This window comes from Rhinolophus hipposideros (genome assembly GCF_964194185.1).
Source record: "Rhinolophus hipposideros genome assembly, chromosome: 21".
NCBI lineage: Eukaryota > Metazoa > Chordata > Mammalia > Chiroptera > Rhinolophidae > Rhinolophus > Rhinolophus hipposideros.
In genome coordinates, this window is record NC_138067.1 from 39544213 (window position 1) to 39599863 (window position 55651).

General features: G+C 54.7%; 5 protein-coding genes across 8 annotated transcripts; 4 read left to right on the top strand and 1 right to left on the bottom strand.

Annotated features, from left to right (window-relative positions):
* Positions 1-1481: 1481 nt before the first annotated feature.
* DMRTC2 (DMRT like family C2) lies at positions 1482-6106 on the top strand (the record flags this gene model as incomplete). Its single annotated transcript, XM_081032133.1, has 8 exons — positions 1482-1705; positions 1788-1942; positions 2230-2306; positions 2575-2758; positions 2897-3023; positions 4682-4742; positions 4875-5049; positions 5994-6106. The coding sequence occupies 8 exons, from the start codon at positions 1482-1484 to the stop codon at positions 6104-6106; spliced, it is 1116 nt and encodes a 371-aa protein (XP_080888259.1).
* A 6724-nt stretch (positions 6107-12830) lies between these two features.
* On the top strand, positions 12831-21097 carry RPS19 (ribosomal protein S19). The gene is made up of 6 exons (XM_081031874.1): positions 12831-12915; positions 13364-13434; positions 13717-13817; positions 19405-19588; positions 20106-20160; positions 21032-21097. Exons 2-6 carry the CDS (start codon positions 13364-13366, stop codon positions 21056-21058), a joined length of 438 nt encoding a protein of 145 aa, XP_080888000.1. The 5' UTR covers positions 12831-12915; the 3' UTR covers positions 21059-21097.
* Positions 21098-25690: 4593 nt separating this feature from the next.
* CD79A (CD79a molecule) lies at positions 25691-29356 on the top strand. Its single transcript, XM_081031875.1, has 5 exons — positions 25691-25955; positions 27482-27784; positions 28007-28125; positions 28698-28766; positions 28896-29356. The coding sequence occupies exons 1-5, from the start codon at positions 25868-25870 to the stop codon at positions 29007-29009; spliced, it is 693 nt and encodes a 230-aa protein (XP_080888001.1). The 5' UTR covers positions 25691-25867; the 3' UTR covers positions 29010-29356.
* Positions 29357-30309: 953 nt separating this feature from the next.
* On the top strand, positions 30310-50443 carry ARHGEF1 (Rho guanine nucleotide exchange factor 1). 4 transcript variants are annotated; one of them, XM_081031764.1, is made up of 31 exons: positions 30335-30362; positions 30455-30544; positions 34750-34795; positions 34884-34967; positions 35443-35556; positions 37430-37528; positions 37751-37793; positions 38051-38297; positions 38704-38733; positions 38992-39091; positions 39221-39317; positions 39421-39456; positions 39776-39913; positions 40658-40760; positions 41943-42110; positions 42410-42555; positions 43972-44118; positions 44451-44533; positions 44701-44826; positions 44929-45043; positions 45157-45257; positions 45487-45564; positions 45781-45856; positions 45938-46105; positions 46688-46775; positions 46892-46978; positions 47317-47384; positions 47471-47557; positions 47910-48073; positions 48166-48268; positions 48562-50443. In XM_081031764.1, the coding sequence occupies exons 3-30, from the start codon at positions 34763-34765 to the stop codon at positions 48247-48249; spliced, it is 2910 nt and encodes a 969-aa protein (XP_080887890.1). In that variant the 5' UTR covers positions 30335-30362; positions 30455-30544; positions 34750-34762; the 3' UTR covers positions 48250-48268; positions 48562-50443. The 4 variants fall into 4 exon arrangements, with proteins under 4 accessions (XP_080887892.1, XP_080887890.1, XP_080887893.1 ...); XM_081031766.1 differs by lacking the exon at positions 41943-42110 and having other exon boundaries at positions 30310-30362; XM_081031765.1 differs by lacking the exons at positions 30335-30362; positions 30455-30544 and adding an exon at positions 31610-31748.
* ERFL (ETS repressor factor like) lies at positions 49688-54305 on the bottom strand (the record flags this gene model as incomplete). The annotated part of the gene is made up of 5 exons (XM_081031768.1): positions 54229-54305; positions 51335-51569; positions 50774-50969; positions 50538-50655; positions 49688-50136 (listed from the first exon to the last, which is right to left on the bottom strand). The coding sequence occupies exons 1-5, from the start codon at positions 54293-54295 to the stop codon at positions 49688-49690; spliced, it is 1065 nt and encodes a 354-aa protein (XP_080887894.1). The 5' UTR covers positions 54296-54305.
* Between the last annotated feature and the right edge of the window lie 1346 nt (positions 54306-55651).

Sequence of the window (55651 nt, forward strand, 5' to 3'; positions counted from 1 at the left end):
GTCCAAGTCAACGCCCAGGGGGCGGGGCAGCGCTGGAGGTTCCTGGGGGCAGGGCCAGCCTCGTCCTGGAAGTCGTATTCGACGCCCCATTGGCTGCCTCCCCAAAAAGGAGAAGAATAATCTGGAAAGGCAAGCCTTAAGGAAGAGGGGGAAGGGGCTCGAGACTCAACTCGAGGCGCTATTGGCGGGCCTGCTAGTCTCGCGTGAGGAGAAGAGAGTTGGAGGTAAGGGGCGGGCCTCAGTGCAAGATCTTGAAGCGCATTGGTTGCTTGCGTCGGCGGCGGGAGGCGGTGCTTGAAGCTCATTGGTCTTCGTGAGAGGGGGCGGGAAAACCGGCGCGAGCGCGGCAGTTCCTGGGGTCGCTTACTCACTTCGTCCTTTCTCCTCCTGACTGAGCCTGACTCCGCTCGCTCGAGGCTGTGGTAACCGCGGGCTGTGGACTCGACATGACCCCGCCCCTCCCTGTGCTGCTTCACTCTCTTGCGCTGCCCCCACTCCCGACCCCCCGACCCCCCATCTTCTCCCCTCCCCCTGACCTCCTCCTCGTGCTCCTCACGACCCTGGCCTCCCCTCCCCTCCCTCACCGCGCGGGCCGCAGTGCGCTCCCCGCGCCCTGCCCCCTGTCAGGGACCCTGGAATGTTAGTGGCTGGGGGGAGGGGGGAGAATGAGTAACAACTGCATGAGGGCGTGCACGGTGGGAGGTGGGCTGGGCCTGCCAGCAATTGTGGGGCGTGGGCAAAGGCGTAAGAAGTGTGGGACCCTGTGCCCGACTCGGCACGGAGTTTGGGTGCAAGCGCAGAAGTCCCGCCAGGAAGAGAGCGCTTTGTGTCTGGATCAGAACCTGGCGCGTGGAACGGACACAGTCAACATTTGTTGTGTGAACGAAAATAATTATTGAAAATGAATCCATGAATGATCATCCCTCCATTATTGAAAAGGAATCATGGCCAGGAATCCATGAGAATAATGGAATGCCTGGGGTGCAACAGGGTGACCTGATCAAAAGGGGTGGAAGGGGGAAATTGAACTGCAGGGCGTCCGTGAGACTAACAGTTGAAAAGAGAGCATAAAATAGTTGTAGGAATTGGATAACTGCAGGGGGGAAGGATGATTGTTGTTGAAGAGGATTCCAGGAAGACACTGTTGGAACGGGGTGATTGTGGAAAGGGGGCTGTAGGATTCCTTGCAGGGGCGTGAGTGTGCACGAGTACAGAGTACGCGGAAAACAGATCCGTGCGGGGAGGGTACAGGTGAGCAGAGGAGAAGGTGTGGATTGAAAGGTTACATAAGAAAGGAAAGGAGAGGGGTGCTTGGGAAGGCGGTGCGCGAGGAAAGACGATGCCTGAGGAAGGTAGTGGGGGGACAGGCGGGGATGACAGCTGAGCCCCGACGTGGGTGGGACGGAGAGTCTCCTCAGGTGTGTCCTCCCCGGGGAAGGAGACGGCCCACCTGGCCATCCCACTCTCCTGCCCCCAGATCCATGGAACCTGCTGAAACGCCTGCTGCCCACCACTTGTCCTCAGACGCTGCCAAAGGGGGTGAGACCAGAGTCCCCCAGGACATGGAGCTTATCCCTAGGAGAGCTGTCAGTCGCTCTCCCACCTGTGCCCGCTGCCGCAACCATGGTGTCACTGCCCACCTCAAGGGCCACAAGCGCCTCTGCCTCTTTCAGGCTTGCGAGTGTCACAAATGTGTCCTCATCTTGTGAGTATGAGATCCAGGGAAGGGAAGAGAATGGGCTTCATCGCATGGGTGGCTGACTTTTGACTTGAAACCCCACTTGCAGGGAGCGCCGAAGGGTGATGGCTGCCCAGGTGGCCTTGCGTAGGCAGCAGGAGGCACAGCTCAAGAGGCACCTGGCTCAGGGACTGATGAGAGGGGAAGCCCCTCCCAAAGTTGCCAGCCATGTCAAGAAGGGAGCCGTGCAACCAGGGGTTTCCTGTGAGTGTCTCTGGCCAGGGATGGGGCAGAGTTTATGGTGGAGAAAAAGCATAAGTAGGGAAAAGAGGTCCTGATCTGTCACGGAATTGGTGTAACGCCTTGGGCAAGGTGTTTTTATTCTCTGGGCCTCAGTCTCCCCGACTTTAAAATGTGATCAAGTGTTGGCAGGATGTAGTGGGGTCTGTGGGTAGAAAGGGGCCGGGGGAAGATAGGAACTTAGTTTTCAGTTGGAGTGGGATGGAGATTAGGAGAAAGGGCTCACCAAAGTTCTCCCTGGACCCTCACAGCTGGAAAGGAGAACATAGTACCCCAGTCTCAGACCCTCGATGGGGCAGTCCCCCTGGCACTGACACCCCCTGGGAAGGTAAGGGAAGCCTGCGCCCTGAGGGAGGGACTCCTCTCCTAGGCCCTGCCCAGACCCCTTCCTCTGTGCCCTTGACACCTGGGTTCTAGGTCCAACCCTGACTTGCTATATCATGTTGGGCAAATTTCTTCTCTTCCGTGGGCAAATTGACGGGGTGGAATTTTACAGCCCTCCAAGCTCTGAAGTTTTGGGTTCCTACCCCTGTCCTAGAACACACCCATTCCGTCCCCAGCTTTGCACCTCCAACCTGTGCCCTCTGCCCTCGCAGGAGAACTCCCAGGGGCCTGTGCTGCTCAGCCGTCCCTTGGAAGCTTTGCCTTTACCCTGGACTCCGGTACCTCCAGGTGCTTGGGCCCCTGGACACTGGCTGCCTCCAGGCCTTTCCATGCCACCTCCAATGGTGTGCCGTTTGCTATACCAGAAACCTGCTGTCCCTCTGCATCCCTTCCCTGGTAAGATGAATTCAACAGTGTACCAGTGTACCACTATATCGGAAAGAGAAGATGAAGATGATAACAGGGTAGAAAGAGGGAGAACAGGATCTATGACCTATGACCCCTGTGCACTCTGCATTCTCTTACCCTCATTAGGCTTTGACCCTGGTACCTCCCTCCGGCTGCCCACTCATGGGCCCCTCCCAACCTGCCCAGGATCTCGCCCAATACTGACGACTCCTCTTTCTGGAGAATCTCAAGAGCCCTCTGCCCTGCCCCGCACGTGAGTAGGGAGAGAAGATGTGTGTTTATCATGTGCCTAACCCTGTTCTGGACACCACTGCAGATGATAAAGGAGAAGAAAAGGTCTCAGACTAATGGGTGAGGCAGAGCTCTCCTAGCTCTGCCACTGCCTGGCTGTGAACCTTTGTACAAGTATCTCTACCTCTCTAAGCCTGTTTTTCTTCCACTAAGTTGGAGAACTATTGCTTACCTCTCAGGTTGTCATGAGAATTAGCAGTAATGTATAAATACACCTAGCACAAGCCCTGGCTTTGAACAAATAGTGGCTATTAAATCTGCTTAAACAGATAAGATGGGGTTGAGTTACCTGCTGAAATGGGGAAGGGGCATGATGGTGAGAGCCTCAGAGGCCTAGTAGAGAGGCCAGAGGCTATTAGAAAAGGTTTCCTAAAAGTGGGCCAAGCTGCTCCTCGAGTATCATGGGGATTAGGGAACTAGGGGGAAAGAAACCAGACTCTGGCAGGGCAGAAACAGTCATCCCATTTCCTCTAGATGTTTTGTCAGTTTTTTAAAAAATTGACACCAGTGATTTCCCACAGTCCTCACAATAGCCCTCGGGGGAAGAAGCTGGCTGGGATTGTCATTTTACAGAAAACAAAGCAGGCCAATACAGGGGAAGGGACTTGCCCAAAGCCACGAAGCCTAATGACCCAGCAGGCTTTCCTATTCCCAGATCATGAGCCACTTAATGACGGGAGTATGTTCTGAGAAATACGTCATTAGACATCGTATCGTTATGCATTGTGCGAGCATCACAGAGTGCACTTCCACACACCTACATGGGGCAGCCTGCCACACACCTGGGCTGCATGGTCTGGCCTATCACTCCTGGGCTACAAGCCTGTACAGCATGTTACTGTACTGAATACTGTAGACAATTGTGACACAATGATAGGTATTTGTGTATCTAAACATACCTAAACTTAGAAAGGTGCAGTAAAAAACAGTATAAAAGGAAAAAATGGTACACTGATATAGGGCTCTTACCATGAATGAAACTTGCAGGACTGGAAACTCCTCTGGGTGAGTCAGTGAGTGAGGGGAGTGGACGTGAAGGTCTAGGGCATTGCTGTCCACTGCTGTAGACTTTATAAGCACTGTACTCTTAGGCTACATTACATTTATAAAACAACAGATTCAATCAAGCACGAGAAAATCATGCAATCAAGAGACAAGGCAAACACAAGATGTACGAGGCTGCTGCCAGGGCAACAGAGTGTACTGTTTTACAGCAAGCTTTGTTTATAAGTTGAAAGAGTACATTCTAAATTAATGATAAAAAGTATAGTATAATACATAAACCAGTAACAGTCGTTTATTATCCTTATCGAGTATTATGTACTGTACATACTTGTATGTGATTTTATATAACTGGCAGCGCAGTAGCTGTGTTTACACCAGCATGACCACAGACCTGTAATGTGCTAGGATGTGACGACGACTATGACATCACTAGGCGATAGGAATATTTCGGCTCCATTATAATCTTATGGGACCACTGTTGTATATGTGGTCCATCGTTGACCTAAACATTGTTATGTGGTTCATGGCTGTATAGCAAGATCCTGCCCCTTTTTCTGTGTGTACATGTCTATCCATGTGTTTAATACCACTGGCATCTCCTCTCCTTGTTTCTAGATGCTCGACGTTGATACTTCAGCCCTGTAACACTCCAGACCCTCTTCTGCTACAGCCACAGGTCCTAGAAAAGAAGTGGGATCCTGGGGAAGGGAAGAATAGGGGATAGTTAAGTAACTGGGGTTTGAGGGAGCACTTGGAGGGTGGGCAGAAGTGGGGGTTCCCAGTCTGCTTCTGTTCCTTTCCTTTTCAGGCCCCCGGAGCCTCTCACCTGGCCTGGACCTCTGGCCCCTCAGAGCAGCAGCTACAGCGGGAGGCAGCTGAGGCTCTTGTGGGGCTGAAAGATTCCTCCCAGGCTCCCCGCCTGACCTCTGCTGTGCCCCCGAGCCCTGCCTGGATCTCCCTGCTCCACCCCTGTGGCCCACCAGGTAACCTGTTCCATGAGAGGAGCAAATGGGGTAGGGATGGTTGGGAAATGGAAGCACTGGAGTAAGCCAGGACTAATCAAGGGGATCAGAAGGTCAGCAGGGTGACCGTCCACAGACCCAGGCCCCAACCTTCTCCACCTAGCCCCTGGGGTGGCAGTTGAAAGTTTTTCATTAGATCCGTTTTACCAGTTTTGTGCTCAAAAGCAAATGTCCAGGGCCCTGATGTCCAGGAAAGTGAGGCCCTGAGAGAGGCAGGGACTTGCTCATAGCAAGACAGTGGCAGAGCCTGGTCTGATTCCAGGCCAAGCTTCTCTCTGGACCCAAGCTGCTTGCTGAAGTCTGGAGAGGGGCTGGAGAGGTAAGAAAGGCCTGGCTTGCAAAGAGATCTGATAACTGCCTTCAAGATCTTCCCAAAGCTTCCATGCTACTTTGGAAACCTTGATGCCTTCACAAATCTCAGTGACAAACCAGGAAAGAACTAGAAGAATCTTCAGGAATGAGAAACACCTATGGGGACAGAGAGGGAAGGCTGAGAATTGTCCTGTGCAAAATGGTGGATTGGGCAGGGTGTGTGGGTGAGGAAACCAGCCTGGAGTAACTCCTAGAACATAAGGAGATGCTGGAGAGAATTCTGATCATGGAGGTCTGACATGCCAGGCTTAGGAGTCCAGACCAGTAACTGCACATGAAGGGGAGCCAGAGAATGTTTCTGAGCTAGGCAGGGCATACTCAGAGACCCTGAGCTTTAGAACGACAAGTATGGTTGCTGTGATAGAGGGATTGGAAGAGGCAAGACTTGGGGTAAGAAAATCAGTGAGGAGGAAGTATTTGCTGTAATCCAGGTGAACCAGGATGAAACTTGGACTGAACGGGGTAAGAGAAGGGGGTTGCTGGGAGGGGAAATGGATGTGACCTGGTCCTGCCCCCTTCTTTCCTGCCTATAGCTCCTGCTGGAGGAAGAGGATTCCAGCCTGTTGGCCCCTCTCTCCGACCCAGCCCAGCCCCCTCTGTGGCTCTGCATATTGGGCGTCTGGGGTCCATCTCTCTCCTGAGCTAGAAGACCAGAGGTGGAGGCCTCAGTGGGGCAGCGGGCAACAGCCTTCAGGTGCTGCATATTTGGTATTTTGCTTATGGATTTATGCGTGGAATTTAATGTGGCACAAACTTCAGCTGCTTCGTTAGCTTTTGGTTCCTTTTGTGGTGTGGGCATTTCCTTGGCCAAAGGTGGGTATTCTCTTACCTACCCCCTTGGGTCTTGGGACCTTTTAAAATTCCTAACAAAGAGAGGGAGTTTTGCAATCTAAGCTAACAAGTATCTAAAGAGATTTTTGCATAAGTTCATGTTCCAGAGTATTTGACATGTAATTCTGTATATATCTATGCATTCATGTCTGTCTCCATGCATGCAAAAATAAGAGAGTATTTTCGTTTTGTGTCTAGGTTTGTGTAAGGAAGAAATAAACCTTTGTTGTATTAAGTCACTGAGATTTGGGGATTGTTTATTTACTGCAGCTTAACGTAGTCTATCCTGACAGAAAGGACTTGTTCAAATTCACTTCTCAAAGTGAAAAATTAGTTATTCAATAACTACCACAGATAAATACAAACTTGGATTTATTATGGCCAGATAAGAAAGAGTGGTAGAGGGGGATAGTGGGAGATTCATTGATTGAATAATTAAGCGCCTGTTCTGTGCCAGGCATAGACAGTTTTCAGCTGTCCAGAGGGCCACAAAATGAAGTGCCTATAGGGTCAAGCAGATCATATAAATGGGTAAAGAAGGCCAGGTGAGCCCTAGAAAACTGAAAATACATGCCCTACCTAACGGGGCAGCCTCCTTTTTGGTCCTAGCAGGAATGTGGACTGGGTATTGCCACATCTGATTTTTCAAGAGAAGATGGAAAACTTGATTTCTATGTAAAACATCTTTTCAAATGTTGGCTCAGTTTTCTTTCTTGAATCCTATGTGAGCCAAACAAAACATATCGTCAGGCTAGCTTTGGCCAATGGAATGCCAATTTAATGCTAATCTCACATAACATTTTTCAAATGGTGAAACTGAGGCCAAGCAGGACTGGAAGACTAAAATTAGTCTTAGAATTTTTCTTGAACTAGGGAGGTTCATGTGTCTAAGTTTTGATGGACCTATAAAAGGTTAGGGACAATTATTACCGTTTATTGAGTACCTACTATATGTGCCTCACACATATCCTCACAGCAGTTCTGTAAACTATGCTTGATTACTCCCATTTTACAAATAAAGGAACAGGCTTAGAGAGATAAAAGTGGTTTGCCCAAGTATTTTAGGGAAAACATCTAGGCAAATATTGGGTAAGGGTTCCTTCTCCTTGCTAGGCGCGAAATCAATTAGTAATTTTTATAAAACAGAGTGAAAGATTAGGGCCTGCAGGAGACATATATGAGTCTCAAGTGTGTTTCAAAAAGTCTTTTATTTTTCTACTCAAGATATCATTAAGTAATATTAAGATCTTACCTGCATTTGTTTCTTAGTTTTCTGCTGTCAAGTCCTTCTTGAACTGTTCCAAATATATGAAGACTTGTTGAGCTATTCCAAAGATGTGAAGACCTGGAGACCCCCATCCCCATTCCTGTCCTTAGAAAAGGCAGGCAGAAAGCTCAAGGAACATGCCTGATCACTGATTATTTTTCCTAAGGTTACTTATACCTCACTTTTAATTTAAGATGATTGATGGTGATGGCATGTGATTACAACTTGTTCTTTCTTGTTTGGGGCCTTGGGAAGGTAGGCTACTCCCTAATAGATTACAAAGTGACAAATCTGCAACACTTCTCAGGACTTGGTGAAAATAATCAAAGTACAAAAGTTGGCTTCATACCTTCCTTCTCTCCCCTTGTTATAACTTAGATATATGATTGCCCCTTAATAGACCCACCTAAGCCTTGCTGTGCCATGCTCTCCCAATGACCAAACCCACATGGTCACAGAGGAGGGAAGCGTTGCAACATGCAACATGGCTAAGACCCTGCTACTCGGGGCTGACCAAAGGTCCCCAGTACACCAAGGTCACACAGCTGGGAAGAGTAAAAGAGAAAATATAATTTGGAGTTAAAGGATGACATGAGGAAGCAGTGGAAAAGAAAAAGTGACGGAGACTGGGGGAAAGAGCTGGGGCAGACCCCTTTTCACAGTTGCTTCTCATTTCTTTGAAGCCAACCTCCCCTTATTGCCAGACCTGGCAGGGCTTTTCACACCACTGGCTAGGCCTACTTGTCTATCAGATTGTTAGGGCTTCCCCACTGGTGCTTGAGGGAGTGGGGGCATAGGCTCTTCAGAGGTTAGCTTTGGGGAAAAGGGCAGATTTAAAAATTGTGGATGTTTCTATGTCGCTGCCTCTTTGGGTGCAGCATCCATCACCTACAGCTGTGGGGAGCCAATGGTCTCCTGGCCTCTGACCAGCCCTTGGAGATTACAGCCAATGGACTGTGAGCACTGTTTCATATGCCACCCCTTTTGCATTTCCTATTGCAGAGCAAGGAAAGGTATTGCCCAGGTCTAATAGGGCATCCCTCTTCTAAGCTTCCTTCATTTACCATCCTGACATTCTGCAGAAATAACCAATAAGATTCCAAATTTGGAGCACCACCCCTGCTCCATTCTCTCCAAACAAAACTTCACCACACACAGCCACTCAGATTTTACTTCAGGAGCTCATTTCACATTCTGCTCTTAGGGAATCCACACTCCCTTCACTTCAACCCTATGTGAGCCTGGTCCACTCCTGACCATACTCCTTGTCCAGTGTAGAACTGACATCTACTACCCATCTCCATCCGGTTTCTACTCAGACCCTGATTGCCTGGTCCGTGTAGTCCTCATTCTATACCCGTCCCATTGTGTAGCTGGGTCTGCAGCTCCCAACATATGTTTGAATAGACAAATGCCCTGCATAGACCCTCATGAGATCCTGACCTCTTCCCAAAAGCAAGATTCATCCTTTTCATCTGACTTAAAATAATGTCTGTGATAAGCGCCTTAGGCAGAATTCCCTACATTCCTAGGAGCCATTGGCGCCTTCTTTCCAGGCGTGATCACCCTGAGTTGTGCCTATCCCTGTCCAACTATGTCTCCACCTCCAAGAATAAGTACTCTTGGAGGCAGAATCTCGTGGAGGCAGGACCTTCATTCAATTCTTCTCCGGGGGCTCAGAATAAATGACTAAACACATTCTATCTGATTCCCTAGGAATTGGTTTTTGGTTTTTTGTGTTGTTTTTTTCCTACAAAGTTAATATACTCTAATGCAGGGGTGTCCAAACTTTTTTCAACGTTTTTCACCAAGGGTCATATGCAGTAAAATACACAAACAGCCAGGCCACTCACTCGAGGTGAAGTACATATTGCCTCACCTGGTTTATTTAAGTAAACTAAATATATTTTTGGAATTTGCTGCGGGCCAATTAACAATGGATCATGGGCCGCAGTTTGGATACTGCTGCTCTACTTAATGCTACTTTCCCCCCTCATTACAACATGAATAACTTCCTACCCTCAAACAAATTTTTAATACAGGTTATATTTTTTGTGCAGTTTTAGTTTCACAGCAAAAGCGGGAAGGTACAGAGCTTTCCTGTATTCCCTCTGCCCCACACATGCAGAGCTTCCCCAGTTATCAATATTTCACACCAGAATACAACACTTGTTTCGGCTGGTGAACCTACATCCATGTGTCATTATCACTAAAAGTCCACAGTTTACATTCGGGTTCACTCTTGGTGTTGTACATTCTACAGATTCAGACAAATGTATAATGACGTGTATCCACCATTATAGTGTCACACAATAGTTTCACTGCCCTAAAACTTTGCTGTGCTCCACTTATTCATTCCTCTCCCCTCCCCACCCCCTTCCTGGCAACCAGTGATCTTTTTGTTTCCATAGTTTAGCTTTTTTTCAGAATATCACATAGCTGGAACCATACAATATGCCTTTTAAGATTGGCTTCTTTCACTTAGTAATATGCATCTAAGCTTCCTCCCTGTCTTTTCATGGCCAGATAGCTCCTTTCTTTATAGCACTGAATAGCATTCCATTGTCTGGATGTACCACAGCCCCAAACCATTTTTAAAGTCTCTGTTAACAGAGTTACTGAAAGAGCTTGAGCAGTCATCAGCGGCAGATTCAAATCCCAGTGCAGATTTTAACCTTGTCCTTGTCAAGTGACTTGATCCTCTAAGCCTCTGTTGCCTGTCTATAACCACCTCACAGACTTGTTAAGATTATGAACCTGTAAAAACTGATATCTATACAAATTAACACCAAGGACACAGTGCTGAGGAACCATGTTATCTAAAATCATAGACTGTCAGAAAGTTTGCTCTTTGAAATCACAACAATAGTGAGAATGGGACATCTCACTCTTGCCTTGAGAATCTAAGTCTCTTAGACATAGAGAAGCGGTCATAATTTCCAACTTAGGTGCAGTTTCAGAGGCAGGGTTTCTAGAGATAACTTTGCACATTTATCTTAACCCTGTAGTTTTCAAGGAAACAGGACCCTGTCTGTTTCTTAGTACAGGCGTGATGTTGACTCCATTGCATAGGGTGCTTTGCCTTGAGTCCATCAGAACTCTACTTAGTATAAATTTTACTTAAGCTTCATCCTTCCCCAAATCCTATATTAACCATGTCTCTTCCTTTGGTGAGGCACTACACAATTCTTCTGAAGAGCTCTTCTGTTTTTCTCTTTTTTAAAAAGAAATACTTAGTGAATTGACTCAAGCGAACTCAGTTTAAATGATTCAGCATTGATATTAGAAATGTACATCAGAAATGTGTAAAAATTGAATATTAATACCTAAGAATATGGACATTTACATGCATATAAATACAACACACACATATGTTGATTTGCGGGGGCGGGTAGGGCAGGGGGGAAATCTGAGATACTAAAACTATTCTCATTTTAAAAACAATGTAGAGGTGGCGGGATGGCTCAGTTGGTTAGAGCGTGAGCTCTCAACAACAAGGTTACCTGAATGACTACTGGACTTGGAGCTGAGCTGGGCCCTCCACAACTAGATTAAAGGACAACTACTTGGAGCTGATGGGCCCTGGAGAAACACACTGCTCCCCAATATTCCCCAATAGAATTTATAAAGTAAAAAAAAAGTAAAATAATTTCAACAACGTTTTACATGAATGTAAAACCCCTAATGTAAATACATGATATCATGACAGAAGCATGGTTGGTGTTATAGATTGTTTGTGTCCTCCCAAGTGCACCACCTCCAAATACCACTGGGGATTAGGAAGTCTAATTAGGAAGCCTAATCCCCAATGGTATTTGGAGGTCGTGCATTTGGGAGGTAATTAGATCATGAGGGTGGAATCCTCATAAATGGGATTAGTGTCCTTATAAAAAATTCCCCAGAGATCTTCCTCACCCTTTTCCACCATGTTGAGAACACAGCAAAAAGATGGCTGTCTATGAACCAGGAAGGGGGCCTTCCAGACACTGAATTTGCTGGCACCTTGATTTTGGACTTGCCAGCCTCACTGTAAGAAATAAATGTTATTTACAAGCCACCTAGTCAATGGTATTTTGTTACAGCAGCCTGAACCAACTAAGAAAGTTGGTTTTTAATTAAAGCAGATATTGGTATAACATATTGGCTTATTAGTAATTAAGATATTTGCATATACAGTGTCTCACTGTGGAAATAAATTAGTATTGTTCATTCTGATGTTTCAAACTGTCAGTCTTTTAACATGAGAAAACAGCTACACACATTTAAATGTTTCCATTTTTGCAGCAAGTTAACAATTTTATTATAGGTTTGTCTCTCTTGTTTTTGAACCTTTTAAGGATTAACTAGATCATGCACGTAATACTACATAACGTTTACCTGTGCCTGGTACAGAGTAAGCACACACAAAAATATATTTGTTGATAGAATTAATGTGATGTAGTATGTGCAGAATCACTTAAAAACGGCAGATAATTGGGAGCTCGGTGTCTCCATTTAAATGTTTTTCCCCTTTTTCTTAATGGAGAAGACTGAGGAGGGTAAGTGGACAGCCTAAAGCTGCACAGCCCAGTGAGGTAGATAAATATAAATGGGTAAGACAAGCCTAAGGGCTGAGCAAAACAGATTCAGGCACTAGGAGGCAGAGCTGAACTAACTTCTCCCGAGGTCCTGCCTCCACCTCTTTGTCCTTGCCCTTACCTCCTCCCCGCCTCCAGCGCCTCATTGCCACTCCGTTTGCCTGGACTGTGGTGAAGCAATTTCCGCCCTAACAGGGGTGGGGCTTCAGTCTCCTATTCTCGCGAGTACAAGTGGTCGAAAGAGGAAAGGTGCTGAACATATTTCTTCCTTGCACTTCCTCTGGGTTCCCCATCACAGTTCCGCCCTTACTACCCCTACTTCCCGCCAGAAAAGCCACTTCCACGCGGAAAGTGTGGTGGGGGGGAGAGGGGAAGACGCGGTCTGTGCCGCTGGAGGTGCAAGGAGTGGCCAGGTCTCTTTCCTGCCGACCCCACTTCTTAACTTCCGCCATCACAGCTGTCCCTTCCAGCCCTGATCAACGAAAACGAAACCCCCAGCTCAAAACGGGAACTCTCCTCTATTACGCCCCGGGAGAAGCAAGGCCGGGAAAGAAAGAGGCCCCCACGTCCCTGCTCCTAGCTTTTTCCTTGCCTTCCGCCCTTTCACTACAAACCCATATCGGCGGAAGCGAAGCCACAATCGCCCGGAGAGAGGCGGGGCCGCCTCTTCTAACTGCTCTCGCGAGTTCTCTGAACCCTCGCGAGACCCGACGCCCGATTTGTGCGCCCGGGAAACCCCGTTGCTCCCTTTCCCCTGGCTGGCAGCGCGGAGGCCGCACGGTAAGGCGGGTTCTCTGGTACAGACTGGGCGCGGGGCGTCAGGACCCGACTCCCCATCCCCAAACGCGTGCCTGAGAGCTTCAGGGTGTCTGTGCGGGGCGGCCCCGCCCCCTGCAGCCGCGGCCACGTGCGAGCGGCAGGCCCGGACATGCCGGGTCGGCGCGGTGCGGAACCCAGACTGGGCCTAGTAGGCAGCCGGGAGCCCCCAGGATTAGGGGCTGGGGTCACACAGCGCCTTCACAAATGCGGACGGGCTGTGTTCGTGCGGCCCGGAAAGGCCGCGGGCGTCCGTGAATTCTGGGACCCAGAGGTGCCAGGGCCGTTGGGGCCCGGAGCTGAAGTCGGGCCTTCGTAAGTCGGGGGGACGGCGGTTTCGATTGCTTTGGGCCCGGGCCCCGGGCGGCCGTCTCCGCCAGCCCTGCGGACACGTGCTTGGTTCTTTTCGCAGATGCCTGGAGTTACTGTAAAAGACGTGAACCAGCAGGAGTTCGTCAGAGCTCTGGCAGCCTTCCTCAAAAAGTGAGTGGGGGTTGGGGCTCAAAGTGGGTGGGCTGGGACCTTCGCCAGACCCCTCGGGCCCGCAGTGCTGCTCGCAGTGCCATCTTGTAGTGGGGAGACTGACTGGGGGTCTCAGCGTGGAGTTCCCCCGTTCTCCGAGGCTTGGGTTGTGTTGGAGTTTCATCCTCTTTGTTTACATCGGAGACATCCCCTGCGCCTGTCGTTTCGAGGGGAGGGGGTTTAGGGCATGAAGGGGCTTGTGGAGACTCCTGAATTGTGCTTGTTTTCCTGTCTGGTTCCCAGGTCCGGGAAGCTGAAAGTCCCTGAATGGGTGGACACTGTCAAGCTGGCCAAGCATAAAGAGCTTGCTCCCTACGACGAGAACTGGTTCTACACACGAGCTGGTGAGGAACTGGGGCCTTTGGCGAGGTGGGGGAAGCGGCGTGGCCCCTGAAATAGACCATTACCTGCTGTCCCCTCTGCGGTCTTAACTCACGTCACCACCCCTCCCTGCCGCCACCACCCCGCACCCCCCAAGATAGCAAGAGAGGAGAAATATTTAACTGTCACTGCGTGCTTTGTGTGACATTCTATAATTTCATGCTCTGAATGTGTTTCTTCCCTTGTAAGGTATGTGTGAGGACTTGTGGCTTCCTCTGAGCCTTGAAGGAAACCCAAGGACAAATGAGTGTGTGCATTTTGCGTAGAGATAGTTTGTTTTAGAGATAGGCATTATTGTCCTTCCTGTGTCCGTGGGGTCTAGACTCCCTGAGTTCAGATGCTTCTCTGTCACTGAATTGAATGACTTCTATCTGCCTGTGCCTCTTGTTTTTCCATCTCTAAAGCGGGGCTGTTGATTGCACCAGTACAGATTATGGTTGGCTCAAATGAGCTTAATACAGTTAAACAACTTTAAAGTAAGCCTGACTATTGCAGAGTAATCATTGGAAAAAGTCAGCTGTCTTATTTTTATTGCTCAGATCATCATACTAGCTCTCTCCCTCTCTCTAGCAAGTTGTTCCTAACTAAGTGGTTGGGGATCTGGCCTGGTCATTCCTTGCTCTAAATCTTGATAAGTCCCAAATGCTCAAGAAAACCTTACTATCATCCTGTGATTGTTTGCCAGCCCATAATAACAACTTGGAAGGATAGCAAGTGTAGACCCTGACTGCACAGTGCTAGTTCTCACCTGTCTTTGACATTTCAAGTTTCTCTGAACTCACCCCCGTGAAGGCATAACTTGGAGGGTAGAAGGGAGGTCAGTGCTGGATTGTGCCGAGGTGGCAGCCTCTGCACGGGCCTTCGTTAAGGGCCCTCAGCCTCTCCAGCGTTTCTCTTCTATAAAGTGAGAAGCAGAGTTTGGAGATGGACAAAATTTCAGAGTGGCCTTAAGAAGAGTTGGCCTTGGTACAAGTTGCCCAGCACTCCAGGGCATGGACTTTGTAGATTGGTGGTGCGCTCGTGTATCAGATGTCCGTGGAGTCGACTCTGTCCGGCCCTAGACTGGGCCCAGGTGCCACCATGACTCAACCACAGCCTCTGACCCCTGAGGACTAAAAGGTCAATTCTTGTTGGCAAGAGGAGAGTGGGTGGCGGATCTACTACCCACCTACAACGGGGCTTTTAGAAAGAAAATGGGGCTGGTGAAGGGAAGCTGACTTGACTTCCCTGAGCACACAACAGTGGTGGGGCCTGGACAAGACCACCATCCCATCACCCATCTTGGGAAGTGAGGCTGCCTGGTCCTGAATTCTTTGGCATTGCCCCACAAGTCAGAGGTCAGGCCAGCTTTGCGTCTAAAATTAGGAGAAAGACTTAATAACGTTTCCCATTTGGTTACGTGAATATCCGTCCATATCTTGTTTAATGTGCATCTATCGAAAACCTCCCAACAGGACTGGTGCCTGCTCTTCTGTAGTTGATGTCAGGAAGGTGAAATGACACGTTTGGGGTCTCCCAGCTGGCGGTGCCAGGATACACCCCACCCTCGTCATTACTGAGGGCAAGGGGCATCCAGCTCTCTTCCATTGGCAGCATTTCATACTTTGTTTTTAGATGGGGAGCGATTTAACGAGAAATGGAGTTGAGACTCTCAGTAATTTACATGTGCTGTGGCCCCTTTCTGCCCACCATACTTCTTCCCCCATCATCTTAACACTGGAGTGCGTCCTCTGCCTGCCTCCTGATCTCCCTTCCTCAGGGTTTCCAAAGCTCCCTTTTTCACCTCATGTTCCCAGCTGCTCTATTAGCATAGGGTGGTAGTTCTAGACCAAGGTCTGTTGTGTACATTTTTGTTGGGGTCCCATCTTCAATAGGGGCAGAGTTGCAGTTGTGACACTATGCAGCCTACAAAGCCTAAGATATTTACTGTCTGGTCCCTTACAGGAAAAGTTTGCCAACCTCTATTCTAGAGTCTTAGAGTTCTCCTGTCTAGTTTAGTGCTCAGCTTACACTCTGGGCAAGTTGGAGTCATAGGAGACACTCATTTACCAAAGAGGAAACAGGCACAGACAGGTGAAGCGACCCTGGGAGGGCTTGGCAGGCTGACTCCAAAACCAGGATCTGTGCTGTATTTGCCTTTTCCCTTCTCGGGGTCACGGGGGCTTGAGCTGTTTTGCCCCCTCGGGTTTAGGGCTAAAGCGCAGTGGGGTAGTAGCAGCATTGTGGGGCTGGGGTAAATCCTGGAGGCGTATAAGAGTCAGTGTGGAGTGGACAGGTCTTAGTCTCAGGTGTGGGGGACAAAGAGGGCAGGGCCCTGCTAAGGGGGTCCAGAACGGGTCGAGCTACAGGAGTAAGGAGTCCCCAGGCAGTGGTGTAGGATGAGGGGCGGAGTAGGGCTAGAAAGAACCTGTGTCCGCAGAGTAGAGACCTCTGCTGTAAGAGGAGAAGCAGCGTCCAGGGAGGACCACTTGTGAAGGGGGTCGTGCCATGTGGCCCTGGACCAGCCTGTTGATCTCTGGGTTCTCAGAATAAGGGCCTGCTTGGGAGGGAGGAGAGAGTCCAGTGTGCGTGTTGGATAGCTAGCGGTGAGCAGTTGCTGAACTGGGCCACCTGAGTGCATTTTGTTATTGGAGGGAGGCTGGTCTGTCCTACCCTTGCACAGGGCTGCTGTGTTAGTGGAAGGAACGAGGTCTGGCAGGCATTGCAGGAGCGAGTCAAGGAGTGAATCAAAGGGGAGTTTTGTTTGTTTTGGGGGGGTTGTTCTCCCTCTCCCTTAGAAGTTTAGCAGGGTAGGGTCAAGGGCAAAATACATCTGGGAGTTTTCCTTCCCCACTTTATGACTCACTCAGAAGGGTCAGGTTGGGGCCACGAGTCTGAATTTAAAACCAGCAGTTAAGAAGCTGAGCTGTGAAGACACTTTCAAAGTGTTGCTTGGTCTGCCACATGCTTGAGTGCAGTGTGACCTTTGTCGCCTGGTGGCCTCGCAGGACACCCTTGACTGGACTCACATGGGTTGGATGGGCCTACATGGTCCTTCCTTCACAGTTTGAGGTAGAGTGACTCCTGAACAAGATTTCCCAAGAGGGCTGGGTTGCCACCCCAGGGAGCAGAAGGCCTTTGGAAGGACTGAAGGAGATGCCATTTGTGACAGTACCTGGGTCACTGTGGCCCTCATACACACCAGCTGGATAGCTTGGATTTGTGTGGTTACAACTCCACTTCAGAAGGTGGGTCTCAAGGGCTGAGGAGAGGAGGGTGAAAAGGTCAGTATTTTGTAGAACTCTGTATTTCCACTGTTAAAGCTTTCAATTTGTGAAGTTAAGATGCTGCTCCCTTGTACTATCTGACAGCACATAGGTAATTTTATACAGTGTCAAGAAATTTTATACAGTGTCAAGAAAATTGAAGCCCACCCCACTCCATTGAAGAAACTATTTGTTAGGCTTCACTGGAGCTTATTCTCTGCCAGCCACTGCTCAAGAGTTAAGTAAGCCATTCCCTTCAGAAACACCACATGAACCTGAAAGATGGGTGGTCTCTTTGCAGCTGATGAGGAACGGTGTTGAAATTCAAACCCTGTCTGCCGATAGCTCAGGACTTGGCCGCCCCTTTCTATATCAAGCTCAGGGTGGAACTGGTCTGAGCTCTGGTCCCAGCTCGGCAAGACCAAGTTTGGGTGTCCCATTTCTGATGCTTAGCCTCTTCTGGCCACTCTACGTAGGAGTGTTCTTCTTACCCCTTCCTCAGTCTGTCCTGCTCTCCCCCCTCCTGGGTACAGCCTGAGTGGGAGAGCAGGTCTCCACCCAGAACTAGGGCATCGCCAATGACGGGCACAGGAGGGTGGTGTTAAGTGTTGGGCATTTGCACTGGTCTTAAAGGGTAGGGTTTTCCAGCGATGTCACTCTCCTGGTCAAAAGATTATGGATGATGACAAGTCTAGGGATGAGAACCCCTGCGTCCACAGAGGGGGTGATACACTCATACCAAGGGGGTCTCTTCATCCTGACGGGGGCGTGAGGGGGCTTGGTGCCTGGAAGAGGGCCAGAGTAGTGGTGGTGTAGGAGGGAAGGTCAGGGGGAAGGTTGGGATAGAAAGAACCAGAGTGGTTTTTAAGTGAGCAGAGGCTGCGCTGTTGGCTCCCAGAAGCCCATGTCTCTATGTGAAGACAATCAGGATAGGAGGGGACTGGGAACAAGTATGGAACTGCTCTGGGAGCAGCCAGCTCGGGGGGAGGGGGAGGAACCCACCCCCAGCTCTACACTGGAGGGTCATGAACATGGCCCAGCAGCAGGCTCTTAGCAGTAAGTAGTTACAACATTCTGGGGGCCCTGGGGTGGCCTGCAGTCCCTGCCTTTGAGCTCCCAACCAGGCAGGGCCATGTGATGACTGAAGTCTGGGTACCTCAGTCCCAGTTCTTCAAATGTCGGGTCGCCTCAGGTAGTAAAGCAAAAGTCTTGAGCTGTCCCTCCAGAGCTGTGTGACTTAAGGCCAGTGAGTTCCTTCTAAAGCCTTTTCCTTTTGTGTAAAGCGGGGTGTCCAAACTGCGGCCCCCGGGCCAACTGCGGCCCATGATCCATTGTTAATTGGCCCACAGCAAATTCCAAAAACATATTTAGTTTACTTAAATAAATCAGGTGAGGCAATACATACTTCACCTCGAGTGAGTGGCCCGGCTGTTTGTGTATTTACCACATGTGGCCCTTGGTGAAAACCGTTGAAAAGTTTGGACACCCCTGGTCTAAAGGAGCACAGCACTTGACACATTCACGTGTGACATGTCACAATAACCCTGGTCTGAAGGATCATTACTCTTGGTTCTCAGATGAGGGTAGCTGACTTGCCAAGGCCACACTACCAGGCTAGCTCCTAAGGCTATCTTAGTACCTCAGAGAACGTGAAAAGCAGATGGCACAGGGCCTGGCAGGCAAGTACTCCACATGGACAGACGTGTGAGAGCATTTCAGGAGCCTGGCCCAGTGGACCAGGGACTTGCCTAAGCTAATCTAGGAACAAGAGCCCCTGTGTCCATGGAGGGGGTGATGCACATTCCAGGTTGGGTCTTGGCCCTGCCCCGCTGTTACCCCGAAGACCTCCAGGGCTGAGGGGACTCAGCTGCACTCAAATCGCCGTAGATCCCTTTTCTGCTTTTCTGCCCCTTAGGCTTATGGCAATGGACAGTCGTGGCTTAAAACCCTTATTTGCTAGGCGCTACCCACAGACCCTCAGGTTCAGCTTCACAGCAGTACAGCCGAAGCGTAACAGCTAAGAAGGTTGGCCAGGGGCGGGGGTTCCCTGCCCAGTTACACAGCTCTATCAGTCCCTCCACTGCTTGGGTGTCCCTGTCGCCTGGGCTGGCCATGGGACTGGTGGGGGTGGGGGGCAGATAACTGGGTCTTGGTGTGTGTCTCAGTTTCCCTGCCTAAAAAGCTGCCACTCAGAGAACTCTATGTGCGTGACCTTGAGCGGAGCCCGCCCTCAGCCTACCTCAGCTGTGGAGAGGAATCTTCTCTACTGAGAATGGTCCTCAAGTCTCCCTTCCACCCCTCCCAGCCTCCACAGCACGGCACCTGTACCTCCGGGGTGGCGCTGGCGTCGGCTCCATGACCAAGATCTACGGAGGGCGGCAGAGAAATGGTGTCATGCCCAGCCACTTCAGCAGAGGCTCCAAGAGCGTGGCCCGTCGGGTCCTCCAAGCCCTGGAGGGGCTGAAAATGGTGGAAAAGGACCAGGATGGGTGAGCAAAGGAGGGGAAGCTGGGAAAGGGGGTAATGGAGGAGCCCTTGGGTCCAGATCACCGATAATGAAGTTGGCGAGGACCCTCTTACTCCCCCCATGCAGAAAGGTGTGGGTCTGTCCCTGCACAGTCTGCGCCTGCCACTCGGGTGGGCAGGGATTCTGCAGAAAAGCAAACAGCCAAGGGCCCCACCCGACTTCTAGCTGACTACCCTGGGCTCCAGGAAGGTAATTTAGTGACTGTCCACTTTCATTAGCCTGCTCGTTAACTTTTCCCAATTGATTTTTCGGGGCTTTTGATCTAATTCTCGCACAAATGACACCCCATCAGCTCCTGGGGGGGGACTCCCACTCCTGCCCGCCTTGTTAGAATGCAGCTGGTGGGGGCTCCCTCAGTGGGACTTGGCTGGCAGCATGTGGGTTTTTGGGAAGCCTGGCTTCAGTCCAAAAGGGGCCTGACAGGGAGGGAGTTGAGAGTCTACACTCACCAGGGCCTGCATGACACTTCTTTCCCCCAGGGGCCGCAAACTGACACCTCAGGGACAGAGAGATCTGGACAGAATCGCAGGACAGGTGAGGCCTGGCTGCAGGCTGGGGCTGGGTCCCTCAGTCGCTGCCTGGGTGTTTCCTGAGCTTCCGTCAGATCAGAATTTCCTCCCCTGGAAGACACAGCCCGGGCTGGTGGGAGTCAGAGGAGGGCTTACTGGGGAATGCACAGGAGAAGGCATTTGATTGCTTGCTTGAGCTGGATGGAAATGCGGGTGCCCAGGGTGCCGCTGGGCTGCTTCTTGTGTAGGTCCTGCTCTTGCATATGACTCCATCTTTCCAGGTCAGCCTTCCAGAGATTCTGGCTGCACGTTGCCTCGTTCGTCATGCTTACTGATGGGGGAGGCGGGCGGGCTGGCTCAGAACTCATCTCCATCCAGATGACTGACTGGACACTGGGACAGTCTCCCTGTCTAGAGTGGTCTTTTGCCTACCACCTCGGGGTGGTGGTGAGGACTCGGAACTACAGAGCGGGAGCCCCCAGGGCCTGGCATAAACCCCACTGTTGGTTTCTTTCTGTATCTTTGACTCAGGCCTCCTAGGGCTTGAAGTGTTTAGTCACTTAGTTCAAGTGTCAGAAAGGAATGGAAGGTGTCAGCCCTTTGAGAGTGAGGGGTGGCCTGAAAGGAGGTGAGCTTTTCCAGAACAGGGCCTGGCACAGACATCGGTATGGAAGACACGGGGCAGTGGGTGATACTGGAATCCCACTCCAGCATTCCTTTCCTTGAGTCCCAGTTGGTGCTTCTGTAAAATGGGAAAATATCTGGGGTGTGAGGGTTAGATGAATACATGTTAAACCACAAATCAGGATGCCTGTGTCCGCTGGGTAGCCGAGTACAGAGTGCTGGAACACAGACCCCATGGCTGGTCTTTATTACTGTTTCATCTTTTCCCACAGGTGGCAGCTGCCAACAAGAAGCATTAGAACAAATGATGCTGGGTTAATAAATTGCCTCATTCATAATTCTGGTCTGGGTCTCTTGATTGGCTGCTTTTCTTCTGTTTGGGGGCCTGAGGAAGGAGCACTTCCCTTTCCTTGTACAAGAAAGGGGCTAGGAGTCCTTGGGTGGCTGTCGCTGCCAAAACCTAAGGCCCAGCCTTCCCAGTTCAAACAGTTCTGCGCCAAGTGGGCAACATGTCCAAGCTGATGGGTGGGCCAGGACCCAGGAGTCCTTGAAACTCGCCAATATCCTGCCTTTGCAGTTCTCACAAAATGAGAAACTGAAAAGTGGCAGTATAAGCTGAGGCCTGGGCCGCTGGAACAAAGCAGGAGAGGCCTTGGGGCTCAAATGCTTCTGCCTTGGCAGGAGGTGGACAAGGACACGGCCCTCACACAAGAGGAGCTATGGCCTTCCAGAGAAAGGCCACTAGGTGCCTCCTATGTACCTCCTTTCTCTGGCCTACAAGAGGAGGGTTACTTGCCATCTCGGTGGCCTTGTGCCCTGCTGTGAAATGAAGCTAGTTGTACCCTCCCTGGAGTTGGGTTGGGGTACTAAAGGAGTAGACTGGGATCTGACTGCCACTTAACACCCAAGGAAAGGGCTCCAGAGGCCGAGCTCCCCCTCTTGTCATAGCCTCTGGACCTGCACGGCGATTGGCTCTCGGTGCCAGTGGGGCAGGAGCTCCGCCTGTGATTGGGCCCCTGGTTGGGGCGGCAGAACTGAAGGCTGCCTAGTGGACACGTGCCCAGCCGCAGAGGGACAGCTGGGGAAGGTCCTCCTTAACGCTCTGTGTGACCGACCAGACCCACCTCCTAATTGAGAACTAAAATGCTGGGCCTGAGCTGGCTTGGCTAAGGTTCCTCCAGTGCAAGATACTTGGCATTTCCTTCCAGTGCCAAGCCTGGGCTTTTAACAACAAATGAAGGGTTCAAATTCCAATTCTGCCCCTAATTCTGTGCTACCCTGAGCAACTTATTCCCCGGTGACCCTCCGATCCTGTTTGCAACTCTGCTTACTCCGGAGGGATTCAGGACATGATACTATGTAGATAGTGCCTTGGCTCAGAGCAGCACACCTGGCAGACTGCCATTTGGTGTTACCCAATTTAAGACCAGGATGTTCAAAGTGGAAAGAGGATCAGACCAATGAGTCCTACACCCCGTGAAGAATGAAGCTGTCATCTCCCAGCTCAGGAGTTGTCAGTGCTGGAAAATTTGTACTGAATGAACACTTAGAGCCTATTAGCAAGGAGTTTTATAAATACTATGTATCATCACACAGCGGCAACCCTGTGAAGCAGGTGCCAAAAACCACCTGTAGGTTGGAGAAAAAGTCACAGTTTGGGTAATGTGTCTGATGTCCCACAGTTAGGGGGTGGCAAAGCCAGCATTCGAACCCAGGCAACCTGGCTCCAGCCACAGGCTCTAGCTACTGCATTGCACTGTCTGGTGGTAGTGAGGGAAATGGGGAAATAAGGCCCGTTCTTGCCCCCGTTTCCGCTTGCCGATTGAAGACATCTCCCACAGTTGTCATGAGAACGCAATGCCAAGATCTGGTTCCCGCGTACAGCGCCAGGCCACCGGTGCTTGATCAGTGGGAGGTGGAGATGCTCAGACCTGCCTGCTGGGCCTGAGGGCTGGCAATCCTGAAGCTGCGCCTCTCCGCCACTAGGGGGCAGTCGAGGGCATGGAAACCGGCCCTGCCACCAAGGAATAACGAGGGAAGTTAATTTTTTTTTTTTTAAAGATTTTATTGGGGAAGGGGAACAGGACTTTATTGGGGAACAGTGTGTACTAACAGGACTTTTTTCCAAGTCAAGTTGTTGTCCTTTCAGTCTTAGTTGTGGAGGGCGCAGCTCAGCTCCAGGTCCAGATGCTGTTGTTAGTTGCAGGGGGCACAGCCCACCATCCCTTGCGGGACTCGAGGAATTGAACTGGCAACCTTGTGGTTGAGAGCCCACTGGCCCATGTGGGAATCGAACCAGAAGCCTTCGGAGTTAGGAGCACGGAGCTCTAACCGCCTGAGCCACCGGGCCGGCCCAAAGGTGAATTTCTAGGGTGATAGCATTTACACCCAGGTTTCTTCCTAGGACAGGATCATAAGGAGGAACTGAAGCACAGAGGGGCTAATGACCTGCTACACATCGAGGATTCCAACAGAACACCTGGGTCCTTGGAGGGAAGGGGGGAGGGCCCCAGGGCCAGAGAAGGGGAACTGTACCAAGCATTGTATAATATTCTCACAGCCTCACAAGGTGGTGGGATTGTGTCAAGATTACAGGAGGAGAAACTGAGGCTCAGACGACCAGTCAGTTGGCAGTGCTGAGATTCAAATCCAGGAATCGTGACTCTTGGGGCCCATGCTTTTCTGTATGGGTAACAGTTGCTTTTTAAAAAATAATGAAGGGGCGGCAGGATTGCTCAGAGTGTGAGCTCTGAACAGCAGGGTTCCCGGTCTGATTCCCACATGGGCCAGTGAGTTGTGCCCTCCACAACTAGATTGAAGACAACCAGCTGCAGCTGAGCTTCTGGAGAGGCAGCCAGATGGCTCAGTTGGTTAGAGCGCGAGCTCTCAACAAGGTTGCATGTTCGATTCCCTGCGCCCCCTGCAACTAAAGATTGAAAATGGCGACTGGACTTGGAGCTGAGCTGTGCTTTCCACAACTAGATTGAAGGACAACTCCCTGGAGAAACACACTGTCCCCCAATATTCCCCAATAAAATTTATTTAAATAATACGAATAAAATAACGAAATACTTCAAGCACGCAAAACAGTATACTAATAATAGTGTAACAAAGACTCATGAGCCCACCACCCAGTTTAAGAAGTAAAAAACGGCCGGCCCAGTGGTTCAGGTGGTTGGAGCTCCAGGCTCCTAACTCCGAAGGCTGCCGGTTCGATTCCCACATGGGCCAGTGGTCTCTTAACCACAAGGTTGCTGGTTCGATTCCTCGACTCCCGCAAGGGATGGTGGGCTGCGCACCCTGCAGCTAGCAACGGCAGCTGTACCTGGAGCTGAGCTGTGCCCTCCACAGCTGAGATTGAAAGGACAACAACTTGACTTGGAGAAAAGTCCTGGAAGTACACACTGTTCCCCAATAAAGTCCTGTTCCCCTCCCCCCCCAAAAAAAGTAAAAAACATAAAATGGAGACAGATAAAGCCCTCTGTGTACCTTTCCCAGTCACAGCCTCCTGGCTTCCCCCAGAGGGAACCTCTCTCAAGAATCGGGTGTCACTCCCCTGCACAGTTCTATACCTTCACTACAGACACACGTGTCCCTAACAGCAAATGTGTTGTTTTGCCTTTTGAAAACAAGTCAACTGTATCATGCTACAATATCTTTTTTCTCATTTTTGTGTTTTTTCCTCAGATGCAGCCTTGTGGACACATGAAGCTCCACCTTTTCTCCTGCCGTGTACTATTCCGTTTGCTGACTACCACAATATGTACATGCATCCATTCTCCTATAAATAGGCTTTCGTTTCCCAGTTTTTGCTACCAAAAATCTCCCTGCAATGAATTTTTTCCTGTGTGTCTTCGTGTGTGTGTGTCTGTGTGTGTGTGTCTGTGATGGTCCCCGAACTGCTCACAAACATGTCAACAACCTTATACTGTTCCCCATCCCCAGCCCTCAGACCTCGTTTTCCTCCCACTTGACCTAAAATAATGCTAAAAGGAACCTGGGCACACATAGTGACTTTGAATCCCTACTGCACCACCAGACGGTATAAAATTGGGCAAATGACAGTGACAGTGTCCCCTCTCTGGCCCTCAGTTTCCTCCTCTGTAAAATGGGGATGGGGGCTACCTTGCCCACTTGCAGGGGAAGCTGAAATGGAAGACTATCAAGAAGGAGCCCATCATGGCTGTAACTTCTTGGGTGCCAGGAACATCATCTCATGTCACAACACCAGCGATATATTCTTATCCTCATCTCTTGGATTAAAAATGCTAAGACTTAGAAAGGGAAGCCACCACTTAGTCATACAGCCAGTCGCCTGCTTCATTTATTTCTCATGAGCATCAATGCTGTGTTTCCCCAAAAATAAGACCTAGCCAGACAATCAGCTCTAATGCGTCTTTTGGATCAAAAATTAATATAAGACCCGGTATTATTTTACTATAATATAAGACCTGGTCTTATGTAATATAATGTAATATAATATAATAAATATAATATAATAAATATAATAAATACCAGGTCTTTTATTAATTTTTGCTCCAAAACATGCATTAGAGCTGATTGTCTGGCTAGGTCTTATTTTCAGGGAAGCACGGTAGTAACCAACATTTACTGAGCACCTACTACGCGCCAGGGGCTGTGTTCAGGGCTGTGCATCACAACCCCTTTAAATCCTCGTTTCCAGCCCCACAAAGTGAGGACAAGTTTTGCTCAAGGCCAGTAAGAGACAAAGACCAAGCTCAGAGTCACTACCCTGTCTGCCTACACGCAGCAGGCACCCTGGATTCTGGCTCTTTCAGATGTCTGCTCTAGGGCTTGCCAGTGATGAGATAGGCCTTGAACTGGCCTCTTCCCCTCACCCAAGCAACCTCCCCTCAGGGGAATTGTGGTCGCCACAGGTGCAGGGAGCAGTTCCTCTCCACTTACATCCTGAAGCACACTGGCAGGCGCTGCCCCTGGCCTGACGCTGAAGGGCCCAGCAGTGGGGCCAGTGGAGCCAATCTCCGGCAGGGCTGGGCAGGAAGTGGGGTGGAGTTTGGGGCCCACTGAGGTGGGATCTGGTACCCCAGGACTGCTGCAGCCCAGACGAACCAACCCACGGGGAGAAGATGCCGAGGGGTCCCGGAATCCTCCCAGCTTCACTTGCCACCACCTTCCTCCTCTTGATCTCAGCTGCTGGCCTGGGTGCTGGCCTGGGTATGTGGCTAACAGGCTGTTGCTAGGTGGAGGGGGCGCTGACTGGGGAGGATGGAGAGAGGGCACAGGCAGAGGGAAGGGAGGCCAGGAGGGGAGTGGAGAGGAGCTAGCCGGAGGAGAGTTGGGAAATGCCCCTGTAGAAACTGCGTCTGTCTGGTTGACTGTACCAGGCAGATCTACGGGAAGCTGGAAGGGGCTTGGTGACATTCAAGGGGCATCCACTGCCTCGTGGACAGAGACAGGGGCTAGAGGTGCCTTCCTCACCTCCTCCTCCCCACAGATCAAAATAAGGAACTAAGGTTGCCCTTGACTAAACTCCAGAGGTGGGGGCAGGAGGAAACTTGGGGGAGTGCTCAGCTTCAGAGGGAAAAAAAAGCTCTTTCTCTGCCCTGAATCCCAGTCACCCCCCTACAGAGGGACACCCTTCTCAGTGCGGGGCAGGGTGGGGTGGGGACACGCAGCCTCATGGCAACCCCCTTGCTATCCTCTCCCAATGATACCAGCTGCTGGCAGGGCTGTGACTCCATCTTTGACCAAGTTGTTCAGAAAGGCAGCTGATCACCCAGGGTTACACTGGGAGCCCAGATGGGAGCCTGTGACCCTGAGGTCGCTGCCTCCTTTCCCACCCCTTCCTCCTTCTCCTTCCTCACCTCCCCTTTCCCTCTCCAGAAGAGGCAGAACAGCCTTGTGGATTGGCCTGGGACACCGAAAACTGGGGCTTCCCTGAGCAGTCAGGCTGGGCCCTCCTGGCTCCCTCTCATCACCCATCCTGCTAAGGCCCTTCCCTAAACCCTCAGCCCAGTTCAAGGACTGAACTCACTGGACCCCCAGGTTGACACAAGTTACAGAGAATGAGGGGCAGGCTCCGAGACACAGACAGGGCAGACCTGAAGGCTAGCAGGAAGCAGCCCAGGGTCCTGAGGTTGGAACCCCCAGCCACTCCTGCTACCCTGAGCCTCTGCTGTCCCACCTGAAAAATGGGACAATGAGAGAAACTATTTCTAAGAGTTTTGTGAAGATTACACAAGATAAAGTGCCAGGTGCAGGGCCGGACTGGGGCTGAGAGAGTAGACCAGGAAGGCCTTCAGGAGGTGGTGTCCAAACTGATTCTGCAAGAAGCTGCCTGGGCAGGGGCACTCTGGCACCAGGGAACCTAGTGTCCAAATGCCAGTGAGCTCAGTGGAACCAAAGCACGAAGTTGGTGTGGGGAGGGTGGCAAGAGGTGGCTAGAGAGGGGAGTGGGGGTCCCCAGGTATGTCACCACCCCAGGTATCTTACTCTCCTCCCCTAGGATGCCCTCCTCCCCCAAGGTGTGTCTTGTGTCTACTCCAAAGGCGTCTCTCTGTCCTCCCCTAGGAACCCCCTAATTCCCCCTTCCAATATCCTGTGTCCTCTGTCCCCCCCTCCTCCTCAGGAGAGTCCTCATACTACCTCCACACATACACCCAGGGTTGCTGCAGTTGCAGGGGCCCGGGCTGGGACCTATGTCCCCATCCAGAGTCCCTGACCCACCTACCTCTCCACAGGCCGGAAGACTCAGACCCTGTGGGTGGAGTGGAGCCCACCATCAATGACGGTGAGCATAGGAGCCAATGTTAGCTTCTCGTGCCGGTACAATAGCAGCGACTCTGGTAAACAGCCAAATGTCACATGGTGGCGCAACTCTGAAAACAACAAGTGGTCCATTCGGTTGCTTGGCCAAGGCCAGGGCCCCGAGGGTGAACTGAAAATCTCACTGGTGAACAAGAGCCATGTGGGCATGTACAGGTGCCAAGTGAGAGCTGGCGAAGAGGTCCGGCACTCCTGTGGCACCTACCTCCGAGTGCTCGGTGAGTGGCAGTCCTGACTCCAGGGGCCCACCACTTTGCAGCTGGGGACTCCAGGCTTCCTGTCTGTGAAGTGAGGACAGAGCCAATGTCTGCCTGGTGGGGATCCTCACTCCCTGCTCACGCACACTGACCCATTCCTCATCTGGAGTGGGGGCTGCAGTGGGGTCTTGCTGGGGGCGGGGCCGGGGTGCCAGGGCTCTGAGCAGCACCCCCTCCTCACAGAGTCAATCCCCAAGCCCTTCCTGGAATTGGGGGAGGGCACCAAGAACAACATCATCACAGCCGAGGGGATCATCCTGCTGTTCTGTGCGGTGGTGCCTGGGACGCTGCTGCTATTCAGGGTGAGCCCCCTGGGACTGGGACCCTAGCATCTGAGGGTACCCTACTAAAACTTGGGAGAACTACGCACCCACCTCACAGGGGACTTGGGGGGTAAACAAATTACAATATCAGGGTTTTAAATGGTACTGTGGGCAGCTCCTTGCTCAGTCTCCCCTCAGGGCTGTCCTCCCTGCCCTTCTCTAGGGATGTTCTCACACTGTCCCCCGAAGTTGTCTCACTCTCACCCCCAAGGATGCTATACTTCCCCCCTATCCCTCCAGAGGTAGCCAAGGTCAGGGAAGATGGAGCCCAGGGGTCTTCCCAGAGTCTCTGATGTACACAAGCCTCTCTTTAGGCCACAGGACAACTACAGCCATTTACTATTTTTGTTGTTATTCATGGAGAACAATGAGGCAGGGGAGAGAAACCAAAAGGACACTGATTTGGACCCAGAGAGACCTGTCACTTACCCAATATGTGGCTTTGACCGGGTCCCTTACCAGCTCTGGTAAAGCACCTCCTGGCATCCAGGGGGGCCTACAAACATATTCTCCCCCCACACCCCCTCACTGAGGCTCCAAATCCCCCACAGAAACGTTGGCAGAATGTGAAGTTCGGGGTGGACGCCCGGGATGACTACGAAGATGAGAATCTTTATGAGGTGAGTGGAGGCAGGGACAGGTTAGGGGCAGGTGCCTTGAGGGTCTCATGATGGGTCCTCATGGGGTTGGCTGGGGGCAGGGACCGCAGCATCAGGGCACTGAGGCCCACCAACACGTTTGCACCCCAGGGCCTGAACCTCGACGATTGCTCTATGTATGAGGACATCTCCCGGGGCCTCCAGGGCACATACCAGGACGTGGGCAGCCTCCACATCGGAGATGTGCAGCTGGAGAAGCCATGACGGTGACCAGCAGGGCTGCCTCTGCCTGCTGTGCTCCCAGCTTTGGCGTCTCTCCCCCTCCTTTGAACCAGTTCTTTCCACAATCTTTCTCAGGAGTGTCCTGCATCAACTTCCCTATTAGAAGTGTCCTCTGCTTTTGCTCCCTCTAGATGGTCCCCATTCCTCTGCACAAACCTTCAATCCTCCCTCTGCTGCCTTTCTCAGGCTCCCACCCACCCAGCCAGCAGGTAATGAGCCCTTAATCGCTGCCTCTAGGGGAGCTGATTATAGCAGCCTTGTTAGTGTCACCTCCCCCCTCCCGGCTCTGTCATGGCCACTTAGAGATAATAAATCCTTCCCAACAGCAGACCTTGGCAGGAGTCATGGATCTCATGGGGACCGCCCACCCTCCTCCCCTGGGACCCAGGAGTCCAGGCCGCCAGCCCATCCTCCCTCAGACCCAGGATTCAGGGCCCCTTGGCGCTGCCCACTCCCCACACCTTTGCTGCCCCTAGAGAAACAGGAAGTGTCTTGGGGAGGGCTGCACCCAAGGCCATATCTTCCCTGAGCAGGAGGGGACAAGGGGGGAATTGAGGTGACCATAATTATTTATGCCTATTTAAGTCCCAGAATCACAGGGGACTACCTGGTGGGGCTGGAACCAAATTCTACTACGGCCACACCTGTTCTCTGGAACTGGATTCGTGGCAGGGGACTTGGACAGTCTGTGGCCCTAACTTGGGAAAGGTGGGGAGACTCAGGGTCAATGACAGAGAGGCACAGAGATGTAGAGTTTCTGAGACAGAAGAGAGGAGAAAGACTGAGGCAGAGAGAGATAATGACAGAGATACTGAGATAGAGAGAGACAGCAGGAAGAGATAGAAAGGAGAGAAGGGTTCATAGAAAAAGGGACACGGAGAGGGTGACCCTTGAGACTCCGAGGAAAGCCACAGGTGGGGAAATGACTGAGATGGCGACGCAGAGACGCAGAGATGGAAAGAGAAGGGCTCCGAGGGAGAAAGCGACAGAGAAGGGGAGGGACAACGGGGAACCGGTGGAAAAGACCCCAACGGAGAAAAGGGGAGAAAGAGAGAATCAAAGAAGAGGGCCGCGGACAGAAATAGAGAGAGGAAGACCGAGAGACACGCAGGGACGGAAGGCGGGGAGGTGGCTGCGCGGATCCAGGCGGGCGCAGGGCGAGACTCGCCCCCAGCCCGCCGGGAGGTGCTGGCGGACACCACGCCCTGCAGACAGACGGACGGACCCTGCCGGGAGGGGTCGGGCGGGGTCGGGGCGGGGCCGATGCCCTCGGATCCCCGGCGGAGCGGCGAAAGGCGGGGCCGGACGGGCTGCGAGAAGGGGAAGGAAGCGGAGGTGCCGGGCGGGCGCGGGGCGCGGGCAGGAAGCGGGGAGGGGCGGCGGGGCGGGGGCCTCCAGAAAAACGCCCCAACTTCCTGCCCCGCCAGAGCCAGGAAGCGGGAGCCGGGACACAGGGCCCGGGATCGCCGAGCCCGACCTCGGGCGCCCCGCCGGTCACCTCCCTGCGCGGACACCAGGTACACCGTCCGTGGCCCCGCCCGGCCTCCTCCCCTTGGCTGCTCCGGGAAGTGGGAGGAGGAGAGAGGGGGCTGGGGCGCTGCTGGCAGTGGAGGGGCCTCCTGGGGCACCCCTGAGCCAGAGACCGCCCTCCCTGGGCCTCAGTTTTCCCATCTGTCAAAGGGGCAAAGAGAACAGAACTAATACCCGCCGAGTGTCCAGCAGGTGGGGTGAGGCATGCGAGGCCGGGTCAAGGCCTCCAACTATCCAGAGAACAGATGATCACTCCCACTGTATGGGTGGGGAAACTGAGGCCCAGACAGCAGATCCAACTCGTCCCAGGGCACACGTCGTGAGACCGAGTGGAGTTGGGATTTGAACTCGCAGGTGCTTTCCGCTAAGCATCGTCCTCCAACCCCGCATGCTTTAGGACCACCTAAAAAGAAAAACGACAGTTAACGTCATAGGCCGCTGTGAAGCTGAAACTTGCGGAGCGCATTTGAAAGCGTTTCTGGGAAGCTCTTTTTCTGGGTCATTAATTATACCGAGAGCTGGATTGCAGGGCATAGAGCTGGCGATTTTCCTCCATTGTATAGATGGGAAGACTGAGGGTTGGAAAGAAGTAATTGCTTACTCCAGGTTACATAGCAGGTCAGAGGGAAAGGTACGCTTGAACTCAGGATTTTTGCTTGCCGGCCCCAGAGGAAGGTATGCGGCGGTGGGGTGGGGTGGATGCGCAGAGAACTAATGAACGAGCGTTGGAAAATCAACTTTGGTCCCCCAGTTAAGAGAGGCAAAATACGGCGGGGAACCCAGTCCAAGTACTAAGTAAGGGCCGTGGTAACTCGGAGATCTCAGGCTCAGTTTTGGCATGGGGGGTGGAACCATCCTCACCTCGGGCCGCGGAGGTAGGGGCGGGGCAGGGGCGGGGCCCAGGGGGAGCAACGGGAGCAGTCGAGATATGTAAACGCCAGACCTCCAGGGCAGGCCAGAGCGGCCCTATCTGGCCAGCGTGGCGCAGTGAAGCGCTAGAGCGACTAGCAAGAGGAGTAGAGTCGTCTGGCAGGAGGCCGGCTAGAGCGGCTGGCGGGAGGAGTGGAGCTGGAATCAAAGGCGGCCGCTGAGGCGGCTAGAGTGACTCGGAGGCGGGGGTGGGGGAGCTCCGAGCCTGTGCGCCGAGGCTTCGGTTCTGGCAGCTGCGGTGGCTTCTTCGACCCGGAGCAGGTGAGGGAAGCGGCCCCTGGCGGGTGTCAAACCCTGACTCCACACGTCTGCCCCAGCATCCCTGGCTGTACACATTGCCACGTCCCCTGTAGGATTTGGGGCCCGTGTAGACCCGCCACGTCCCATGTAGGTTTGGGGGTCGTGTAGACCCGCCACGTTCCATGTAGATTACAAGATCCTACAGACACCCCAGGTTTCTGCTGGGCCCCTGAGGAGACCCGGCTCCTTACAGACACGGAGTCCCCATCGATCAGCAGCATCCCCTAGAATCCAGGGCCCTGGAGATCCTGGGTCTGGGGACCACCACACTCCCCTATAAAATTCTCGTCCCGTTTTAAGTCTCCAGAGGTCCCATAGATTGGCCACTTTCCCTGTGGTTTCATGATCATGTGTGACCCCTGATCCTTGTAGGCCCACCATGTGTCAAATAGAACCTGAGGCCTTATACATTCCAAGGGCGCCTTATGGACTCACCCTAACTGTTCTGTATTTTAGGTTCTTTAAGGCTCCCAGAGGTTCTTAGGGACTAGGATCATCAACTCAATATCTTATAGACCCTGAGCCCCGTGTAGAACCCAAGTGCCCATATTGTCTTCCACACGTGTCTGCTTTGCTGTAGGATCCCGACCTCTAAACTGACCCCTATCAGCCCCATGCACACAGTACCCCGGTGCTGGACTTCAGGCCTTGTCAGTTGCCTATACATCCATCTGACAGCTTCAACCTATCATTTCCCAGCCTTTGTGGCAGCTCCTCCCCGCCCTCCCCATCTCCTAAGCAGCATAACCCTCCCCACATCCTCCTTGAGTCCCAAGAGTCTGTGGAGCAGCCGAGCCCATCCTGTACTCCTACCCAGGCCACAGTGCCCACATACCCGTGACTTTCCAGGCCTATAAGGAGACCTGATGTGTCTTGGTTCTGATTTTAGTTTCCTAAGGTTGGAGTGGGGCTTCCCCATGCTCTGAGGCAGCATATTCTAATAGTTAAATGCATAAACTCTGAAGCCAGACCGCCTGGGGCTGAATCCCGGTTCTGTTCCTTATGAACTGTGCCTCAGTTTCCTCCTTTGTAAAACGGGCATAATAATAATACTGACCTCATGTGGTCACTGAGAGGATTAAATTAGTTAATACCTATAAAACAGTAATGCTGTGTTTGGCACATACTTAATGACAAGTGTCAGCTATTATTTTGTATTATTGTGACAAACAAAGAATAAAGGAGATAATATGTATCATGTGCATGATTTGGGGCCTGCCTGGCACTGAGCATTTGCTCAGATAATATGTGTCCTCTCCTGTGCCCTTTTGGAATCTCCTTGCTTCTGTCGAACCTCTCCACCCCTAAGTGAGGTGATGACCATGGACCCTCCATGTTCATGGTCATGTTTTCCAGCCCAGAAGTTGCAGCTGGCGGCCTGGTGAAGGTTTTCCATCTCGGATGGGAATAACAATAGCACAGGGTGGTTGTGGTTGTGAGGGTTAAGTGAGTTACTATGTGAAAAGCTCTCAGAGCAATGCCTGGCGCCCTGTAAGTGTTATGTAAGTTTAGCATTCATAATAAATAATTGCTATTATTTTTCTGCCTTGGTTTGCAAATTTATTTATGTGAATATTTAACAATGCTCAAATCTTAAATTACCCAAGTTTGGATATTGGACAAATACCGTTTATGCCAAAGAATAAAAATGGTGCCTGCTCTGATGAACCCATGGGGTGGCATTTGGACACTCTAGAAAGCATCATTGTTTAATGATCATAATCAAAATCATAGCTACTATTTATTGAGTGCTAGGGAGGAGGCCTGTGGAAGAGGGAGAAGGGTGGGTCTCAGGCAAGTAGGGTTATAAATAGCTCTGGGCTGTGGGGAGAGCCCCCCACTGGTCCATTCCACCCATTTCCACAGCTCTTCCCGCCTGACACAGCTCAGGCTCGCATGGCATTAGTCATACCAATTAAGAACACAGATGATTTTGGTGGGAAGACACAGGGAGAAGTGGAGACTCTAAGGGAGACGATGGGAGAGAGGCAGCACGTGAGACAGCAACTCAGATCGGTGCAGGGACATTGGCTGCAGAAACCAGATGTGGCAAGACAGGCAGGGACAGAAGAGAGGCAGAGGGCAAAGGCAGGGAGAAGCAGAAGTAGGGATAGGGTGGAGTTGGCTGAGGGGGAGAGGAGGAAGGAGGGGAGGCAGAGTGGGAAAAATGAGACAGGTCTGAAGGAAGGGAGAGAAAATGAGGAAACAGAAGACAGGCAGAGACAGGCAGAATCAGGGAGAGACAGCCAAAGTGCTGGCTGGGGGAAGGGGAGCTGGCACGGCAGAGGGATGTGGGTGAGGGATACAGACACACCTTGGGGGATGAGCTGAGGACCCTTCCTTGTTTCCTGGGAGTGGAAGCCAGAAAGATACCAGGTCCCTGAGGAAAAGCTCTTGTGGATCCGGGGACTCTTGGTCCCTGAGAGAAGAGAGTTCAGTGTTGTTTTCTTATCTGGAGAGAGTTGGGGGTTGAGGGGTTTGCCACTGTGATTTCCTGTCGCAGGAAGTGGGGCTGGTGGGTTCAGAGGCAACATCCTGCCCCAAGCCTGTCACAGATCAGAGGAGCCCGAAGACACCCCCGTTATCTCCCTCCTACCTCCCCTTTAACCTTGCCAATCTGCTGGCCCCAGCCCCTCCTGCCTCAGAGCCCAGAGTCTGAGCCCCCAGCCCCTCCTGCATTAGGGACCCAAAACTTGCAGGCTGTCATGGCCACAGCTCTCTCATGGACCCAGGCTCCTGGGCCTCCAGCTTCCCCCCCAACAAGGCTCCCTGTCCTTGGGCTCCCCGCCCTGGCTGGCCTCTGAAGGGCTCTTTGTCGCCATACAGAGGCCCCATTGAGTTGCGGAGGCCCAGATGGGGGAAGGCTGTTTACTCACCTTCACACCTGGGCCAGGAATCTGTGAGTAACCACCCAGTGCCACCTCCTCCCACCCCCTAACCTCAGCCCCTCCTCTTCCCCCAGCCCTGCAGAGCCCATGGAGGCAGAGGACGTCGTGGCCCGAGGGGCGGTGAGTGGACAGAGCCAGGGGTTGAAAGGACTGGGGGGCTGTGCGGTGGGGAGCACAGTGGGCTGAAGCCAACCCTCCCCTTCCACAGGCCCCGGGGCCCCCCCGGCCTGGCCTTGTGCCCGTCAGCATCATTGGGGCCGAGGACGAGGATTTTGAGAACGAACTGGAGACGGTGAGGGGGAGACTGGGTGGAAAATCTCCTGTCCCAGGCTTCCTGGGGCCCCCGCCCCTCCAGTCCCATCCTCAGTGTCCCCTCCCACCTTAGTGCAGTTCTCCATTCTCAGGCGCTGTCCTGCTGCGTCTTCTCACTGCCAATCTCTTATCTGGGTCGTACCTGCTTCCTGATCCCGCCCCCATCCTTGATCCCACCCTTTGGACTCTAATCCCTGTTTTGATTGCCATCCCCCACTTACATCACAGATCCCCGTTCCATCTTTCCTAATTGCTGTCCTCATCACCCCTCATTTTAACATTAAATTTTCTCCATTCTCCTTGACACCTGCCCTGCAGCCACCATTACAGAATAGACACCATCATCACCCCATCCTCCCAGCTTGGGTCCATCAGGAAATGCCAAGGAAAGAGGAGGGGTAAAGCCCAAGGCCCCTGTTCTGCTCCCACTGTCTTACCCCCATTCCTACCCCCAGAACGCAGAGGAGCAAAACAGCCAGTTCCAGAGCCTGGAGCAGGTGAAGCGCCGCCCGGCCCACCTCATGGCCCTCCTGCAGCACGTGGCCCTGCAATTCGAGCCAGGACCCCTGGTGAGGGCAGGGAGGGGGGTCTAGAAGTAGAAGATGAGCCAGGAGGGTCTACAAGTAGAGAGCCAGAGGGGCCAGCATGTAATCCAGACAAGATTGCAGGTGCCCCGTGTAAATCCCAGGAAGCAGAGTGCAGGCCAGGAGAGCACACACAGGAGGCTCATGCAGAAAGCAACAGAATCCAGGCACCTGGGAAACACCATACCCCCTCCGCCCCCCTGCTGTGGCAGTGTCACCCATCAATGACAGCACCCTTTCTCACAGACTCTGGAAATTGAATCCTCCTCTCCATGGCCTTAGCAGGTACCATTTAGGGTTGGTGCTGGGGAGAAAGCCTTTGGCCTTCCCGGATCTAGGTGGCACAGCAGGCCCTGATCCAGAAACAGGAAACCACCACAAGCAGCCCACAAGGCAGAGAGAACATAATCCATGATCCAGAAACCTGTATTAGGCAGAAAACACTCGGGAGGTGTGGATGCAGAGCTGTGCCGTGGAAAATACTTGCAGAGTCTAGAGAACCCAGCAGACAATGTAGGAAGGAAGAAGCACTGGCTGCAGGGGGTGGGGGTGCGGTAGTGCTCCGTGGACAAGGGTCCCATTCCAAGAAGGCGCCGTGCAGCCCAGCACAGGCCTTAGTCGGGGCTAGCCCAGGGCACTGGTCTATAATGGAAACGCACAGCAGATGCCTCCAGGAGACAAGGAGACTGGCAGAAATGCCAGGGAGGGACGCCAGGGTGGGCGATGCAAAAAGAAGGGGCGTCGACTGACATGGAAGCCTCAGAAACTGTCAGGAAATCAGGAACTGGCCTTCTCCAGAGAAGTGGCAGCCCCTCCTCTGGTTCATGGAGGCTGTGGCCCTCTAGGCAAGGAGTTCCCCCCGAGCTTGGGGGTTTCTAGAACTCGAGCTCCTGGGACTCGGCTCAGGGGTGGTGCTGACTACCATGTCCTTCCTGTGAGGGCCAGGGGCTTGGCTGAGGGGACCCAGATGGCCTCCAGCAATGTGCGATTTGTCATGCTGCTCCCTCACCTCAACGGCTGGGGGCGTGTCTGAGGGCTAGCTGTGGTCCCCTAGGCTGCTTCCTGATGGCCTGTCATGGAGTTTTGCTTTGGGGAGACGGGGGTGACATAGATTAATTGAAAGTGTTTACTGTGCAGAAACAGTCCTGTCCCCGCTGAGCTGAGTCCTTAGCACACTGAGACCATGTCCCTTACCTGACGAGAGCCCCCCAGGAGCCAGGATCAGTTGGAGTCCCCACTGCATTGCCAGTGTCACCCAGCACAGGGCTGGTACACAGGCAGTCCCAGGAAGTGCTTGATGAATGAATGAGTGAGCCCCATTTGTTCACCTGTTTATTTACCCAGCATCCACCACGCTCTGGACCCTGTCTGGGACACAGGTGAATCAGAACCAGCCTCCCCGCACACCCCCAAAGCTAACCTTCCAGTTGCTCACGGTATTTCTAGGCAGTAGAGTATAGTGGAGACAGTCTGCCTGGATTCTAACCCCAATTTTGCCACTTACTAGCTGTGTGACCTTGAGCAAACTTCCTGAGCTCAACTTCCTTTTCTGTGAAATGGAATGATGCCCCTAAGAGCAGAAAGCTTCATGTTATAAAGGGTTTAGAACGCGTCTGGATGCACCAGCCCGTGTAGCTGGGAGTGGTAGCAGCAGGGAGGAGACAGAGCCACAGAGAACAGTCCCACAGGATAAAACACTAGCAAATGCTTATGGTGGCCCTGGGAGGCAGGGCCTGGGTGTGGGGATGGTGGAGGTCAGGGAACACGCTTCCCGGAGGATTTGAGCCCCGAGGCTCTCCAAGGGGAAGTGGGGTTCAGGTGGCTGGTAGGGAGGACAGGTCACACTCTGTCTCCCCAGCTCTGCTGCCTACACGCGGACATGCTGGGCTCGCTGGGTTCCAAGGAGGCCAAGAAGGCCTTCCTCGACTTCTATCACAGCTTCCTGGAGAAGACCGCGGTGAGAGACGCCTTCCAGGAGCCCCAGCCCTTGGCCCTGGAGAGCCACCCTACACCTCCGAACCTCCACCCTGTGAAGGGAAGCCTGGCCTGGGGAGACCCTGTGCCAGCCTGGCCCTTCCTCCACTGCTGCCTCCCCTCAGACCACCGTTCCCAGGGCCCGTCAGCTGCCATCCCATCACTGCCGAGTCCTCCGCTTCACTCCATTCTCTCTCCTGAACAGGTTCTGCGGGTGCCAGTTCCTCCCACAGTTGCCTTTGAACTTGGTAAGGAGCGGAGAGGGGTCTATGGGAGGGAGAGAGAGGTCTGCAGGATGAAGGAGAGGTCTCTAGCAGAGACCAGGCCTCCCAGAAGGCCCAGGGTGGGAGGCCACATGCCCACACTCCTTGGACAGTGGAGAGTCCTTTCTTCCTCTCTCCTGGCTGCCTTGGTATCCCAAGACAGCATGGCTGATGGAGTCCAAGGGTGGGTGGGGAGCCGGGCTCCGGGAAACTGGCCCCAGCCCTGGTCGCTGTCCCTGCAGACCGCACGCGGCCCGACCTCATCTCTGAAGACATCCAGCGGCAGTTTGTGCAGGAGGTGGTGCAGAGCCAGCAGGCGGCTGTCAGCCGGCAGCTGGAGGACTTCCGCTCCAAGCGGCTCATGGGCATGACGCCCTGGGAGCCGGATCTGGCCCAGCTGGAATCCTGGGTGGGACGGGACCGCGCGGCCTTCGAGGCCCGGGAACGGCATGTGGCTGAGAGGCTGCTGGCCCACCTGGAGGAGATGCAGTGAGTGTGGCCAGCCCCTCCCCAACCACCAGGGTGCCCTCTGCTGTCCCATCCATGTCAGGGCTCCCTCTATAGCTTCACAGTTCATTCCTTTGCATCTTCCCCAGTTTCTGGGTCCCCAGGCCCTGGCATTTTAGTTCATCTGGGTTTTTGTCTTCCCTTCCCCGCTTTGGGGTCCCTCTCAGGTTCCAGGTCTCTCCGAGGCCTGTGTTCGGGCCTGGTCCTTGTCACTCCCATCCACGCCTCCCTCCCGTTATCCTCCTTCCCAATTGTTTCAGCAGTCCCCCGCTCTGCCTCTCCTCTTTCCTGTCCCAGCCTCTAAGGGGACAACCATCCAGACATTTGTGCTGGGTGGACAGGGACCCCAGGCTTAGCAAGTTTGTCACAAACTTTCTTCTCCTTACAGACACACAATCTCTACCGATGAAGAAAAGAGGTGATGGAAGCAGAGAGGACAGCAGGACAGCCGTTTAGTCTCCTGGGCCTGAGGGAGGAGACGTGGGAGTGGGGGAGGCTGGGGCCCTGGGTGTGGAGCAGCTTCCCTGTCCCTGTCCCTTGGAGCCTTCTCCCCTTTCCTCAGCTACACTGCAGGAAGTGGTTATGGGCTTGGGGTGGGAAGTGAATGGGGAGGGGAAAGCTGTGGGGGAGCAGTGTGCAGTCTGTGCCTGGGGTCATCACCACCCCCTCCCCACAGTGCTGCTGTGGTCAACGCCATCAGCCTGTACATGCGCCACCTTGGGGTGCGGTCCAAGAGCGGGGACAAGAAGTCGGGGAGGAATTTCTTCCGAAAAAAGGTGCTTCCCTGATTACCCAAAACTGGTCCTTTCCTCTCCAGAGACCTGGTGGGGAGCCCTGAGACTCTGTTGGTGGCTCAGAAATAACCAGCCGTCTCTCACCTCTCCCCCCACCCCCGCTTCCTGCAGGTGATGGGGAACCGGAGGTCAGATGAGCCGACTAAGACCAAGAAAGGACTGAGTAGCTTCCTGGATGCTGCCCGCTGGAATAGGGGAGAGCCCCAGGGTGAGGTTCCTGGCCTCCGCTCACCCCGACTTCCCCACGCTGCACCCCCCAAACACACACACACACCCCTCACAGTTCCATCGGTCTCATATCTCTATTTCAGCCCTGGATACTCGGCACCTCAAAGCGGAGGCTGATGGTAAGTCCTGAAGCCAGAGCATCCATCTCCAGGGGACCTACTGGGCCTAAGAGAGGAGGGGCTGGAGACCTGGACGCCTGGGTCTGAGGGAGGAGGGGTCGGGGGCCTGGGTCTGAGGGAGGAGGGGCTGGGGGCCTGGGCTCCTGGGTCTGAGGGAGGAGGGGCCGGGGCCTGGATCCTGAGTCTGAGGGAGGAGGAGGGATCTCCTGAATGATGGGCAGGACGGGGCTGGAGCATAGCATCTTGGATCCCCCAGGCCATTGTGGATTAGAGCCACTGGACTCTTTATTTCTCTCTTTCTCTCTCAATGTCTCCCTAGCTGAGAAGCCAAGCCTCATAGAACGGAAGGGAGGCCTAGGGGTGCCCTCCCGGGATCGGAATGTTGGGTTCCCTGGGCAGGACACGCCTGGAGTTTCTTTACACCCTCTGTCTGGGGACAGCCCTGACCGGGAACTAGGTGAGAGTTAACGACCCTCTGTCAAGCCCACCCCTTGGTTCTCTCCACCGGACCCTCCCTGCTCCTGGTCACCAGTGTTATCAGTAAAACCACCCCTTCCCTCACTTTACCTTTTCCACAACTTTCCTCCCAGGCTCTGACTTCTATCCTGGTGATGTGGTTCCCACCTTCTTGGACTACATTTCCCATCAGCCTCCATGGCTTCATTTCCCAGAACCCTCTTTTAGTACATTGCCAATCAGCTCCCTTGGATTGGTGAGCCCGTCAGCCCTATTAACTGCATTTCTCACGATCCTTACGTGGCCCCCAACCCCTGGGACTTCAGATAGCTAATTGGCCATCCCAGGGTTCAACTCACAGCTCTGCGTCTTATGTTATATATTGGAAGTCACTCACTTCCCTCTCTGAGCCTCCGTCTCCTCATCTCTAAATGGGGTATCTCCTCTTCCTACAAGTCCCAGTTGAGGTTCGGGAGAACAGATGGGTTAGAGGCATGGAGCAGAGCATGCAGTCTCTCCCCCAGTTCTGTGGGTCCCATCTGTCCACAGTGGTATTCTCAGAGGTCTTTCCATCTGTCCATCCCCATCAAAGTACAGAGCAGCCATTTGGTGTCTGCCGGGCACTGGATGGCTTTAGTCCCCCACCCTCAACTCCATGGAGGCGGAAACTGAGGCCCCCCAGAGTGGGGGTCTCACTGCTACAGGGGCCTCCCAGCCAACCCTGCTCTCCCTGCCACCCCCACAGGTGTTGATGCCCCACTGGAGCTGGGGGACCCGCCTCTGCAGGCAGCCAGCTTGGAGCCCCCAGTGCCCCTGGAGAGTACCGAGGAGGGTGCTGATACTGAGAGGTGCCCAGGCAGGGGTGAAGGGTGTGCGGGGCGCAGGAGTCAGGGCTGGGAGGCTGCGTGTTGGGGGTCTTGCTGCCATTTGCACCTGCTGTCCCTGAGCCATTCTACTCTGCCCTGCACCTCCCTCTTTCCACCTTCTCCCTCTTTTCCTTCTTCCTCTTTTTCTTGTCTCATCTCCTCTCTCATTCCTCTTCCTTGCTTCCCCCCCTTCTTCCTCTCCTTCTTTTTCACAGTTTTTTCTCCTCTCCTCCCTCCCTCTCTCTCCTTCCATCCGCCTCTTCCCCTTCCTCTTTCTCCGCCCTTCACCCCTGAGCTCCTCCTGGCCCTTCTCCCTCCACCCCTTCCCTTCTTCATCCTTCCTTCTCTTCTCTTAAGCCTCAGCCAGTGCCCTGCTCCTGCCTCCTGGTTCCCCTTACCTCAGCCCCCCATCCCTCTGTGCTCCATGCCTGGGGGCCCTGTCCCCCTCATAGTTGGGGAGCAGGCTCTGCCCCTGCCTGTCCTTGTGCTGCTGCTTTGGGGACCTTTTGGCGGGTGGGGGAGGTGAGTTGGGTTCCATCTGGGTCCACCTCTGACCCTGTACCCCTCTCTCCTCAGAAGGTGGAAGAGGTGGGTGCCTGGGCCCTGGGTGGGGGGAGGGCTAGCCCCTCCCCCATATCTCCCAGCTCCTCCCCTCTCCCCATGGGCCACCCACTCCCCTTCACTCCTGTGAGGGGTGGGTGGGGACATCACCCTCCCAGCCAAAGAGCTAAGTATTAAAATTCCCTTTCTCCTACCCTCAACTCCTGGCTCTGCCCCCATCCCTCTGCCTCAGGGAAGGGAGGGGTCAGTCCTGTGCTCCACACTGGGTTCCCTCCCCCACCAAATTCCAGTATCCCTCCAGACCACCCCGTACTGCCCCAGCACCCCTAGATCCCACTCCTTCTGACTCTCTGCTCTCTTCTGTTGCATGTTTGATTCCTGTCCTGGTCTGTCCCTGTCCTGCTCTGTCCCTGTCCTGGTCTCCCTGTCCTGGTCTCGCCCTGTCCTGCTCTGTCCCTGTCTGTCCCTGTCCTGGTCTCGCCCTATCTCTGTCCTGGTCTCTCCCCGTCTGTCCCTGTCGTGGTCTGTCCCCGTCTGTCCCTGTCCTGGTCTCTGTCCTTGTTCTGGCCTCTGCCTGACTCTGTCCGTGGCCTCGGGGTCCAGGCTATCGGGGCGTCTGGGGCGCTCGGAGAGCCTGCGGGTGAGTGACCGCCGCCGGCCTTCCCGGGGCAGCCTCGGGGCTAAGGGCCGGGGTGGGGGCCGCTCCCGGAGCGACGTGGACATGGACCCCAGCTCCGCCACGGCCGTGCTTGGCCCTGCCCGACGAGCCACGTACGTCACTATACCCCCTATCCATTGAGTCAGTCTAGAGAGTCAGGGAGGATGGGAATGGGGTGGTTTTCAGAGTCACAGAGAACTGAGTATCAGATGCTGAGGTCACTGAGGTCCTACAGTGGTTACAAAAGAGGTATAGGACACTTCTTTCTAGAAATCTGGGGGCTAGTCTGCAGCTAGGGCCACCCTGGGGGCATCGAATGCCGAGGCCACAGGGGGGTTGGATATTAGGAGTCAAAGTCTCCTCTTTGGGAGGCCCCAAACTGGGGCTCTAACAAAGCCTCTCTGTCCCACAGCCCCGAGCCTGGAGATGAGGGGGAGCCAGGACGGTCAGGACTAGAGATGGAACCAGAAGAGCCCCCTGGCTGGCGGGAGCTCATCCCCCCAGACACCCTGCACAGCTTGTCCAAGAACCAGGTGAAGCGGCAGGAGGTCATCAGCGGTGAGTGCCACCCCCTCCAGCCCACTGTGGCCAAGGACGAGCCAGCTGTGGCAAAGAGAGACAGATGCAGCGAGATGTCTATCTTGCTGTTATTTACAACAAGCAGAGCTTGAGGGCAGCCCGTTTCTGACAGAGGGCCATTGATTACGTAAATTGTAGAACAGCCACTCTGTGGACCAGGAATGCTGCTGGCAACGTGACATTTCCAAAGAATTTCTAGTAGTGCAGGGCAGTGCTGATATGAAGAGCCAGCAATGGGATATAAAATTGTATTTCTAGCATAAGCCTTTGTTTCCCTATTTGTGAAACGTGGGCAGTATTAGTTCCTATCTTAAAAGACTGCCATGAAGATGAGACAATTCACTGGAAGTGTTTAGCGCAGTGTTGGGGACAGTAAAAGCATTCGAAAGTGACTGCTGTCGTTACTAAGATCTTAACTGCTTGGGGAGGAAAGATTCCATGGGGAAAAGTTTGGGAAGATAATATATTAGCAGTGCTTGCTTCGCTTCTGTCTTGATTCTTTTCTGTGATTTCAAATTGTGTGTGAGTACACAGTGTTTGGCAAAAGTAGATGATTTTGGAAGCTCCTCTGGAAGTTTATTTAAAGAAAGTACTCATTCAGAATTTTTAGGGCAGTAGGTGAATACTTTCGGGGTCACAGATCCTTCTAAGTCTATGATCAAAACAAGCAGTGCTCTCCAGTAGAACTTTCTGGAATGATGGAAACGTGTAATATTTATGCTGTCCAACATGGTAACCACCAGTCACATAATAGCTGTTAATCACTTGAAATGTGATGAGTACAAATGAGAGCTGAATTTTGTGTTTCATTTCATTTTAATTCAAATTTGAAGAGCTGTATGTGGCTAGTGTCTCCCACATCAGACAGCATAGCAAGTGCTCTCGCCAGAAAAATATGCGTAACACACAAAGCCATGCATCTAGTTTCCAGGGACTTCCAGGGCCCTGGAACTCAAGCATGCACCCTCTGGGGGCCCCTGGATCTGAGGCTATCAACCTGTGCACAGAGGGAGTCACTGTCCCATAAACAGGCTGAGACACTTGCTGGATGGTTAGACACTAAACACAGCTGCAGGCTTGCTGGCAGTGGGGTAACTGTCTTGTTCTGCTGTGCCCGGGACTTTCCCCATTTTGGAGCCAAAAGCCCCATGTCCTGGGAAGCCCATGATTGCCAGGAAGACTAGGACCATTGGTCATCCTGGCTGGCTGCCACTGCCAAAAAGAAGAGGCAGGGCCTTGAGGAATACTCAATGGCTGTCCCAGGGGCAGATGACACCACTCAGAGAGAGCTGTCCCATCCCAACCCCTTCTCCTTGTCCCCCCATCCTGCCTCTGAAACTGCCCCCCATAGTTGGCACCCTCCCCAACCATGCTTCCTGCCTGGTGGCCCTGTAGAGCTGCTGGTGACGGAGGCGGCTCACGTGCGCATGCTCCGGGTGCTGCATGACCTCTTCTACCAGCCCATGGCGGACAGCGGCTTCTTCCCCCTGGAGGAGCTACAGAACATCTTTCCCAACCTGGATGAGCTCATCGAAGTGCATTGTGAGTGCAGGGCCTCAGCCCTACTGCACACCCCACCTTTGGCTTCCTCCTTTGAGGCCTCAGGCAACTAGGCTTGGAGTCTAACATGTTCTCTTTGAGCACCCATCATGGGCAGCCTCTATTCTGGCACTGGGGACAACTCTGCCCTGGACCCGCCAGAGCTCACATTCTAAATGAGACAGGCATATCAAGCACGTGATGGGGTGACAGGCCCACCGGCCCCAAGGATCAGATAGACACACCTGCAGCCAATCCCCGCCAACGCCCAAACAGGCTCTACGTACAATTTTGTGGGTCCTGACAGCACTCCCTTTCCTCACCACTCCCCACAGCCCTGTTCCTCGATCGCCTGATGAAGCAGAGGCAGGACAGCGGCTACCTCATAGAGGAGATCGGAGATGTGCTGCTGGCCCGGGTGAGGGCACCCAGCCCAGCTCCCAGCCCCTCCTCCTAGCTGGGGACCTGTGGAAGCTGGGGGTCTCCCCCAGGCCTGTCCTCCTGTCTTAGCCTCCATCCCCGAGTGAGGCCCTGCTCTTCCCAGGCCCACCTGAGACACCCTCCCTGGCCTGAATTTTGCTATAGTTTGATGGTGCAGAGGGCTCCTGGTTCCAGAAAATCTCCTCCCGCTTCTGCAGCCGCCAGTCATTTGCCTTAGAGCAGCTCAAAGCCAAGCAGCGCAAGGAGCCTCGTTTCTGCGCCTTTGTGCAGGTGAGGTGGGCGGGGGTCTGGGCCGGGGTCCCAGAGGAGGTTCCAGTGTCCCAGTCCCAGGGCCCCCAAGCGTGGGCCACTTCAGCACTGCTGTTCCCTCAGGAGGCCGAGAGCCGCCCGCGGTGCCGCCGCCTGCAGCTGAAGGACATGATCCCCACAGAGATGCAGCGGCTGACCAAGTACCCCCTGCTGCTGCAGAGCATTGGGCAGAACACAGGTAGCCTGCCGGCTGCCCCGCCGGCCCAGTCGCCCCGGCCCACCTTGCCGCAGACCAGCAGCGGGTTCGCCATGGCTGGGGTTCCCCATGGCTGGTCTCTCCCTTGCCCACAGAAGAGCCTGCGGAACGGGAGAAGGTGGAGCAGGCGGCTGAGTGCTGCCGGGAAATTCTGCATCACGTCAACCAAGCTGTGCGAGACATGGAGGACCTGCTGGTGAGCCTGGGCGCGGCCCTGGGCCTAGGGCAGTGGGACATGTATGGGCAGAGCTCAGCTTGTCCCTCTCAGGGGCCACTTCTGCTCAGGAGCTCAAGCCTGGCCCTCAGTTTGTCCCCCTCAGGGCTTTCCAGGGGTTAACTGGGCCCTCAACTCCTCCCTCTCAGGGTCACTGGAGGTCAGGTCTGGCCCTTGGCTTGTCCCTATGACACTCTCTTCCCTGTTCTAGAGGCTCAAGGATTATCAAAGGCGCCTGGACTTGTCCCACCTAAAGCAGAGCAGTGACCCCATGCTGAGCGAGTTCAAGGTGACCCCTCCTGCTCTCCCGTCTCCGGCCCTCCTTGCTGTCAGGATTCTCCCATAATGCATCCAGGAAGCCAGAGAGACCCCTCAGCTCTGACCCCGCCCCATTCCCAGCCAGCACCCATCCTGCCCCTGGCTGTGATACACAACCCCATGGTCATCCCCACCCTCCCCTGCCCCACCTTGGCCTGTGCCCACTGTCACTCCTTCCGGCCTCCAGAACCTAGACATCACCAAGAAGAAGCTGGTCCACGAGGGCCCGCTGACGTGGCGGGTGACAAAGGACAAGGCTGTGGGTGAGCGCCAGGGCAGGGAGCAGGGACCGAGTGGCACAGTGCTCAGGTGGGGGGTGCTGAGTGCGGCCTCGCCTCCTGCAGAGGTCCATGTGCTGCTGCTGGACGACCTGCTGCTGCTGCTCCAGCGCCAGGACGAGCGGCTACTGCTCAAGTCACACAGCCGGACGCTGACACCCACGCCTGACGGCAAGACCATGCTGCGGCCGGTCCTGCGGCTCACCTCCGCCATGACCCGTGAGGTGGCCACCGGTGAGGCCGGGCCCTGAGTGAGGAGGGAACCCTCCAAAGCGCCCGGGAACTCACGTTCTGGCAAAGGGGAGGCTGCCGCAGATGGAGGAGTAGGTGTCGTGGCAGGCGGAGGCTGTGAGCAGAGGCTGAGCTAGCGGAAGAGGCCCTGGAGCTGGGCAGGGCCGGGGGCCAGGCCAGGTTGTGGATTTCATTAAGTGAGATGGGAAACTGCCCCAGGTTTTTGCACAGAGGAGCTGCCACCTCTACCCGCTGTTTTGTAAGGACACCCTGACTGCTTCTTGGGGGTTGTAGGCGCACAGGGGTGAAAGCCAGGAGCTCAGTGACAAGGGATTTGCAAACATATTGCCAGGAAGCTGTCGCAGGGCCGTGGTGCTAATGTGTTCCTGGTTAGACGTGGGAGCATGAGAGGGAAGGCTGGAAGGAGGGCACCTGAGGGGTATTAGTGACATAGGAGTGGGGAATTGAGTCGTGGGAGACCCCGTCCCCCATTGTGAGGGCCATCTCCGGCCTCCAGCGAGTGCTCAGGGAGGACACAAAGTGGGGTTCCCCGGCTCTGAGCCACACCTTTCCTTCCCCTTGCAGATCACAAAGCCTTCTATGTCATTTTTACCTGGGACCAGGAGGCCCAGATATACGAGCTGGTGGCACAGTCCGTGTCGGAGCGGAAGAAGTGAGGGCATTTGGGTTCCTCGCGTGGGTGGAGGAGGAGGCCCAAGCCCCTGAGCCCCTGGGGACAGGGTGAGGGTGGGGGGCTCTGACTTCCCAGTGGCTGGCCTGTCTCCCCAGCTGGTGTGCCCTCATCACTGAGACCGCTGGGTCCCTGAAGGTCCCTGCCCCTGCCTCCCGCCCCAAACCCCGGCCCAGCCCAAGCAGGTGAGGGGGGCTAGGGAGGGAACTGGAGGGTGGGGGGGGGTTGCTGGGGCTGGCTTCCTGTTTGTCCCCAGAAGCCCAGCTCTAGCCCTGTCTCCATGTGTGCGTGTGTATGCATATGTGTGAATGTACATGTGTACGTGTGTGCCGCCCCATCACGGCCCATTGTCTCCCCTCCAAGCCTCTCTGTCTTCCACTGGCCCAGCCTCTCTATCTCTCTGTCTCCCAGCCTCAACCTCTGTCTCTATCTCTGGACCTCCCCACCTCCAGCTCTCTGTCTCCCTGCCCCTGTCACCCCTGGGGCCAGGGATGTGGGGTCATCCAGCACTTCCTTCCCCCAGTACCCGAGAACCCCTGCTCAGCAGCTCTGAAAATGGCAATGGTGGCCGAGAGATGCCCCCTGCTGAGGGTGAGCCTGGAGGGGCATTGAGTGGGGGTGAGGGTGTCCACAGGAAGCTGGGCAGGATCTGAGCGCCCTACCTGCTCCCCACCCAGGCCGGATTGAGAGAACACTCAGTGCCCTCCTGCCCTTCTGCCGGCCCGGCCCTGAGGGCCAGCTCGCTGCCAAGGCCCTTCAGAAAGGTAGTTTCACCCCACCCCCCACAGGGCTGCCACCAGAAACAAGTGCACCAGCCACCCCATGCACGGCCCCAAGTCCCTCCTTCTGCAGCTTTCGTCCTTTTCTTGACCTTCAATTCAGCCTCTCCCTGGACCCATCTCCATCACTGGTGCCCTCCCACCCTTCCCCAATCCTAGGCTCAGCTTCACTTCTGCCCACTTTCGCCCCATCTGCAGGCCTAGCTAACCCAGGCTCAGCCTCCCCTGGCACCCACCTGCAGGCCGCTGGCCTCTCCCACCTCTTGTCCCTCACCTGCCCCCTCTGAATCCTCTTTCCCAGATCCACCTCTGACTCTGTCCCTTTATCCCTGGCCAGTGCTGTCCCTGAAGCAGCTACTGTTCCCCTCGGAAGAAGAGAGTGGGGCAGGGCCTCCCCTCCAAGGGGATGGGCTCCCAGAAGGTGGCCCCCTGAGCCCCACACAGACCCAGGAAATCCGAGTGGAGCTACTCAGCCTGGAGGAGACCGTTAAACAGCTGGAGGTGGGGGCCCGTGGCTGGGGAGGCAGGGAGGTGGGGGAGGAGGGGGTGACTCAGTGCAGGGACCCCTCTCATGGTAACCCCCTACACACCAGGAGGTGGAAGAGGAGTTCTGTCGCCTTCGACTCATCCTGTCTCAGCTTGGGGAGAACACTGTCCCCCAGCCTGGCTGTACCTGAGGCTCCCTGCCCCAGGCAGGTGAGTGGGGGGCTGGGGACACCGGACACTGCCCGATGAGGGGGGATCAGAGTGGGCACCTCAGGGGCTCCCCTCTCCACCACGCCATCCATTTCTCTCCCTGTACCTTTGTCTGTTTGAATCTCCCCAGTCCACCCGCCTCCTGTCTCTCCATCTCCATCTGTCAGTTTCTATTTCTCTGGCCATTTTGTGCTTTCTCCCCATCCTCCCTTTTCCCTGTTTCTCTCTCTCCATCATCTCTCCTTCTCTCTCCCCTCCTCCATCTCTGTCTCCCTTCTCCCACATCCCCCCAGGCCTTTTGCAAGATGGAGAGGACGTGAGGACCACCCACCCGTCCCTGCACAGCTGCTGCAGCATCTCCAACCCCAAGGGCTCAAGGAGAGAGAGCTGGGCTTCCGAGGCCACATGTGGGGGGGCCCCAGCTGGGATCACTGCATCCCCCCAACATCCCACTGGCCTCAGCCTTCTCTCCCTTCTGCCTTCTGCATGGGAGACTCAGGGCTTTATTCCAGGGAGCACCACAGTGACCCCCGTTTCCCGGGCCATCTCAGTATTGCCTGGGGGGGCACCCCTTCATCCCCCCGCCAAGTGCCTTTGCTCTGTTTTTATATCCTGAATTGAAGGTTTATTTTTTAATATATATTATCTAAGGAGAGGTATGTGTTGTGAGGGCAGGGCGGGTCCCTGGAGTGGCATCTGGAGCCCTCCCTGTCTGGCATCACCTGCCTGGGTCTGTCCCACCACGTCACCTCTGTGCCTCTTGCCTTTCTCCAACTGTTCATTCATTCCGTGTTTTAACAACTCTTCCCCAGGCACCTCCACACACCCCCTCCCAGCTCCCACCCCTAAGCCCCCATGGTCACCCACAGTGCTGGGCGCCCCACATCCACACTCCTTTCCATTCTTTTATTTTTGTAGTAAACTCTGGAGGTGGCTGTTGGGGGTCATGGGGAGCTGGTGGGGTGGGGGGCCCTCCTGGGTGGGGGCTGGGGGCGGGGTTATTGCTCTGAGCTCCCTGTCCCCAGGGGGCCTGTGTGGGGTGGGTGTCAGGACTGGGGCCAGCACAGGGGACACACTGCCACACAAACACACAGGTCACAGCATGGGGGGTAGGGATGAGGGGAGGCTGGGCACCATATTGCACTTCAGGAGAGGAGCCAGGCAGGGACCCCCTCAAACTGGAGCCTGGGAGCAGGCTGGAGGCCATCACATTCCCTCCCCTCTCTGGAGGGAAAGATGAGACCCCCACCCTGGGGTTGGAGAAGAAGACTGGGACAGCCACATGCCCAGCCCTGGGAGGGGCCGAGGGCTGATCCCCAGCCTCTGGCAGGACATCCAGGGCAAACCAGACGAAGGAAGAGGCTGCACGGGTGGTGGCCCTGGTCCCTGCCCCGGCAGAATCCATCACCCCATGCCGGCTCAGCTGCCAACCCCCACTTTGCCCGCCTTGGACTTGGGGGGCACAGGGAGGCCCTCGTCGCCCTCACTGTCAGAGCTGCAGCCGCTGACATCTGTGATCTCCAGCTCCGAGTCGCTGTCCTCCTTCCCGCCCAGAGCAGCCTCTGGACCCCCAGCCCCTGGCAGTGCCAGGCGGGGAGCTGCTGCCAGGCCCGAAGGGCGCTCGGGGCCCAGGCCCTCCCCCGTGGCAGCCAGGAGAGGTGTGGTTGTGGGGCCTCCCCCTGCCCCTGCCGAGGGCAGGTGGCCCAGGGAGCTGGCCAGAGGGTTGGGGTAGAAGTGTGGGGGATAGAGAGAAGGAGGCAGCTTGGGAAAGGGGCCGGCAAGGTAGGGGTTAAAGTTCCAGGGATACTCCGGGAAAGCTCTGCTGTAAGGACCCAGCAAGCCAGGGGGCTTGGAGTAGCTGGTGGCACCTGGAGGGCACAGGGGAGGCGTCAGGCTGGGCCACTGCTCCACTGTTGGGGCTGCCTGCCTGGGCCTTAGCAAAGGGTGCTACCCACCTACTGTGTTGCCCCTACTGGGTTCTCCCCTTTGTCCCTCCCTCACAGCATCCATCCACCCGCAAAAGGCATCCCCCGTTCTCCCCTCCCCCACTCTCCCTATTCCTTTAGTGCCCCTGAAAGTCTTTCTCCCAGCCTGTCCCCCTTTCCAATTTCCCTCCTCACTGCCTCTTCACTTGAATCCTCTGGCTTTTAAATACACAGGAGCAGCCTTGCCTTCTTACTGTGTCCTATCTCCGTTTTGGCCCATCCTCTTCCTTCAAACACAGGCAGCATCCCCCCACCCGGCACCCCTGTACCCCTGGGGCCCTTACCGGAGCCCAGGAATGGGAAAGGGCTGTCCAGACGCAGTTTGTCCGTCTCAGGGGTGAACAGGGGCAGCCGGGCCCCTGGCTCTCCCAAGCGTGGGGCCGAGAACAGGGTCTGCAGGGTCTGGAGAGGGAGGTGAGGGAGGTGGCTCTGCTCAGACTGGCTGTCCCCTCCCCAAGGGGTCCATGGCTGGGGGGACATCAAATGCCTCCATTCTGGGACCCCCAGCCTCCTAACTCACCTCGGGGGTGAGGGGAGGAGCATCTGGCCCAGGGCCCCCCCCAAAGGGACTGGGGGTCAGCAAAAGTGGGGATCCTGTGGTGGCTGCTGCCACATCCAACAGTGGGTAATTGACAAGCACAACTTTGCTGAAGTTGAACTTGTAGGTGAACCTCTTCCCTTTGGTCTTGTGGAGAATCCTCTTGTTGTAGTAGTAGCTGTGGGGAGAGGGAGAAGGGGGTAGGGAGTAAAGGGGGAGCCCGGAACCCATGCTGTGCCAGCCACAGAGCATAACAATTGGGGAAACTGAGGCTCACAAGTCCCTTGATCAAGGTGCCAGGACTAGGAAGGGGTGAGGCAAGGGCTGGGGTCCTGGCCTGTGTGGCTCCAAAGCCCAGACCATGGGTCCTTCCTCCTTGCCTGCCTTCCACTCAAGGAAGTGCCTATACTTGTGCAGAGTCCTGCATGCAATCCATGGGGATTCTGCCCCAGGGAGTGGAGGTAAAGCCCCCAGGGGGCGGGGGCCTAGAGGGACAGTGGGGAGAAGGGGCAAGGTGGGTGTCCAGGCCACAGCCCTCCTCACCGCAGGGCCCTGCTCAGCTTGTCGTAATTCATGTGGGGCTTGCACTTGCGGACGCCCCAGAGCCGGGCCACCTCGTCGGGGTCCTTGATGACGAATTCCCCGTAGTCCCCCTGCCAGGCGATGACCCCCTGATACTCCTCCTTCTGCAGCAGCTCCAGGATAAAGTGCCACAGCTGGATCTGCCTTGAGCCAGGGGACGACTCCGGCTTGTAGGCCCAATCCGGAAAGGCAAACCCTGGGAACAGAGGCAGGGGAGTGGCCCCTGCTTGGAACCCAGGAGGCACCCAGCCCTTACCCTGCTCCCGGCCTCTGATGAGCAACTGCCCAGGCTCAGGTATTCCCACTCTCCAGACCCCACTTGGTGTCTAGTCCCCAAATTGTCCAACTAGCAGGAGAGAACTCAGGGGACACTAGGTTGGCACTTCCAGCCTGATCCCCTATCTTGGCACAACTCTTCCAGATTCAGTATCCTGGGGTGGAGGGTAGGAGCGGCCAGTTTCCTCCATCCTGGCTGGAGCTGGGAAGGGCACCCCCTCCAGACCATTATCCCGTCCCTCAGTTGTCCCCCATTCCCGCCGGCCTGGGAGGTCTCGTCTCTCTTGCACTCTGAACTGCCCTGGATTCCTGCAGTCTCCCATCCCCCCTGTGCCTCCTTGCCCCCTGCTCCATGTCTCCCCAAAAGCTCCCGCCACTGACCCCACCGTGGCACATCCAGGCTGGGCCTGTCCATCTATGCCTTTCACGTCCCCGTGTCCCCTCACTATGTCGGTCTAGAAGCAGCGTGTGTATGCAGATACCCACAACACACATGTCACACAGACATCCACTCACCCTCAAGGGACACCCAGCTGTGCCCTGGGACAGACACACACTCCTGCAGGGGCACAACACACCACGTACCACCAAGATGGACATGCCAGACACCCCACATTGCATACCCCATTCCCACACAAAAGGACACACCTCAGGCCCCTCAGAACTGGGTCCCACTACAAGACTACGATGACCAGAAACAGGACCCCAAGGGCCCAAATAAGACACAGTGTGGTGGAGACGGTGAGTCAGCATCAAGATACATGTCAACCTGACACAGGCAAGGTGACACCATGACAGAGCAGGCTCCCTTGCCCAGTATCACACATGTCACACGGTGTCCCGCATCCTGTTGTCCAGATACGCCCAGAAGTTGGGTGGAAAGGGGATGTGCCTGCCCATCCCTAAATCTCACCTCCCATCCAGAAAGCCCAGGCCCTGGGTCCCACCTCTGTGCTCTATCCGGTGCCCTATCCTCTGCCCCTCTCCTCTCCTCAGAGACCCCAGACTTAGGCATGAAGACAGAAGGCAGCACTGGCCTGCAAAGAGTTAAGGGCCGTGCGAGAAAGGTGCGGAGGCACGCTGAGCAGGCTGTGTGATCCCCCTGCGGTTCCTTGCCCTCTCTGGCTAATTAGGATTTCAGGGGTGGGCAGCCAGGAACAGCAAGGTCCTGCCCAGGCTGCCTGGAGTATAAATGTGGGTGCTAACGCCTCCCTGCCTGAGGCTGGGGAAGGCCAGGAAGTTTCCTCGCTGTTGGGAGAATTTTCTCTCAACTCCATTCCAGGTCCTTAGATGACAGGGTTCAATCAACACGGAGCTCTGGCCCATTCCACACCCAGAACACAAGCATGTCCTAGTGGGGAAGCAACTATCACAGACACACCACACGACCCCAAAGATGGCAATGTGCAACTGGCCATACCATACCCATGCAGACACACAACCGAACCCGGAAACACCACAGGATGTCCTTAAAGGTGCTGTACCTGCTAACACACGCACCTAGAGAGAGTACCCCAACCTCAGCACAAAGACACACATACATTGTGACAGACAGTGTCACACTCAGTGACACAGACACTCAGTCACACTCAGTGACACAGATGTGAGAAACACCCCCCCCCCAACACAGACTGCCCCACTACATAGCACCAGGACGTCGCCTCTGAATGCTACATGCCATGCAACAGACCAGGAAGGACAAGCTGAAGGTTCTTCGTCTCACTGAGGCAGGTACACAGTCGGCGAGCTGGCAGACACCCCCCCCAATCTAACATGTCGACACACTAGACATCCCAAAGGAAGACAACGCAGCCCAGAGACACTACGTTAGTCTCATGTGCATATCTGAGCCCGCACACTGGCTCGCACAAAGACTGCGCAGACACACACACACTCTCCCAGTGTGACCCTTCTTCCAGAAACACAAGTGTGACACAGGGACACACTCCAAGACCCCAAATAGCCAGGCACAGAATTTCAGTCTACACACACACACACACACACACACACACACACACACACACACACCCCGTTGGGGCATGTGACTTGGACTGAAATGCACATCTAAGCCAGTCTTACTGTCCACATCCCCAGCTCTGAACATCCACTTCTGAGCGAGCCGTCCTCTCTCCCAGGGCTCCGGCTGGCTGGGCCGTGACTCCACGTCCCCCTGCCTGGGTCATCCCGTCTGTCCATCTGTCCACCAGCGCCAGGCCTACTGCCTCATCTGGCCCCCATCCCCGCTCCGACAGCCCTGCCTGTCTCTGGTCCCCCTGCTTCTCTTTGCCTGCAGGTCTTGAGTGGAAGCAGGTTGAGATGTGCGTGGCAGAGACCCCAGGACCTTAGGCCCCCGGATCTCTGTGCCTCTTGCACCTCAATACCTTACCCACCCTCCAAAAGACCCTCACTTCCCAGCAGGCAGGTGGCAGGGACATCTGGCTGTGAAGTTTTTAGCCAAGTTTTTCATTAAGGGGACTCTGACAGAGACCTGGGAGGTAGAGGGAGGAGAGTGAGAGATCAGAAAGGAGGGGCCGGCTGGGAAGGCCCGAGGGCTGGGGGGAGGGGGTCAGGCCAGTTACCAGGGGTCCAGAGAGCCGGCAGGGCAGGCGGGGTGAAGAGAAGGTCGGAGACGCAGCTACAGTCCATGGTGGAGCTGGCCCTGCAGAGACGCCAGGACAGACATGCAGGACAGACAGGCAGGGACAGGATGGGGCGGGTGGGAGAGACGGCAGTCAGCGGGGACAGGCGCTGCCCAGGGCTCCCCCCTCTGCCCAGACTCTGCCCAGCCTGATTCCCACCCTCTCTCCTCACATCGCACCCTGACACCGCGCGGCCCCCTTGTCCCATCTCTCCCAGTTCCCTCCCCGCCCTATGACACTGAGCCTTCCCTCCCAGCCTCCTGGGCCGCCTCCCCTTCCTCTGTGCCTCTATCACTGAGCACCAGGGGCGCTCCCAGCCTCTCCTCGCTCCTTGCCCCTCGCGGGCTTGCTGGCTCACTCTCACTCTGGCTCACCCACCCGCCCGCCCGCAGCCTCTCTGCCACTGTCTCTCCAGCTCCATCTCGCACCTGACCTCTCGCTCCGTCTCTGCGTCTCTGGGTCTCCCTCTGTTCTCTCTGTGGCTGCCCCCGATTTATCTCCCTCCGAACCTCTCCCCACCCCTGGACTCCCAGCTGAACCCCTGGACTGGCCACGCAGCAGCCTGGCACTTTCATCTGTCCACCCAGAGCTGGCCAGAACCAGACACCCGCCCGAAGGGCTGGGAGGGGACAGGCCCAGCCCCAGTCCTTCACACACCCACCCTCAGAGCAGCCCCCAGCGCCTGCATGTGCGCTCCCACAGACACCCCTCTTTCAACCTGCAGCTCACCCTGTACATCCCTGCCACTTGGACCTGCCTCCTCGCCTCACACACCCTTTTCCCCTTAGATCTGCCTTCCTCAAACAGTCCCCCTCAAACACCCTTTCCCCTTGGCTCTGCCTCCTCCTTTAGACACCCTTTCCCCCTTAGATCTGCCTCTCCTCTCAGACCTCCACTCCCTCAAATACCCCTCTCCTAAGATACCCCACCCCCTCCCTTGCCCTGTCTCTCAGAACCTTTCCCTTTTCTGACAGCCCCTCCCCATCAGATACCCCTGCACCCCAGACACCCACACCCGTAGATGTTTGCTCCTCTCAGACACCCACCCCAGACACCCTCTCCGAGATACTTCAGCCTCTCATACTCTTAAATATACCATTCCTCTCAGACACCCTGCTGCTCCCCAAAGATCCCACAGACCCCTCAGAAACCCACAGACACTCTGTTGCCCCCACAACCCCACCTCACCCCTTGGACACCTGACAAGACTTGTCAGATAGCCCATTTCCTCCAGACTTGTCCAGTCTCCCACAGACAGCCTTACCCCGACCTCTACCAGCCATGTCTACTGAGGTCCCTCCCACGCACCCCCTCCAGCTCTCAGGTCCCTCTGGGGCCAGCCCCTTCCCGACCCCATCTGCCT

Coding starts and splice junctions, on each gene's coding strand:
- RPS19 (XM_081031874.1), top strand. CDS start 13,364: ATGCCTGGAGTTACTGTAAAAGACGTGAACCAGCAGGAGTTCGTCAGA. Junction 13,435..13,716: donor CTGGCAGCCTTCCTCAAAAA/GTGAGTGGGGGT, acceptor TCTGGTTCCCAG/GTCCGGGAAGCTGAAAGTCC. Junction 13,818..19,404: donor CTGGTTCTACACACGAGCTG/GTGAGGAACTGG, acceptor CACCCCTCCCAG/CCTCCACAGCACGGCACCTG.
- CD79A (XM_081031875.1), top strand. CDS start 25,868: ATGCCGAGGGGTCCCGGAATCCTCCCAGCTTCACTTGCCACCACCTTC. Junction 28,126..28,697: donor GGACGCTGCTGCTATTCAGG/GTGAGCCCCCTG, acceptor AATCCCCCACAG/AAACGTTGGCAGAATGTGAA. Junction 28,767..28,895: donor AAGATGAGAATCTTTATGAG/GTGAGTGGAGGC, acceptor TTTGCACCCCAG/GGCCTGAACCTCGACGATTG.
- ARHGEF1 (XM_081031764.1), top strand. CDS start 34,763: ATGGAGGCAGAGGACGTCGTGGCCCGAGGGGCG. Junction 39,457..39,775: donor CCTCAAAGCGGAGGCTGATG/GTAAGTCCTGAA, acceptor ATGTCTCCCTAG/CTGAGAAGCCAAGCCTCATA. Junction 46,979..47,316: donor CCCCGGCCCAGCCCAAGCAG/GTGAGGGGGGCT, acceptor TCCTTCCCCCAG/TACCCGAGAACCCCTGCTCA.